We start from the raw sequence: 70,486 nt of genomic DNA, 5'->3' as shown, positions 1-70,486 counted from the left end.
ACCAACACCATGGGCCCCAGAGAATGCAGCGCGCCCAACCATCCCTTCTTCACAGCCCTGCCCTGCTCAAAGATCTTCTGGAACACAACACAAACATTCCCCGGCTAGCAAAACCCATCCCCCATGCCCCTCGCTCTGCCTTGGGTTCAGATGAACTCAAGAGAACGTTACAGGCGAGGCGTATGACAAAACACTGTTGTGTTCCTCTTCTTAGCGGCTCTAAAAGGCATTCACATGCTGCATGGAAGGAATCAGCATTAACCACTTTCTCTGCTGGCTAACAAGGACACAGAAAGACTCAAGTTCTATTGAATAAGGTTCTTCTTTCTAAAACCCTACCTGCTCTTACCCTGCGTCAGACAGCCGGCGTTCCGATAAAGTCTGGGTTCCATGGTGTGGACAAATTGTCTGGGGTCTGGATGAGAGGGGCTTCCTGGGGATTTCACCCCCATCTCCCACAGCTCCCATATCTCAGCTCATGGAACTACCCCTGCACTGGTGCCGTGTGCTTGGGTAAGTGGGAAATGCCTGTGGAAACGGAGAGCAAAATGCAGGGGGAGGACAAGGCCTGACGGAGACCTCAATTCCCAACGTACCTGTGTGCATTCCCTGCACACGCTCACTCCTCGTGGTTAGAACGCTTGGGTCAAGCTCAGTAGCAAAATGGGCATGTTTTCCTGCAGTGCACGTTTTTGTCATGACGTCTCCTCTCCTGGCCTGTTCTGCTCTGGTGAAGTTTTTATAAACTTTGGGAAAAGTTCCCCTACCATGGGAGAGCATCTCAGCAAAGGTTTAAAAGCATTCTTGGCTCCACTAGCAGTGATAATTCTATTTCAAAGATGACAAGCAAACCCCATCTTTTAAAAGGCACCGGATTCAATTAAATACCCTGCCAGCGTTTCCCATCAAAGGCGAGGAGAGATGTGTGACAGCGGGTAATCAAGCCAAACTCCAGGGGTGTGGTGCTTTGCTGCTTCTCATGTTGCCATCCCTCTGGCTACCACACCCACATCTCTGCCTCTGATGATAGCGTCCTGGAGTCTCCACTGACTCATGCTCCTTCTAGCAGTGGCTTCATTTCTACTCTGCCTATATGCCAGGCAAAGGAGCAGGAACGCACTGAGGCGGAGAAAGGAGGGGTTAAGGCTCCTGGTCTCCTTCTCCTCTTTTCCCCACCTTCAGAAGGGGGGAAGCCACGTCCCGCTATCTCTAGCAGAGACAATGGCTGAGTGTCCTGCCATGTATCTTTGCTGATTCCCAGAACTCAGGCTGAAGTGCAATGCAGCGGGAAGTTCCTTCACCTTTCTCTAGCAGGCTCACTCACTGTCCCCATCTCATTCTCATCCTCATCCTCATCCTCCGACTGATTCCTTCAACCCTTCCCGCAGAACCAGGGGAGATGGCACTGGAAACAACCCCTTCCGTAGCTTCTGCAGAGGCTGGAAGAGTTGTGACTGTGATGAATTCCTCATTAGAACAGAATGAGCAAAGCCTGTCCCAACTAGCAGACTTCACAGAAACAACGGACACACTTCAGGAGCCCATGCTACTTAGCTGAATGGAAATCGGGGGGGCGGGGGAGAAAAGCTCCCAAGAGGTTTGGATGGGGGTAACACTGAAATGGCCAGACAGAAAAACACATGGAAATATATGTAAACAGCTAACCTGGTATCATTTGTCATTTCTTTCTTTCAAATCACTCATTCAGTGTGTCAGCATATTACACTCCATTGGAGTGATGCGCAGAGCTGAGATGGGGTGTTGTTATGCTGGAAGATGTTAATAGCAGCCATCAATCACAGAGCTGGTTAAAACCAGTGGGTGTGCTAACCACCCTTCTTTCAGGTTCCATGGAAGGAGCAATTAAGCCCCTTGAGGCCATGAAATAATAGGAGGCCACTGCCCAAGGCACTGGGCCACATGGCAAGATCTGATCAGCGCTAAGCCATGTGGGTCAAGGGGTTTCCCTAAGACTGGTTGCAAATGCAGGGATAAGGGGATGGATTGGTTGTAGCTCTGTGCATGTGTGAGACAGAAAACCAGAAGCCAGTGAGGGAAGCAGTATTGAGAATTGTCCTGAGTGGGAGCAGAGGACAGAGCACCTTAGGGTACATGGCTGGATGGAGGGGCAGGCTTGGAAACTGAGCAAGGAAACTGCCTGTTGCTGTTTGCTTCTACTGAGCGAAACAGGACTCTGTAGATTATAAATAAACAGGATCGCACCAAAGAAATAGCTGACTAATATAATCAATTTCTCCACCTAAACAGAAACAACCTAACGAGGCCCGGAATATTGGTTAACCACTTGGGCCAAGAGGGCAACAGTACATTCTGAGACAGGAGAAATCAAGCATCTCTTGAAAGGTGAATGAGTCTGAGAAGAATCTGGATCAGTGCTTTTCAATCTGTGGTCTGTGAACCAGGTTCACAGACTATGTCTAAGATTAGCAAGGGGTCCTCACCCCAATTCGAAAATTTTTAGGGGTCGGCAAATCAAAAAAGGTTGAAAACCACTGCTCTAAATCAATATCATCAGAAGGGCGGAATGGGTGTGGGTGTTCGAAAGGGAAAGAGAGAGAGAAAGTTTTGTAAACAGAGAACAAGGAGCAGTGACTCACCACAGAGCATTTAACTGAGCCCGGGAAGCCAGATGAAAATTGGGTGTTGCCTGTCTCCTTTGAAATATAATGATTCCTGTTCAGAGATGAGCTGCCCCTCAAATCTTTGCTGGGACATTGTATGACGACAGGGAAGCATGTCCAATATTTATAAAAACGTACTCAAAGCCGACGAGGGGATTTATCCCAGAATATAGCCCCATTGCCTGTGGGAAGGTGCCTTTGGAATCAGGTATAACGATGTGGCAGGAGCAAATGGAATATTGCCATTAGGAGTTGGGTCAGGCAAACTCCAGAGGCTCATGGGGATGAGATTAAGGCTTGTTGGGAATTTTTTAATTAAATGTTTTTTTAATTGGAAAATGCCAATTTGTCAAAAACAAAGTTTTTCAGGGGAAAGGGTCAGTGTAGATGAATTTCCTAATTTAAAAAAAATGTTGAAAACCAGATTTTGAAATTGCTGAAACACACCAGTTAGACACGTTCTAACTGAAACCAATGGAGGTTCATGCTCAGCTTGTGTGAACGGCCAAACCTGCTGGTCCAAAGTGAATGATTGTAGCCAGCGGCTCTGCCCTCAACGAAGTGTAAATGTTTGAGATTGCTGCCTCTTCTGACATCAACGTCACCTCCCTTCTGAATGACCTGCAGAATTCCTAGGCCACACAGGTCAGTTCCTCAGAGTCTGGTTTACTCCAAGTGTAACTTGCTTTTTTTACACCAGGCCTGGAACAGAGGTGGTCACAAACAGCATGCAGGCAATCCTCTATACCCAAAATCCCAGCTCACACTCATATACCTGGTTCCTAGGAAGATTCTCGGTCCTAAGAATTGCCTCTAAATATAGAACAAATAAAGCAGAGAGCAAACTCTGTGCTGTCTGCCAGAGCTTCTCACAAAGGGTCACTTCAAAAAAAAGTGACAACATAACTGTAGTTCTTCAAAGACTCAGACTCATAGACTTTAAGGTCAGAAGGGACCATTATGATCATCTAGTCTGACCTCCCGCATGATGCAGGCCACAAAAGCTGACCCACCCCTTTCCCTTAACTCAGCTGTTGAAGTCCCCAAATCCTGTGATTTAAAGACTTCAAGTCGCAGAGTATCCCCCAGATAGCGACCCCCGCCCCATGCTGCGGAGGAAGGCGAAAAACCTCCAGGGCCTCTGCCAATCTACCGTGGAGGAAAATTCCTTCCCGACCCCAAATATGGCGATCAGTAGAACCCCGAGCATGCAGGCAAGATTCTCCAGCCAGACCCTCATTGACCATTGATACTATTTACCAGCGATGCCACGTTGTTGACCAATTGACTAAAAGACTAAAAACTTGCTCACTCCGTAAGAAAAGAACACGCATGTCTATGTGTAGTGGCCTTTTGAAACCACCAGCCGTATAAAGTGATACAGAGTCTTGAAAGGCTGTGTGGTCTAGAAGGAAGAACACAGACCTCCTGAGTTCAAATCTGACTCTTCCAGTCATGCACTGTGTGCCCTTGGATGAGTCACTTCTTTCTGTCTCAGTTTCCCCATTTGTGTAACATGGATGCTTTGAGAGTGTGTTAGCTAGTGCTTGGGACATAGAAAAATGCTAAACAATATCATGTGTCATGGGGGCAAATTCATCCCATGTATATGCTGGATTTACACCAGGTATAATTCAACCCATGCCTGAATCTAATACCGGCAGAGTGATGGGAAGTGAGCAATATCTTTTCTGGTAGGTTGTCTGGTGGCGGATTACAGTGAGGAAACTCAGAGAGGCACTCAACAAAATTCACCTTCTGTGATCTCTGCAGTTGGGGATTGGAAAACACAGCTGCTGGTGACCAGTTAGAAAAGATGGACTGGTACCAGCCAGCTGATTGATATCACAACAGGACATGTTCCCCTCTTTGTGTGATGTGTCAGACTTAACATGCAATAGGGAAACTGCCATATTCCTGCAAGCAGGGTGGAGCGTGGATGTGTGTGTGTAGAACAGAGCTTCATGTAACCAGAGAACCACCAGACCCCACCTCCCTCAGCTTCTTTTAGTGCTGGAGATTTTCACCGTTCATCCCACCCTCTTGATGTTAATTGAGCCCTGGGGTAAGCAGGTGTCTTCAATGCTGCACTCACACCAGGAATCAGTTTGGCCCATAATGAGTATAAACCCTGCATAATTAAACGGGGGATGGTGTTAAGTGATAGGATCAACCACTTAGGGTAACCCATTCTTACAATCACCTCCTGTCACCTGTGGGACTCTGGTGCAATCACAGACCCTGTAAGATTGTCTATTAACTCCCACTGGATGCCTGCCATGGATCTGGCCAGAGGCAGGCTTCCCCAGCTGTGCAAACTGCATTGCAATCACTCCGCAAAGCAGCCAAAAAGCTTCAGGGGCAGGGAGTCCATCCAAACAGGGAGAATGTTCATTCAAGTTGCCGAACACTGAGCTAGGACTGGGTAGTTAGTGCTTATTCGCTTTTATTCATTTTTTTTTTTTATGTTCTCAAACTTGCTTACAGAAAAGTAAAAGTTTGAACACATCAGCAGCACATAAGGGAAAGCTGTCTGAATGATCCTGTTTTAAGTAAGCCCTAGTTATAGTGGGCAACCATTTTGGAGACCCTAATGATGAATGTCAACAAAAATCCTGGGCTAAAGTGTGTTTTCCTGCTTTACCTTACTAACACTACCTCTAGGGAAAATCCATCCCATAATTTCTTCCTTCTACTCTAATAAACGTGGCATGCATCATGTTCGTTCACATTTGTTGCCACACTGAGATTCATTTTGGCTTTTAAAAATTGCATTCACAAGAGCCAAATACAGAATAATTATCAAATTCCAAAGTGTCCTAGAACAATGTTCTCTGCGTGGTGCAGCCGGATATTCCAGCCTGAAAGGTATGCTCGGGGGGGGGGGGGGGGAATGCAGGGATATTTCTGGGAAGGGATCTCATTAGGAGACATGTTAACATCAGTGGTATGATAGAGCATACAGCATGTGAACTTAGGATCCCCATAAGTATGCCTTGGCTGGCTGTCTAGCTATCTGGAGGCATATAAAAGGTGAGGCATATTTTGAGAAGAGTTGGCAAATGTGGGAAGAGCCCAGTATAGTGTGTTGGAAAAATCTGGCAAGTTTAAACATAGTGTCTGGGACAAAATACCGTCAATCTGCTTACATTTGGGATTGCTGGCTTTGCTTGACATATCAGGATCACTGCAGTCGCTAGCTGGATGCTTCCTAAGACTGCGTGAAATGGCAAAGTCTATACAAATCTCAGAGCAGATGGGACTTGCCATAAAACAAGCTGCCATTCAATGTGCTAAGTGTATTGCCTCCCTCCCCCCAAAAAAATCCTTGTTCTGAATTGTAACCGCGATGCCTGAACAGAAGGAATATTGTCAGAGTGAGTGTTATGGACAAGCAGCCAGCAAGTTATGAACAGCAAGTCAGAGGTCAGATTGCGTTCAGCTAAATGGCCCAAAGGTTTGGACGCTTGTCTGAATTAGGGGCTCAAACAGTGGTGTGACAGTGGAAACAGATTGCTGCCAGAGTCGCTTTCTTCTATCACTGAACAAGGCACTGTGAGTAGAGGGATTACCCTGACAGCCACTCTCTCCTTCGGCTTCCCTGGCGAGCTTCTGCCCAGAACCAGCCCTAGCCCCCTCCTGCCTGCCTGCCTTCCCACTACAGATTTAAAGAAACAGCAGCACACACATCCCTCCCTCCCACCAGCTTCTTTACCTCTTTGTAGTAAAGAGCTTCCTAATCTTGCCCAACATACAGAGGCTGTCCACTCCCTGTCCCTGGCCTAAGGAGTTGAATATACAACCCAAAGCTGTGCCGACCCCTTCTTGTGGCTGTAAATGGGAGCTGTCATAGAGCAGCCCCTCATGGCATGGGACAGTCCTGCAGGCACCCTGCCTCAGTTGCTCTCAGTTCCAAAAATAATCCACTTACACCCCGAGTCTGTAAGAACAATAGTTCCCCTCTTTCAGGGGCTAGCTTATTCTGATTAACTCGCTCCCCTGTTAGATTCGGGGGTTCACAGCCCCCCTTCCTGGGTTATGCCCTAGCTGAGTTGTTTCTCCTGGGAGGGGAAGGGGAAGGGGACTTAGCAGCTCCTTTAATAAGCTTAGAACCTCTTTCTGGGTCACCTTCCCCCCACCTGCTCCTCAAGTGCTTAATTCTACCCAGCTGAGTGTAACAGCCCCGAGCACCTGTCTGCACTGCCTGGGGGAGGGGAGCTTTGCCCTCTCTCCCTACAAGGCTTTTGGTCCCAGATCCTCAAAGGCATACAGGCCCCTAACTCCCACCGAAATTACCATGAGGATCTGCCCAGATTTAGGCCCCACGGTGATCCATAACCCACCACTCAGCTGCCGCCTACTCTCGCAGGTGCCTAAACTCACTCGGCACCTACGTTTCTGCTCCTGGGCACATCCTGCAGCCTCAGACCGGTGCCTGTCCCCCTATCTCCTGCCCAGCCCCCGGTGTGAGCCCCGAGCCCGGGGGAGGCCTGTCTCGCCTGTGGGGCATGGTTCAGCATGCCTAACTCCACACAAAACAGCTGGGGCGAAGGGGACCTCCCTCGTAAGCACTAGCCCAGGTGTGAGGGTCTCGCCTGGGATGTGGGGGAACCATGCTGAATTGCCCCGTCTGCCAGATGAGTAGAGGGTTTTGAACAGGGGGTTCCCATCTTTGAGACGGGGCCCTTAGTCTCTGGACTATGGGCTGGTCTGATGTGAGGCTGCCTCAGTCTCTCCTGTTAAAGTTGCTCCACTTTGTGTTAACTATGAATTGGGGGAGGGATAGCTCAGTGGTTTGAGCATTGGCCTGCTAAACCCAGGCTTGTGAGTTCAATCCTTGAGGGGGCCACTTAGGGATCTGGGGCAAAATCAGTACTTGGCCCTGCTAGTGAAGGCAGGGGGCTGGACTCAATGACCTTTCAAGGTCCCTTCCAGTTCTAGGAGATGGGCCAGAGAGAGAGACTGACTCTGTAGTTAGGAGCTGCTCTGGCTTCAGATGTCGGGAACCCTGGTTCAAATCCCCTTTGCTCATCAAGCAGTGGAGGGAATTGAGCCAGGGTGTGTGTGTCTCTCTCTCATTACCATTGTATCTTTAGTGGTAAGACAAGACACCCATGGTACAGATGGGGAACCGAGCCACAAAGTTCAAGATCACACAGGGAATATGTGGCAAAGGTGAGAATTATTAACACCTGTCCAGCCAGCTCCTAGGAGAGCTGTTCTCTCAGAGACACTGATGTAGGACTTAATCAACTGGTGCCACAGCCCTGGGTGTGGTTCCTGCTCTCTTTTTGATGTACTTGTCATTTTCCTCTCTAGAAAAGGAAATGTGATGCTGTAGTACAGAAATCTCCCATAAATTGGGCCCCCTGGTGCACATTGCTAGTATTACACACTATTCTCAGGCACTGTCTCACTTCAGCCCTTCTCTGTTTGTTTGTGACGGAAAAAGGAAACAGTCAAAAAATTCTGCTGAGTTCACTTTATTGGACAAGCAAATTGGAGACACTGTCGTCCCCAGCAGTTCCTGGGGAGAAGGGTGTGTGGAGACCGTGGCTGGGAGCAGGGATCTGCAGCGGTTGGTGGAGAGCGAAAGCAGAAGGGCAGCTTTTAACACTCAGCAGTGAGGAGGCTTCAGCATTTTCCAAGATGCTCCAATCGAACACTTCCCTGACTTCTCCTATAAAAGGAGCAAAACAGACTCAGGCACTACTGGGGATAAGAGACGTTCAACTCCGTGCCACAGACACAAGCTAGGACCTGGCGCCTGGGAACAGCCCAGTCTGTCTCAGACACTGGCCAATTCCTGATGTGTCAGAGGAAGGTTCAAGCCCCTTTTTTAACTTCTTGCCGGAGGCAGAGCGGTCTGGACAGGAGGGGGCTCTGGCTTTTCCTTTAGGGTTTTAGACCTTGTTCCACAAAGACAGTCAGTCTGAGCCCATTCAAACTTTGAATTAACATTTTTGCCGTGGGGCACGTGGCTCCCACAGCCCTGGAAACCCTGTAGACCCCTCTCCTGATGTTCTCAGAGGTGCAGTTCACCCCTTGCGGGGGTGTGGCAGAAGAGGCCGGGCACCAAGGCAGTTCACAAAAGAAGGCTCAGGAAGGACTGAACTGCGGGCACAGGCTGTGTGCCAACTCCCTGCATGCCTGGATTTCATTCAGGGAGCAGAAACAGCTTCCAGTGAATTTTGATTCCTCTGGAGCTGGTCTGGGTGAGGCGCTTCACTGAGAAACCTTCTCACTGGGCCAGAATTATAGACTGGTCCATAGAAGCAAAATGGAGAGAGGGCCTCCCTCCTGGGAAGAAAATCAGGAAGTCAGAGCAGCTCTACTCATTTTAGTGACCGTTGCTCCCACTTACTTGACGGCCTTGCAGAAGGAACATTTGTTGCCGTATGTCATGCCATCCGTGCCACAGTGGGGGTTGGACTCCCTTGTGCAGTACATGCCGTCGTCCATGAACTCCTTGCAGTCAAACTGCAAAAGTAATAATAAAACCCATTAAAACTCCTTCCCCCCCTTCGTTTTCCTCCACGACTCTGATAATCAATTGACTCACTTTAGTCTTTCTACTGAGAGGAGTTAAAACAGCAGCAAGGGCGCTGCCTGCTCCCTAATAAATTTGTTAGTCTCTAAGGTGCCACAAGTACTCCTGTTCTTCTTTTTCCCTGGAGAGAGAGATCCTTCCACGACCAACAGATGTGGCTTCAGAAGGAGCATCTCCACAGGGCTGTAACCACCTACTTATCAAGAAGAAATTCTGGTTTCCCAAACAGGCTGGCCCCGTCATGTCAGAAGCAAATAGATATCAACACTCTTAACACCAATCAGTCTCCAGTGCGGCTAGCTCCCTGCGGCTCGGAGCCAGACTGTCCTAGCTGAGTGCACCGACCTTTCCGAGGCACTCAGAAACTGGGTGAACAAGCTCAAGTCAGGCAGCTTCCGTTTGTTAGGAAAGGTTAAGACAGGCATCGGTATAACATAACGCTCGGTACCTTCCCACCGGATGGACAAGCGAATTAGAGTTTGTGAATGTCTCCAACATGACAGTGAGTCAATTGGATTCTAATCGCATCGTACAGCGGGTCTGGCTTTGGTCACCTTCCAGTAATTGACTCTGCTATTGGGTCATATACAGCCTTGGCAGTCCCTACCTGCAGTGTCTCTCTCCTGGGAGAAGACTGGGCCGTGGGGCTAGAGTGAAAGAAGCAGTGTGACTCTGCTCTGGGATCCATTCTGCCGACACTGTGGTGTGCTGAGTCTGCATGGGTCTCATCACATGGACAGTCCATCTTGTGGGTCTGCCTGTGTCCCACAGCCCAGCTATATAATTGCATCCCATACACAAGGCTACATTGCCATGAGCGCTGGGGGAGCCTGGAAGCACCCATCGCTTCCCCCTTTTTTTTTAGGGTTTTCCAGGGCCTGAGCTTTTCCTTACAAAGCCGTGTCTCCGGAATTGGGAGAAAGTGCAAAGTCAGAAGCAGAAACAGTTGCACTAACCTGGCCTCCATCTTTACTGGCCACATCTGGAACAAAAACACAGAGAGACAAGATTTTACAAAGCCACCAACTATCTGAGAGAAGCTGAGTGAAAGCTAAGTCAATTTACAAAAAATCTTGAAAGTTACAATATTTTCCTCAATATGATCTCCTGCAGTACAGGCTGCGTGTGGGGGAGGGGAGGGTTAATCAATCAATGATCGGAATTGTTGTGCAGGATTTTATTAATTGACCAAAAATATTAAGTGACTTATTACAACCACTCAGCTGTTGCATTGCATCCTGGGTACATTCAGCAAACTCCTTGGGGTGCTAGCTAACCCCTGCGGCAAGACAGCGATTGCAGCAGCGCTCAGCAGGCAAAGGGTTAAAAGGGAAGTTAAAAAAATATATTGTAAGCTATGTGAGTGTTTTAGGTTGCAGCAGGTCTGAATAACTAAAGATGGCTGGTGTTGTCTGTGGCTTCTGAGGGCAGGGAGCGGAGACAAGGGCCCTGGTGGGGGATGGAAAATTAGCCTGTCCGGGTGGTGATTAGCCAGTGCTGGTGATCAGCTGTAGACTCCTGGTCAGTTCTGTAGCCAGCAGTTCATCCCATGACTGCTTCCCCCGGGTCAGGACCCAGGGAGACCCGGTGCAGGGCTAGCTGCGCTTAGATTCTTCCTGAGCCAGCCAGGGAGAACCATACCAGCTGTCTGTTTCCGTCAGCCACAACAGATCGATCCCCTTTCTGTTTCCTCAGCCCCCGACAGCCTGCAGTCAAGCTCTCGAGGTGAGTCCGTATCTCCAGCTGGGGGACATTGCAATGGCTTTAAGGAGGAACCTCCCAGCTGGGGGGTAGGTTAATGTAGGCTCCTGGGGGCCTAGGTCGTGCACTCGGTGGGGGCTCGGTCTCAGGGCGGCTCCAGTTTCGCCTCCCGCAAGGCAGGGCCGCCATCGCCGCTCGCGGCCGCCTCCCCGCTGTTGCCAGGGTAGCGCTTTTGTCGTTTGCTCTAGTGACTGTTTGGCCTGCTTGAGCGTCTTCCAGCTTTGCTGCGACGCGACACGTCACAAAACTGCCGCTTGTAATGAAATCTTGTGACAGAATCACTACGTCGGCAACGCTGGGGAAGGCAGAGCTGGCGGGATGGAGAGGGATGCCTGGGGGGGCAGGGGTGATGCCAAGCGGGGCTGGGGCTAGGCAGGGGGAGGGCACAGGAGAGAGCAAGGGGGTGTTGGGTAGGGAGAGGGCAGAGGGCATTTAGGGTGTTGGGGGAGCAGGTGGGCTCCGTGAGGGGCCTCTGGAGGGTCCCCATTCCCTCACGGGGAGCTGAGTGGCTCTGGTGGGGAGGCAGCCCTGGGCTGCTGCCTGCCCCGGAGAACTCGGCTGCGGGGTGCTTCTCTGGGACGGACTATGCAGTGTCGGCCTTACCCCGCCCCTCTTGGGGTTTTCTGTACCTGGAGGAGCAGGTCGTGGTGGAAGGGGCACAGCCTGGCTGGAAGGTGGCCGATGTGAGCAGGAGATACGGCGGCTCTCTGCTCCGGAAGGAGAGACGGCAGCTGAGCCCGGGTCTGGACTCTGGGGGGGGGTCCTCCTGGCCCCAGGGAGACCCCCCCTCCCCTAGACCCAGCTCTCCACTACAGAAGGAGAGACAGCGGCTAGGCAATCAGAAGTACTGGAACACCGTTGTGCTGGCACGACACGGGCACTGCCCTAACACCCCTCCTCTCCGGGCTGCCAAGGACTCAGCATCTCAGGACACCCATGCGTGCCACAGGCAGCTTGGCTGGAGCCTCAGACATCCAGCCGGCCACTCCTGGCTGCCAGGAGCCACTGGTGCACCTGCTCTGCTTACCAGCTAGGCAGCAACTCTGCCTCCCCTCCCCACCCAACTGCCCCCTAAATATCCATCCCTGCTTCTCCCCCACCCACCCAGCACCCCCTAGACATCCTAGCCCACTCCCCGCAGAAACCCCAATTACCCATCCACCTAATCCAACCTGCACTAGCAATTTTTATACCTCTCCATGTTTTATCACTGCTGCTTCGGGCAGGCTGTGTGGTACTGGGGGCCTGTGCTTTAAGGGCTGAGCTTCCCAGAGACAGAGACTGGGCAGGGCATTGTGACAGCCTTGTTGTCAGGCCGGGACACAGAATAAAGCAGAGCTCTGGAGAGCAGCGTAAGTCCCCGCTGATCACTGAACACCACAGGCTGTGTTGACCATAAGCTGCAGTTTATAGCTCTGTGCAAATCTTTGGGAAATTAGCTCAATAGATACTTCGTGTAACATGTCACAGGTGGAGCGTGACGAGACTTATCAGCTGTGCCCTCAGATGCCCCAAACAGGCTTATATAAGACCACAGGGCCGTCTGGTGTCCTCCTCCCCTGGAGCTCTGGTGGATCTCTGCCCTAATTAAGTTTCACTTTGAGCTGGGTGAATAAGCCATGATCAATCACTGATTCCGTGCCTGTCCCCTCTCTTTGCCCATGCGCAGCCTCTATTAGCAGAAATCTGTGCTGCATTCTTTGCTCAGTTTCCATGTTATCTCAGCCCTGACATCCAGTAATCAAGGCTCCCTAGGCCTAGAGATGTTAGCCAGGGCTATGTACAAGCTGCGGGAAGAGTTACTCACCCGAGAAGAAGAAGAAAAGAGACAGGCCGAGTAGCACAAAGAAACCTGCTGTCTTCATGGCTGTTTAATGCAAGGCCAACAGCCTGCTCAGTAGATGCGCTCTCAGCAATAAACCCACAGAGAGTGCTCATGTACCTGCCTCTCCAGCTCTTTATATACACACGGGCACGTTCACATTCCTCACCTGCATTATGAAAACTTTCTCCCTCTCCTTTCTCAAGGTTTCTCAAGTAATCATTGGCCCTAGGAACCAGCTGCCGTTCACGAGGCTCCATCCCAGGTGTTAGGAATGTAGCCCTATCCACATCAAACCCAGAGAACTGGGTTAAGTATGCAAGTCACACGTTACGGCTTGTAAATGGCTCCGCCAATGGTAATCTCCCTTTCTCCAATAATCACAGGATTCTCACGAGGGAGAACTTTCAAAGCAGTGACTCAAGAGGGAGGCTGGTAATTGTCCTGCTACGGGGGCCCTTCCCGAGTCCCTGCAGTGGGGTTTTGCAGCGCAGCAGGCTGGCTCTTCAGGGACGTGTAGGAAATGACTCACACCAGGAGAATGGAGTGGGTGTGAAACCAGTGATTTGGTGCACCCTTTCTATTTTTGAAGTCAAGTCTACATTTGTTCAGCTGGGGTGGAGAGAGGCAGCGGAAAGTGACATGATTTCACGGCCGTTTGCAGAGTCCCAGATCAGGCATGCTGATGCTCCTCCTTCAGCTATTTAAACTAGGGCTATATGTTGTTTTTCAGTTCTCCTAAAACACGAGAGTACATCCTGGCCCCGGTCCTACCTTAGGTGTCAGCATGAAGGCACCTGCTCTTTGCCCAGCGCTTTCCAGTTACTCTCTGTGCAACCTGGGACCCAACACGTACATTCAGTTTGCCCATCTGTACAAAGGGGATAACAAGTCCTTTGAGACAAGAAATGTTACGTATCGGTTTCATTTGTCCATCTCAGACAGACAGTTCCATTGAAGACAATGGGGCTTCTTGCGTAAGGCCATAGCAGGGTGAGATCTAGTATCTTTTGGTTCCTGGTACCTGTGTTGTCACACGGTGCCTTTGGATGCAAGTGGTTAGAAGAATCACATTAGCAAGGAAGAGCTATTGTCAGGTCAGTTCAACCAAGAATGGAAAGTGGTTCATGCAGTGTCACCATTGCTAACGGCTCTGAAAGCCCTCCAAGAATTACAAGGATAGGGGAAAGGAATTCACCATGTAGAAACCTGCCACTGAAATCAGAGGTGGGCTGGATCCAAACCTCAGATCACAGCGCTCCTAAAACAAGGGCAGAGTATTTACCATAGAGTCAGTCACAATTAAATATGTCACGTGTGAACTAAGCCAAGCCACCTTTGAGCTACCAGGCAATGGTGTTGTGCACTTACAGAGAATATCAGCACTAAGTCGTTAGTATGACTATCTGTGCGAGGACAGAAGGTTTTTTTGTTTCCTTAGCACCAGCCAGGTCTTCGTACAATAAAGCAAAGAGCTGCTCAAAGATAGGTCAGTCCATGATGCCTCCAATGGGATTTGGGGGTAGAGGCTGAAGTGAAGAGTGCCCCATAACACAAACATTCCCTGAAAAAATCCAAGACAGGTTTGAAATGCGTCTGGTTTCGGTGCAGCTAAAAAAACCTGGGTTTGTTAAGTCTTTTGAAATGTAATTATTACTCCTCTGCCAGTGCAGATGCCTCTTAAACATTTGCAGAGACGCTGGACGGTGGCAGAGGAAACTTTGCCAAAGCCTATAAAAATGTCATCAAAGTGGAGCTGGCTAGGACTGGTAAATTACCCTGGTGTCAATCACACATGTTGTTTGTTGAGTGTGTTGTGATAATGTCTATGAAACAAGACATTAAATGATGACAGTAGGAGGTAAACAAAGGGAATATTTGCATTAAGACACTCGCATACTTGAGGAAAACTACAGCCACCATGCGTTCTGTCCTTCTAGGTCACCCATCACCATGGCATCTGGGCACCTCAGTTCCTTACAACCCGCCCGGATCAGAGTTTATCCTGTGATGGAGCATGCCTGGATTGAGCAGAACATTAAGAAATGTGCCCTAGGAAACAATCCTGCATGGGCTGAGTGGAGGACTAGACTAGAGGACCAACCAATCTTGTCAGCTGAATGATGTTTTTTTTCACCTTTCCCAGCAGCATCTGGAACTGGCCACTGGCTGCTCTGATCCGGGGTGGAAATTACTAGCTCCCTAATTTGTTTGGGAGCGTCTGACCTGAGAGGGAAGGTTTGAAGATTGAGGGCCAGACTCTCAGCGGGGGAAATGAGTGTAGCCCCACTGAAGTCAGTCTGGCCCTGAGTTCTTACCGCGCTGTGGGCAAGTCCCTACAGAGTCAGCCAGTCACGTGGCCAATGGTAGCACAGGTCTCTGACCTGCCTGGTGGTGGCACAGCCGTGTAACCTGCACAGACTAGCTCGGGGCCCGTGCAGCGCTTCTCTGCTGACTCACGCACTGCCCTTCCCTGAGCCTCTCGCAGGCCACACGGAGCCCCGAGCAAACAGTGAACTGGACTCCTGCCTCCCTCAGAACCTGTGACACAGCCGAGGCCAGCGGGGGCACCCCCGGAGTGGCAGACGGGGAGGGAAGCCCTGGCGACTCCTGCCTCAGGTTTGCGATTCAGATTCACAGATTCAACATGATTCACAGTTGGAGAGAGTTCCCTGCCATGCTCATGTCTCCGCTCTTCCCCAAGGAAGCTACACCCCTGTTAGCCGACCAGGAGCCAGGGTAACCCACAGCCCACCTCTCCCCTGTAGACTTGGTGACGGTGCTGCCAAGGGCAGGAGGCAGAGCATGGTATAGTGATTTCCTGAGCAGCCTGTGGGACACTGGCAGCAGAGCTCTGAGCAGACACCGATTCCCCATTTCCCCCACCGGCAATGGCTCCTTCCGTCCATTCTGGCATGACAGCTCTACCTGTTCCCATCGCCTGGGGTGAAGGCGCGCTCCAGAAACCACATTTTATATTGCATTGAATTATTGATAAACTGGAACTATGGAGAACGCCAAGTTACTAGGTCTTCTACTGAAAATTGCGTTGTTTTAATGCTGGAAGGAGGGAGACAGCAGCCTAGCCCATGGTGGGAGGAGGCTGGACTGTTGCTATGCCAAGGAATGGAGTGAGCAAGGCCAGGAGGGGGGATTGGAAGTCCCAGATTGGACTCTACGGTGCATGCATCAGCTGCACAGGAAGCAAGTGGAAGGCGGAGAAAGGAAAGAGAGGTGAGAAGGCGTCAGGTCAGGCAGGATGTTGTTGTGATGGGTTGAATCACAGAAACCCCCTTGGGAACTGCCAACTGCTGTGCCAAGACTACTTCTGCTCCTGGTTTCCCTGCCAGCTCGGGACCCCAGCACCCTGTCTTGCTGAGCCAGACACGCCCGTCTGCTCCAGCACAGACCCAGGGTCTGAATTACATGCCCCAAAGCTGCAGGTTTACCTGAAAACAGCTCACAGAAGTGTTCTCGTCTTTAACACTCAGATGCCCAACTCCCAATGGGGTCTAAACCCAAATAAATCCGTTTTACCCTGTATAAAGCTTATGCAGGGTAAACTCATAAATTGTTCACCTTCTATAACATTGATAGAGAGATATGCACGGCTGTTTGCCACCCCCCCCCAGTATTAATACATACTCTGGGTTAATTAATAAGTAAAAAGTGATTTTATTAAATATAGAAAGTAGGATTTAAGTGGTTCCAAGTAGTAACAGACAGAACAAGTGAATTACCAAGCAAAATAAAATAAAACACGCAAATCTAAGCCTAATACAGTAATACAACTGAGTACAGATAAAATCTCACCCTGAAAGATGTTTCAATAAGCTTGTATCACAGACTGGACGCCTTCCTAGTCTGGGCACAATCCTTTCCCTTGGTACAGCCCTTGTTCCAGCTCAGGTGGTAGCTAGGGGATTCCTCATGATGGCTCCTTTCTTTGTTCTGTTCCACCCACTTGTATATCTTTTGCATAGGGTGGGAATCCTTTGTCCCTCTGGGTTCCCCTCCACCCTTCTCAATGGAAAGACACCAGGTTAAAGATGGATTCCAGTTCAGGTGACATGAGCACATGTCACTGTAAGACTTCATTACCCACTTGCCAGCACACACATATACAGGAAGACTTGCAACTACTGTAAAACACAGCCATCTGCAGTCAATTGTCCTGGTTGATGGGAGCCATCAAGATTCCAAACCACCATTAATGGCCCACCCTTTGCATAATTACAATAGGCCCTCAGAGTTATATTTCATATTTCTAGTTTCAGATACAAGGGTGGTACATTTATACAAATAGGATGATCACACACCCACACTCAGTAGATTATAAGCTTTGTAATGATACCTTACAAGAGACCTTTTGCATGAAGCATATTCCAGTTACATTAGTGTATTTTCATAATATCATATAGAGTGCAACGTCACACCCTCCTTCTGAACTTACTGCCAGTGACTTGGACACTGACCATGGTGGAGGCAGTATACCTAAAATTCATTTTTGAGCTCCCCTCTTGGGCAGACACTCCTGTGTTCCCCAAAAGGGAAAGAGACCCTGATCCAGCTATTGGCTCACAGCTACCAGCTATGATAGACCTTTCACTGGCCAGCAAAATCCCACCCCGCTTCACTCAGGTTGAGCTTGCTTCCAGCTACACAGTCCTTGGGGTCTGTTCCCACCGCAGCCGTCACCAGGACCCCAACTTCCAGCTCCAGGATACATGTCTCTGTGCCCCTCTTCCACTCCATTACAGCCAGTTCCTGCTTCTGAGTCTTAATTGCTTTGTCTTTTAAGTCCAGGGTTTGCTGGTGGGCAGCCTTTTCCCAGGCAAATTGCACATCAATTTCCATTTGTCTTCCCTTGAGACCATCACTCGATGAGCTGGGATACCACTGAGAACCCCCTCCTGCCAGAACAGGCACCCCTCCACTCCTGTCTTGCTAAGTTAGGCTATGTCTTCTCTGGGGGGGGGGGTCAATTTAAGATACGCAAATTCAGCGACGCGAATAGCGTAGCTGAATTCTACGTATCCGAGCTGACTTACCCCGCTGTGAGGACGGCGGCAAATTGACCGCCGTGGCTCCCCCGTTGACGGCGCTTACTCCTACCTGGGCTGGTGGAGTACGCGCGTCGATTTGGGGATCGATTATCGCGTCCCGACAATACATGATATATCGACGCCCCGAGAGATCGATTTTCTACCGCCGATCTGGGTGGGTAGTGAAGAAGTAGCCTTAGACACTCCAGTCAGCTTCAGCACAAACACAGAGGTTGGGTCACACCCGTCTGCAGTTCACTGAAACTGAGATGAATTCAGCCCAGGGGCTTCTTAGTTAACAGAGACTTTCCCAGCGCCCAGTGTTCAGCCTTTCTGGGCAATTTTCAACTTGTATAATTCTAGCTTCTTCTGATCTTTAATCTTATTTATTTTGCTTCCTTTTCTGTCCCTACTTCCCTTACCTGAAATAAACAAACAGAAAATAACAAACCAGTAACCACTTTGTCTGTTCTCCAGCCACCACACTTAAAACTCACTTAAAATCACTACCAGTATCTCAAAGCAATCTAAAACCCAAATCAATCCGTTTTACAGGGTAAACTCATAAATTGTTCACCCTCTATAACACTGATAGAGAGATATGCACAGCTGTTTGCTCCCCCAGGTATTAATACGTACTCTTGGTTAATTAATAAGTAGAAAGTGATTTTATAAAATACAAAAAGTAGGATTTAAGTGGTTCCAAGTAGTAACAGACAGAACAAAGTGAATTACCAAGCAAAATAAAATAAAACATGCAAATCTAAACCTAATACAGTAATACAACTGAGTACAGATAAACTCTCACCCTGAAAGATGTTTCAATAAGTCTCTTTCACAGACTGGATGCCTTCCTAGTCTGGGTACAGTCCTTTCCCCTGGTACAGCCCTTGTTCCAGCTCAGGTGGTAGCTAGGGGATTCCTCATGATGGCTCCTCTCTTTGTTCTGTTCCACCCTTTATACATCTTTTGTATAAGGCGGGAATCCTTTGTCCCTCTCTGGGTTCCCCCCCCCCCTTCTCAATGGAAAGACACCAGGTTAAAGATGGATTCCAGTTCAGGTGACATGAGCACATGTCACTGTAAGACTTCATTACCCCTTGCCAGCACACACATATACAGGAAGACTTGCAACTACTGTAAAACACAGCCATCTGCAGTCAATTGTCCTGGTTGATGGGAGCCATCAAGATTCCAAACCACCATTAATGGCCCACACTTTGCATAATTACAATAGGCCCTCAGAGTTATAGTTCATATTTCTAGTTTCAGTTACAAGAGTGATACATTTATACAAATAGGATGACCACACTCAGTAGATTATAAGCTTTGTAATGATTCCTTACAAGAGACCTTTTGCACGAAGCATATTCCAGTTACATTAGTGTATTTTCATAAAATCATATAGAACGTCACAGTTGTCACCTCACGGGGGGGTGGGGGGGTTCATTTGTCTGCATGCTCTTTAGCCGACTCGGGCGCACTGAGGTGGCAGGTTGCTACATGTCACTCTCACTCATGCAGGTCAAAACTCACACCTGTCACACGCCTGTGTCACACACGCTCACTGACGGATGTTTTCATCGTCTTCATGCTCCCAGTCAGGCAAAACGGTGCAAGGCACACACGACTCACAGCCTCACCCTGAAGTGCCATTGTAAGACACAGGCGGTGGTTAAGCAAAGAGCCGGAGGACGACAGGCGACAGTTAACCCCCCATAAGCCGGGGCCCGGAGGAGAAACTACAGATTTAGTAACAGTTTATATCACAGGCGCCGACTTTACAATGTGCCGGGGGGTGCTTGATCCCCGGCTCTGCACTCCACCCCCTCCCCCAAAGCCCCATCCCCACCCCCCTCTTCCTGCCCAGTTCCACCCCCTCCCCCAAGCGTGCCACATCCTCGCTTCTCCTCCTCCCCCGAAGAGCCTCCTGCACACCGTGAAACAGCTGATTGCAACAGGAGGGAGGCACGAGGGGGGGAAGGGGAGTAGCTGATAGCCAGGCTGCCAGTGGGTGCTCAGCACCCACCATATTTTCCCCTGTGGGTGCTCCAGCCCCAGAGCACCCACGGAGTCTGTGATTATGATTTATATCAGTGGGTGTCAAACGTTTGTACTGGTGACCCCTTTCACACAGCAAGCCTCTGCGTGCGACTCCCTCCCCCCCACTTATAAATTAAAAACACTTTTGAATATATTTAACACTAGTATAAATGCTGGAGGTGAAGCGGGGTTTGGGGGTGGAGGCTGACAGCTCGAGATCCCCCACCTAATAAGCTCACGACCCCCAGTTTGAGAACCCCTGGTTTATATCAAAGCAGAAAGCGAGTTGCTATAATGTTGCAAAGTTGCATAATAAACTCCAGTAAGAGGCGTGTTACTGGCGTTCCACTTTCTGTTCTCATAGAGACAGACTCAGATTCCAAGGCCAGAAGGGACCATCGTCTCATCTCGTGTGATCTCCCGCCCATCTCAGGCCACAGAACCTCACCCACCCACTCCTGTCATAGTCTAACCTCTGGCTGAGTTACTGACATCCTCCCTTGCAACTCCACGTGTTAGTATTACTAATCATGTTTATTACAGTCGTACGGTACCTAAGGGCCGGGACCCTGGAGGCCATAACGCCTTGCCCAAAGAACAAACTGAGGCAAAGAATGCCGCTGAGTTTACTTTATTGATCGAGCCAACAGAGAGACCGAGAAGCCCCGGTGAGCTGCCAGAGCCTGGGGTGAAGGGAGAACGTATTCAGCATTCCCCATACCGCTTGAGGTGAAGTTTTCTGTTACTTATTCTGGAGAGACGAGGGGGTGGGGGGAGAGATTGATTAGCAAGGAGTAGCCCTGGAGGAATAGCCTCCCCCATTACTCTGCTAACCAGCTAAAATACAGAGCACTTCTCTGATGCTTGGTCCCTTCTCCTTGCTGCTTGTGACAGTCATTTCATGCCAGCCAGTGACAGGGGTTTGGAAAGGGACTGATAACTTTTGAATGCTTCTGCTTCAAACCCAGTTTAAACCTCTACAGGTGAGGGATGCAGGAGGACCGCGGGCCAGTAACTGGGGACCTGGACTGAATTCTAAGGGAAGCGGAAGAGAAATGAGACTCATCTGGCTAAGCAGCTGCAGTGTTTGTCTCGGCTAGGGGGTTATGTAGAATGCATGTGGACCTGAAGAAAGAGAACCAGGTTTCAAGAGGGTGCTAGATTTGTGAGGAGCGATGGGGGTGCTCTGGGCTGCAAGCAGAGTTGGGGGGATGCAGGACAAACATCAGCATGCTGTCATGCCCAAACAAACAAAGGAAATATTTCTTCACACAACACACAGTCAACCTGTGGAACTCCTTGCCGGAGGATGTTGTGAAGGCCAAGACAATAACAGGGTTCAAAAAAGAACTAGATAAGTTCATGGAGGATAGGTCATAGAATCATAGAAGTTAGGGATGGAAGGGACCTCAGGAAGTCATCTAGTCCAACCCCCTGCTCAAAGCAGGACCAATCCCCAACTAAATCATCCCAGCCAGGGCTTTGTCAAGCAAACACAGGGAAGGTGGAGAAGAGAAACAAAGATACACATTACATAAATAGCTACTTTCCCCAGCTGCCCCTAAGCCTGGCCATCGTCGCTGGGCCAGTTCCTGGTTGGGGTTGGTATGCAGCAGAAGAGGATCTTGAGAAAGGAGGAAGAGGCCTTGCAAATCAGACTGGGGAGGACCAATCACAATGCTCTGACAATTGTTCTAGATTTCTCAATCTCTCCTGCTCTGGAGGGGAAGGAGAGCTCACTAGAGCTGGGTGAATAATGATTTTTTTTCTGCTTTGTTGGTAATTTCAAAAAGGTATAGATAAGTGGAAAGGGGGATGGGTTGCAAGGAACAGCTTTCAAGCTTCACAGAGCTCTTATACCCGTGTATAGTTTCCGTTTCGACCAAACTCCCAAATCTTCAAAATTTTTGGAAAATGGAAAAGGGAATTAATCATTTTGTTTTGATTTTAAGCATTTTAAAACATTTTTGATTTTTTTAAAAATACAATTAGAGGGAAATTTGAAGCAAAAAGCCATTTCAAGCTGAAAATATTTTGCTCAAAAAATGTTGAAATGAAAATGTTCTGATTTTTTTCTGATTTTTTAAAATGAAAAATTCAACAAAAGGGACACAAGGTCATTGAACGTTTGTGTCCTGAATCTGCATTTTTTTTTTTAGCGAAAAACATTTCATTTGAAAAATGTTGCCAAGTTCGAAGTTCAGCATGTAGCATGTTCTCTGTGTTGTCTTGACACTGACACTGGTCGCCTTCTGGGAGACAATAAAGATTGAGCCTCAAAATATAGGCCAGGATTTCAAATCTCAATTTCCTGCCATATCCTTCAAAGACGTTATTGTATTGAGTTTCTGTATTGTTGTGGCCCAGGATTGTATGTAACGTCTCTAGGGGGGATGTGACAGATGTAAGACCTGAGAGTTCAAAAGACTGTATGGAAAATATGCCAGACAAGGATGGACTTTTGGGACGATAAGTGTGAAGTGGATTTCCATTAATGCAAATTCCCCAATTCTGGTTATGCAAACACAGAGCCTTCTGAAATTATGTCCCAGAGGAGAGGGTCATTGTCTGCTAATGAGCTGTTACAGAAGGCCAGGATCAAAGACCCAAGCTGTATAAAGAAAGGGCTGACCTGCCCAGTCTGGGTGATGGTTCTGAATCTCAAATGGATGAATGCATAACCCTGGGGAAAACCCAGTCGTGGGTTCTGAAGGACTCAAACCTACCAGAGCCCTCACTTAAAGCTGGGGGTGACCAAGGAACTGCCTATGCCTCTGTGGGATTTGGGAGAAAACCTCCTTAAGCTCTTTTGAAAATCACCACCTATAGATCTGTGTAGGTTTCTATGGTGCCCACCACCCTCATGCAGCAAATATTCGCACATAGCCAAAACATTCAGGTAAAATGTAGTCTGCTGGTGGAAAATTCGAGACTAGAAAAAGAGGTGATTTTCTTGGAATCAGTCAATTTTATGAACTATTCACTGAAATCCCTTAATTATATTCAGATGGCTGAAATTTTGTGTAGCTTTTAAAACAAAATGTAAGGGATACTTGATCACATGTGACACTATTATGCAATTGTGTTTGAACTAAAAAGCACATGGAGTTTATTAAATTAACAAGGGGCCTCGACAAATGCATTATGGATGAAATTGACCTCTCTGCACTAGGGCTTAAGTGAGCTTTAAGTGGTACATTGGCCTTGCATTGGCCCTCAATGGTGGAGTAAATTCCACCTTATATCATTAGTAGTTAGTGTTTATTTTTATCCATTGCACCATGTGGAAACAATAGATCCAAACCCCAGGGATTAAGTGTCTCAATTCTACGGCAAGGGAGTCATTTCACTCTTTGAGGCACCTCTATTCTTTCATTGGTGTTTAGTGTTTTTCCATATGTGCCTATCTGTGATTGACCTAGGAATCAGGGTCAAATGACAAAGAAGATCTGAAACTCACCTGACCTGCCCCAGTGGCAACACCTGGAACAAAAAACAGAGACAAAAAAGATAAAAACAAAGCAGGATCTTTGATAAACATCCGTTAGGAAACATTAATCCTAAAGAACAACCAAATACACTATCTTAACCCTGGAAACCAACTGTTCTTTCCTGTACTGATGGCCACAGCTAATATTATATCTCCTCTGAGTAAACATCAGATAATGTTCTAAGGCTGGAATTTTCTGATTGTTTAATAAAAACAGAGTTTTCGGTTGCTCCTTAATGATGAAATGCAATGTGAACTTCTGCGACCCACGAGTCCTGGTAACGTCCTATAGGTTCAAGAAGGACTGAGGTGGTACAGAGGTCTTGTAGGAGCTCTCTGCACAGGAATGAATTTCATCCAAGGAGAAATCCCATACCAACCCACTGTCTTGGAACTCTTCCCAGCACAAGCCACTAGTTCAGTGCCCCCTCTTCAAGGATGTGCATATAGCACTGACTTCATCCGCACATAGGCTTGGCTTCAAGAGGGCTAGAGATATCCGCCCAAAGGCATTACACAGCCTACAACAAAATCAACTCACCGGAAAAATAGCTGAAAAGCGCAAGACCGAGCAGCCCAAAGACACCTCTTATCTTCCTGTGGCGGTGATGGTTGAGTGAGAGTCAAGTCTGTAGGTGCTCTGCCGAGAAGATGATGTTTCTCAGACTCCACTGTCAGCGCTCACTATAGATATAATGTGTGGGTGTGTCCCCAACCTTGACTCTGACGTCACCACCCTAAAGTCATTGTTTGCTCTGGAAGCCGGTGGATTTTTTTGAGGCTTGTACTGAGCTGTAAAGAGTGTTTTCTTATCAGCGAGATGCCCAGGAGAATGCAGTAAACGCACAGGCGGCACCCAGCTTGTTAACAAAGGGGCTTGCTGTACAGTGGGCCCTTTGTCTTTCCCGGACAATGAGCACATTGCGTGTGCAGTGGAAGCTATGAAATTGCAGGGAGGAATCTGGCAATGTGGACAGGCCTAGCCGTTAAGTTGTTACGTTGAACGATATTCAGATTGCATGCTGCATTACATATGTCGTAAGATATTCTAGGGGGCAGCAGCTTTTGAATCAGTTGTTTGGGGTGACAAATATAGGGTTTATATGGGATTTTAAAGGGGCCTGAATCTGGGCCTCTGCAGATTACCCACTCATTCTATGGACACGTAGGGAGGTGTGAGGACTTGCCATACTGTCCTTCCCCATCCTCTCCCGGGTTTTCTTGCAGTGTTAGGTTTCTCACTGACAGATGGTCAGCTAGGACCTCAGCTGGAAGTCTGGGTTTGGAAACAATGGGTAAAGGTGAACATGTGTTTGGCGGGGTGAATTCTGTGCCAAAGAATACGCAAGTTTCTAATCATCAGAGGAGTGAAGTTCTGGAACAGCCTCCCAAGGGGAGCAGTGGGGGAAAAACTATCTAACTTGTTTCAAGACTGAATTTGAGAAGTTTATGGAGGGGATGGTATACCGAGGTTGCCTACAATGGCATATGACCCATCCACAACTGCTATTAGCAAATACAGTAGAACTCCGTTTAGCCGACCCTCCATTATCTGGCGCTCTGTATTAACCGAACAGCCAGGACTCCAGGTCCAGAAGTGGCCAATCTCTCCAGTGGCCACTAGATGGCGATGCAGCCTTGCTCTTTCCCATTCTCTGGATTATCCAAATTCTTGATTATCCTATCTAGCCATGGTCCCAATTAGACAGGATAAATGGGGTTCTGCTGTATCTCCAACAGCTGGAGATGGGACACTAGATGGGAAGGGTTCTGAGTTACTACAGAGAATTCTTTACCAGGTGTCTGGCTAATGGGTCTTCCCCACATGCTCAGGGTTTAACTGATCACCATATCTGGGGTTGGGAAGGCATTTTCCCCACGTCAGATTGGCAGAGACCCTGGGAGGTTTTGCCTTCCTCTGCACTATGGGGCACAAGTCACTTGCTGGTTTGAGCTAGATTTTCTGTAAATCAGGTCCTTAAACGATGATTTGAGGACGTCAGTAAGTCAGCCAGAGATTGTGGACCCATTGCAGGAGTGGGTGGGTGAGGTGCTATGGCCTGTGATGTGCGGGAGCTCAGACTAGATGATCATGATGGTCCCATCTGGCCTTAAAGTCTGTGAGTCAAGTATAGGCCTCATTAGAGCATTATAGATGAGGGTAGGGCCCTTGCAACGGAATGAGCCATCATTAAATGCCACATGCACTGCCATGAAGACTGAAAAGCAAATACAGACACTGCATACAAGAGATCCTTTGTACTAAGGAAGTCATGTAAGTAAAGGTTTGGTCTTTAGAGACCGCATCCCACCTGCAAATGGGCAGGGAGTGAATTAAAGGGACCCTGAGTTTTTAAATAGAAAATCAGAAACATCTTTCTTATTATCCTGGGAGACGCTGCTGACTCTTGGCCTAGGTGGGCAGGTTATCGTTGCTGGTCGCTGAGGGTGAGTCCCACGGCAATCCGAGGGGTGACTGCAGCGAGGGTAGGCATACCCACAGGAGTCTGACCCATTGCTAATAATGACAGTGTAGATGGGGCAGGACAGGTGTGACGTTATTGACATAAACTGGGACCATATAGATCATTGTTGCAACCAAGGTCCTGTAGTGGCACCCAAATCTTGTATAAAGGGGGTCAAATGGGGTGTCTAGGACAAGGTTATGGTTTACTGGTTATGATTATGCTGTCTATATGTATGTATCAGTTTTGTAGTCGAAGTTATAAATATTGGCTCTATACTGTCTGTATGGCAAACTTATGCTATGCTTCTGGGTGACATCCCAGACAAGCTGAGATTAGCTCTGCCTAGCCTGCTTGATGGCCCATTAAGGACCATCAGCTATACAATGGACCCATTGAGAGAAGGCAGATACGCCTTGTACCTCAGCAAAGTATGCAGGGACTGGCCCATGTGACTCCAGACTCGATTTTGCTGTAACTTTCCACAGTAAGAACAAAGAGGTGATCTTACACCTGGAAAAGACTATATAAGGCTGATGCCTGATCTCCATCTGGTCTTCAATCCTGCTTCTTACCTCTGGAGGGACTTTGCTACAAACTGAAGCTCTGAACAAAGGACTAAATGACCCATCCCAGCTGGGGATGTATTCCAGAGACTTGATTTGAACCTGCAGTTTATTCCATCGCTGCTGCAAGCCTGAACCAAGAACTGTGCCATTACTGTATGTAATTGATTCCATTTAACCAATTCTAACTCTCATCTCTATCTTTTTCCTTTTATGAATAAACCTTTAGATTTTAGATTCTAAAGGATTGGCAGTAGCGTGATTTGTGGGTAAGGTCTAACTTATATATTGACCTGGGTCTGGGGCTTGGTCCTTTGGGATCAGGAGAACCTTTTTCTTTTACTGGGGTATTGGTTTTATAACCATTTGTCCCCATAACGTGTGGCACTGGTGGTAATACTGGGAAACTGGAGTGTCTTAGGAGATTGCTTGTGAGACTTGCGGTTAGCCAGTGGGGTGAGACCGAAGTCTTAGTCTGGCTGGTTTGGTTTGCCTTAGAGGTGGAAAAACCCCGGCCTTGGGCTGTAGCTGCCCTATTTGAGCAATTTGTCCTGAGTTGGCACTCTCAGTTGGGTTCCGCCAGAACCGCATTGTCACAGTGGCGTAGTCGGCAGGATCCACAGAACCAGGTCAATTAAGCTTTGGGTCAGAACCCCACGCTATCCAAATTTGAATTTTGGGATTGAGAGTTTTGTTGGTTAAAGAGCTGCTGCAATGGCTGAGCAAAGAGCATATGAGGGACTTGGCAAAAAAGCCCTGGAAAATTTGTGTTCAGAAAAGAGGATATGCTTTAGAAAGAAAGCTACAAAGAAAGAACTGAGAAATCTGTTAATAGCCAGTGATCAGGGGGCAAGAGCACAGCCCTTACCTGAGGCTGCAGAAGATGCAGAAAAAATTAGGATGCAAAGGGTGACAAGTAAACTGCAATTTGAGCATGAACAGAAGCTAGCAGATCTTCGATTGCTGGAGAAGCAAAAAATAGCAGAGTTAGAAAGAGAGAGAGAGAAAGAAGCTGATCAAAGAAAGAAGGAGGCTGATGAGAGAGAAGAGAGAGCTCGTAAGGGACGTCTAGAGCTGCTCGCTGCGGAACAGGAGACGGCCAGACTTCAGCTCCAAGTAATGGAAGAGCGGAGAAAGTCATCCCCACCTGGTACTCCAATTCCCCCCCACCATGAGAAAAACTGGGAAAGGATGTGTCCCATTTACAATGATACTGAGGATATAGAGGAGTTTTTGTCTACCTTTGAACGCCTCTGCAATCTGTACCAGATCCCTGAGGGTCAGCGAATGCCTGTCCTGCTGACCAGACTGACTGGAAAAGCCAGGGAGGTGTTTAATGACTTGGGGGAACAAGAAGCCTTAGATTATGAGCGGTTTAAGGATTCTGTGTTAAGGCGGTTCAAGGTTACTCCTGAATCTTACAGAGTTAAGTTTAGAGAGTTTAAAATGTCTAAGGATTGTACTTTTGTAGAATGTGCTCATAAGCTGATGGGTTTTGTTAAAAAGTGGGTTATGGGAGCCAAGGTTCATGGGAGTTTTGAAAAACTGCTGGATTTAATAACTTTGGAACAGTTCTTAGACATTGTGCCGGACAATGTGAGAGCAGCTGTGTGTGACAGGGACCCTGAGTCAGTCCTACGGGCAGCAGAGATTGCGGATGCCCATACCCAAAACAGGGCTCGAGAAGGGTGTAAAACCCCGGGGAAAACTGATCACCATTCTCCCCAGTTCAAGAGGAGGGAAGGATTTAAAAATAAACCTGACTCTTCTAAAGGAGTTCAAGGGGGTCCGGGGGGTAGGAACTCACATCCCAGGATGGAACAGGTTACATGCTATCACTGTGGTATGCTGGGCCACATGAGACCAGACTGCCCGACACTGAAGGGCAGCCCAAAACCAGCAACCCCAAATGCCACGGCCAATGCTAACCCTGTTGTTGTAAACTCACAGGCAAGCCACACAGAGCCCAGCATTGGTGCCCTGTGTGCAAATGCTGTTTCTGTGGTCTCGGAAGAATCTGACCTTAAAACTCACATTAGAGCTAAATATGGGGGAAATAATGCAAAGTTTATTAGCAGTGCAGAAGTAAATGGAGTAAGGTGTATGGCATGGAGGGACACCGCAGCAGATATTACTCTGGTTAAAGCAAGTCTGGTCAGGAAGGAAGATTATTTGCCAGGTGAAGATGTAACTGTTGTAGCCTTATCTAAGTATTTTGTCAGGGTGCCTTTGGCTAAAATCCACCTGAAATGGAAGGGATTGGAGGGCACCATGGTTGTGGGAGTAAAAGACATAATCCCTAAGGATATTATGATTGGAAATGATATTAAAGCTATGGTCAGTCAAGTTAACACAAACCAGGCACAAGAGAGGATTGATCCTAAGGTTGTGCCTATGGAGGGTTTCTCCAAAAGTTTGTCTTTGGAAAGTAGCTGTTTGGCTGTGAATGGAGTTTCTGAATATCTATCTAATGTCTCAGAAGTAAATCTGGAATTAGATCAAGCGAAGGGAGAGGAGAACAAGGAGATTTTGGATAAGCCTAGGCAGTCTTGTGAGCTGATGGCTTTATCTAGTCAGCAGTTTGGGAAGGCAAGGAGAGTGAAAGATGAGTGTCCCTATACCTTGTCTGTTTCCTGTGCGAAGAATAGTGACAGTGAAGGAAATGTGCCTGTGTCTGTCAGGGGTATTGACTTGCCTATGGAGGAAGCTACCCCAGTCTCCAAGCAGTTGTCTGTGAACAGCCCGGTGTGCTGGGACAAGGGAAATGAAATCCCAAACTATATGTCCAGTAAAGAAAAATGCGTCTCCAGCTCTTTTTTGTCTGTGGAGCAGACAGAAGGTGCCTTTCGGCCTATGATGGTTGAGAGTAATTTAGTTGTCTCAGAGTTGGTTCTGGATTCAACTAAAGCCCAGGAAGGGAATGGTCCTAAGTTTGCATCTGCTGGGGAGAATGGCACCATAGCTAGGTTGCATCCAGTTAGTGTCTTAGCAAAATCCCAGAGACCAGACAATTCTGATGCTTGTATTGGGCCTGTTGCTCATGTGTGGTTGGAGAAGGGTGTAACAACTCTGTCTGATCCGGGTGATACCCTAGCCAGGGCACAAGGAGAGCAGAAAGGTAATTTGGTTGTGTTACCTACGGACAGTTTAACAACTTGTAGCAAAAAGGAAAAAATTCCTAAGCTGGTGTGTGGCAAAGAGAAGGGAAGTATTTCTAACCTTTTAACTAGGAAGCCTATGGGTTCACCTGAAAGGGGATTGTGTAGAGATCTGCCTGATGGGCCAGAGGTGATCCTGAATGTAAGTAAGACCCAGACAGAGTCTGTTGTTGCTCAGGAAAGTGTGCCTTTAGAGCAAGCCCTAGGTGAAGAGGGTAAGGGCAGAATTTCTGTGAGGGGTGAATTGCTGCTTAGAAAAGCTCCTGGAGAAAGGAATCCTCATGGTACTCGGTGCAAGCAGTTCCCTGCAACTGAAGGGTGTGAGAGTGATTTAATCAAGGAAGTTTCAGTTCCTAGCAGCCAAAAATTGTCTGTTGTGAATGGATCCTCTGACTTTCCTTTTAAAAGATCCAGTGTGGGTAGCTTTGAGAAGGTCTCAGAGGAAGTAAAAGTTGTTAAGGAATTGAGGCATCCCTATAACCGAGTGGCTGTGTGGGGCCAACTTGTTGGGGAGACAATGGTGTTGGAACAGGAATGTCTCCTTTCTGATTCTTTAAATGAGCAGTTTGTGCTTCAGGGTTTGAGGACAGATTTGGTTACTGATGTGTCAGAGCAGAGCAGTTTTATGGCTAAATGCTTGAGGATGCGGGGGAGAGCAAGCAGACTCTCACCCGCAGACTCTTTGAATTTGTGTGGTATCTCTTTAAGACAGAGTCCAGCCTTGGAGATGATAGCAGTTACGAATATGAAAACTGGTGGACTGGCTCTGGTCTGGGGTAGTGCAAATTACTTGCCTGGCTGGGAAAGGAAGGACTTGCTAATAGCTGTTAGCACAGAGGGCCCACCCCATCAGCCAGTGAATTCTGTTAAGCAAGAGAAATCGGGGTTTGATCCTGCAGGACAAGGAGGAAAGAGAACGCTGAATTTTGCAAAGGGAAGCCACAGGTTAACCCTAAAATGCCCAAACTCCAATGGTATTGAGCCAAAGGTGTGGCATGACAAACATGACTGTAGATGGACACTTGCAATGAACTTGTTGTTATTGCTAAATTTTGTAATTAACAATGTGCCTAATCTTTTGGAGAATCCCTTGAACATGTTAAAAGGAATACATGAAAACACACGTTATGTTAAAAGGCCTTGTTACACTGGGGTTTCACAGGTAATGCCTATAAACAATATGGGAACTTTTCACAGGGGAAAAGACATTCCAGACCTAATGTGCTGTATGAAAAGGAAGACTGAGGCACACTACCATATTGCTTTCATGGCTAAATGCCAAGATTCCTGGACTATGAAGAACATTAATATCTGCATTTATTCCATGTTAATTGGGTTCCAAACATTTGCCCGAGCTTGTATGGATAAAGTAGCAGTCTTCTTTAGCTCTTGGCAAGATCACATGGCACATACAGGAACCATGCTGCCACAGCAGATCCAATCCACTATTGTTCTAACTAAGTGTTACCTTGAGTTTGTAAAGAGGTTCAATCATGTGGTTGAACATGATTTTGATAAACCATTTCTGTTATACACTGGTACGGCTTCTAACCCAATACTAGCTGTAGTGAGACAGAACCCAGGATGGGGAGCTCTTGGGATGCAGTCAGTGATGTTTGTGTCATCCCTTCCTGCATCAATTTTGCGTTGGGGGTGTGACGTTATTGACATAAACTGGGACCATATAGATCATTGTTGCAACCAAGGTCCTGTAGTGGCACCCAAATCTTGTATAAAGGGGGTCAAATGGGGTGTCTAGGACAAGGTTATGGTTTACTGGTTATGATTATGCTGTCTATATGTATGTATCAGTTTTGTAGTCGAAGTTATAAATATTGGCTCTATACTGTCTGTATGGCAAACTTATGCTATGCTTCTGGGTGACATCCCAGACAAGCTGAGATTAGCTCTGCCTAGCCTGCTTGATGGCCCATTAAGGACCATCAGCTATACAATGGACCCATTGAGAGAAGGCAGATACGCCTTGTACCTCAGCAAAGTATGCAGGGACTGGCCCATGTGACTCCAGACTCGATTTTGCTGTAACTTTCCACAGTAAGAACAAAGAGGTGATCTTACACCTGGAAAAGACTATATAAGGCTGATGCCTGATCTCCATCTGGTCTTCAATCCTGCTTCTTACCTCTGGAGGGACTTTGCTACAAACTGAAGCTCTGAACAAAGGACTGAATGACCCGTCCCAGCTGGGGATGTTCCAGAGACTTGATTTGAACCTGCAGTTTATTCCATCGCTGCTGCAAGCCTGAACCAAGAACTGTGCCATTACTGTATGTAATTGATTCCATTTAACCAATTCTAACTCTCATCTCTATCTTTTTCCTTTTATGAATAAACCTTTAGATTTTAGATTCTAAAGGATTGGCAACAGCGTGATTTGTGGGTAAGGTCTAACTTATATATTGACCTGGGTCTGGGGCTTGGTCCTTTGGGATCAGGAGAACCTTTTTCTTTTACTGGGGTATTGGTTTTATAACCATTTGTCCCCATAACGTGTGGCACTGGTGGTAATACTGGGAAACTGGAGTGTCTTAGGAGATTGCTTGTGAGACTTGCGGTTAGCCAGTGGGGTGAGACCGAAGTCTTAGTCTGGCTGGTTTGGTTTGCCTTAGAGGTGGAAAAACCCCGGCCTTGGGCTGTAGCTGCCCTATTTGAGCAATTTGTCCTGAGTTGGCACTCTCAGTTGGGTTCCGCCAGAACCGCATTGTCACAACAGGCTTCAACCCGGACTAGCAATGTGGGTACATACCTAGGGTCCCGTGGGGCTGGTGCAGCCCCTGCTAAAGACTGTGCCGCATTCTATCCTGCTACTTCGAGCCATGCCAGCAGGGGTATGTCGACCCGAACTGCAAATGCACCTCAGTCTGCAGTGCAGATATACCCTGAAACGGCAGAATGATTTTAGCTATGAGACTGCAGGCTTTGACTCACTGGCTCCAGTGAGAGTTTTGCCTGGGTCAGAATGAGGAACCTCTTCTGGGTTTGGTCCTTTTCTCTGTAGTTTTGTTGGAAATATCACTCTCGGGCATAGTCCCTCCTGAGCTCGCTGGAAAGGACTCGCATTCGTGAAACAGGAAGTCAAAAAATAATCACAAAGGAAGTTTTATTATGTTTATTTTTGAGGCTAAGACACTTCATGCGAGGCTGACCCCGGGCCAGTAAGACACCAGTGTTTCAGGGTGGGGAGTATATTGTCTTACGATTGCATCTACACAGACAGTCAAGCCAAGTACGCTAGTCTGAGTGTCTAAACCATTCAGCAGCTGAGGGACGGGCATTGTGCAAGTCTATGAGAGAGTCAGGCAGCCTGTGCCAGTGGGCGGAGCCTGCAGGGTGTGGGGTAGCAAAGGGTCCTGCTACAACATCCCAACAGGGTAAGCTGACCCCCGTCTGGAGACTAAATCTAGGCAGGGGAAATTCCCTCCACTACAGGATTTCCTGGGTGACTTTTTATGGCCTGTGCTTCATAGGAGGTCAGAACAGACATGGACAGTGGCCCCTTCTTCTGCCTTAAAATCAATGCGTAATTATCATAATACTTAATTCTCCTATAGGGCTATTCATCAGCGGATCCCAGACTCTTCAATCACACCCCAGAGAAAATGATTCCCAGATAATTAGTGGAGGTAAAAATGAAAACATTTGCAATGACTATCGTTACAACAGTCTCCAGCCCTCACTCTTTGGGACCATGAGTGAGTAGTTTTACAGTGACTAAGGTTCACTTTGGGATGCAGTTTGCATGACAGTGAGGAGATGACCCTGGGATTTCTTGGGAAGGATTTCCTCTAATTTTAGAGCCAGCTGGAAAGACCCCAAAGCTGAAGAAACGTGCAGGGAGGCAAATACGCCGTGTATGTCAGCAGGTCAGTCAGGTATCATCTTGAGGAAGTTGAGGTACAGATTTCCTGGTCTCCTCTGTCAGAATGAGTGAGATCAACGTTTCCATGGACACAGAGCTGAAAGAACCATTCCAGTTTATGTTTCCGGGTCTATAACCTCAGTACGAGAGAGAGGCTCCAACGTGGACATCTGAGAGAAAAAACATATGTAGCCGTTAGATAGCCCATACTCACCCCGAGCACGGCGCGTAAGATAGAGCCATCATCAGAACACTTTTGATTTTTATTTAGGGGATTAGGGTTTTTTAGGGACTGAGATGGGGATATTGTTCGTTTGAAGACTGGCTTCTTTTATGGGGAGAATGGTTGTCAATTTGCTGCTAGTATTTGAGTTGATGTTGGACTGTGTGTGATGAATTATTATGGCAAGGGAGCCTAGCGTTGGAACATCCTTCTGTCTTTTCTATGCCAAAATGGAAATAAATAAAGGGGTCTGGCTGGTGAGTCTTGCCCACATGCTTAGGGTCTATCTGATTGCCATATTGGGTGTCGGGAAGGAATTTTCCTGAGGTCAGATTGGCAGAGACCCTGGTGGGGGGGTCACCTTCCTCTGCAGCATGGGGCACAGGTCACTTGCAGGTTTAAACTGGTGTAAATGGCAGATTATCAGTAACTTGAAGTCTTTAAACCATGATTTGAGGATGTCAGTAACTCAGCCGGAGGTCAGGGGTCTATTGCCGGAGCGGGTGGGCCAGGTTCGGTGGCCTGCGATGTGCAGGAGGGCAGACTAGTTGATCATGATGGTCCCTTCCGGCCTTAAAATCTATGAGTCTAATTAATAAAAACTGGATTTACCCCACATGTTCCCTCATGTTCTTTCTTAACATCAACTCCTTTTCTAGAGAAAGAGAGAGAGAGAGCAGTTAGTGAAAACCACTGATTGCTATAGGAGATCAGTTCACTTCAATACCTTGTACAGAAACTACCAACATGTTTAATCAAAAATCCCTGTAGATCCAATAGGGAAGGGATCTATCTGGTAGGGAATATTTGCCACCAACTACCCGCTGGTGCCAGCATCACTGAGCTATTAGTATTGGCCAATTGGTGCTCATTCCCCTGGATAAAGCTGCCTCGTCTGTCTGAACTCGACGTGCTGGGATGTGTAGTCTGTGCTCCCCATCCCCTGTGAATTGAAGTGCTGTGAGGGGCCCTGGAAGGGTGTTGAGGGATGTGGGAGGATCGCAGAGGATAGTGAGAGGCTGCGATTCTAAGCAAAACTAGCCCATTATTCTCCTTCTTTGAGGAAAATACTTCCAGCAAAGGATATTTGCAGCTCGGCCCTGAGGTACATACGAGATTAGCCTACAGATCTCGCATTCGTGCCAGTAGGTGACACCATCTGTGCCGCAGACAAAGAGAACCACTTCTGGGCATAGTAACTCGCCATCGTACACAAACGGTTCTTGGTTGTACCGGGTGCAGTCAAGCTGCAGAAGTAATCAAATAAAATGAGTGTGGCCTTTATTATAGGGAGTAATCGTCCTGCCCCTACATTCCTCATCTGGACTCTTCTCTCTATGATAGAGGAAAAGTCACTTGGGGCCGACATCTGCAATCGTTTGCTGCAGTCCGAATGGGGAGGTGGTCAGCAGGAGTCTTCTCCCGTTCTCCAGGGCTGATGGGAAAGCACATTGCAGCAATAGTCAGGCATGGGACGCTCCCTTACAACCATTCCTTGCTGTGGTCAGCATCATGTCTTCAAGACATCCCCTCCAGATTCCTGACCAGCAATTCAGGTCGCCCGAAGGAGAGAGCCAGTGCTGAGAGAAGCCATCCCAGGGGTTTCACTGAGTCCAGTGCATGCTGGGAGCTGTGTCAGCGCTGTGTGAATTCTCACGCTGCCAGATGTGGCTGTTAAGTTCCACCGTTATGTGTCTTGCTATTAGAGCTGGTGGGAAATGGGAAGCGCTTCTGTAAAATACGTCCTTTTTTAGCATTCTCCTTTTGTATGGCAATAGTGGAACAGGGAAAACAACGGTGTGGCTACAGTTGCCTCTTAAGGTCTCTTGTCCAGTCCAGAGCATGTGAATGGCTGAGACACCTCCAGGATGAGCATGGAGTGGGCAATCGTCCGTGATGTGTCCGGCCGTTAGCACTACGCCACAGTCGCAGTTCGGTGGCTCCCACACTTTCCATCTATGGAGTGAGTATGGGCATTTTCCATGCCGGGTGTCGATACGGTTTAGCGCTGTCCATGTGAGCCATGGGGAGGAGAAGCCTGAGACTTGCACAGATGGGTCATTACATTGAAAAATTTCAACATTTTTCACCCTAGATCTATTCACTCCATAAGTATCACCAAGTAACCTGGGACAAAGCAGTCGTCAGGACAGAGATATCCCATACTGAGCGTTACTGAGTATTAGAACCTCCCTCCTGAAGCGCTCAGAGCCCAACATCATTATGTGGCAATTTCCGGAGGGTTAAGAAGAGATGTGAGGTAGATACAGGGAGAGCCAATTGTGGCTGTGAAAGTACCCTCCATTTCTGAATCTTAGGGTGTCTACATTTTTGGTATCATTTTCATTCCAACCCCCTATTTTCAGGTGTGTAATACATTTCTAAATAAAATACCTTTGGCAACTGATATTTTCATGGCCGGTCTCACAGCAGAAAGGAATTGTTTAATTGCTGAAAGCTTCATAGAAACCTGTACAGCTAATTTGAGTTTTCAGAAGGTAAAAATAAGCATTTTTCAATAAGAAAATTTTCAGACACTTTATTTGCTCTTGGAAAACTCAACCCTCCTCGTTTTAAAATTTCAAAGTTGCAAGAGACGCACACCCCTCAGAGAGGACATATACTTTTGAGATGTCTGGAAATAAGGGCAGGTTTGAAATAATGGAATATTGCAGGCTGGCGATGTACTGCCGTACAATCATCGCTAATGCCAATATTTCTGACTGCGTCTAGACAATGTGATCACAACGCAGTCAGCAAGTGATTTAAAAAGTGCTACACACCAGTGTGCTTTGTAAACAAAATGCATTTCCTTTCCAGTACCTTACCATGTAGCATTCGCTGCGCAGTATGTCACATTGCGCAGTGTTGCAAAACCAGCTCATGAAACATGCTCTAGACATATGCACTAGGGGGCAGAGCTACCCTTGTTCTGGGAAACTTAACTAAGAGCCTAGGGCAGGTCAAAGCTCCTTTAGTGCTGCACAAGCACGGTCGCACAATATTTGTTCAGCGCAGTTTAGCTGCCCTGTTGCTCTCTGTATCTCACACAATCTAACCACAGATTATGCTACATCCTGCAATGATATCTGGAGTTGTTAACTGTCTGGAAACCCGGGGCCAGATCCTCAGCCAGTATAATCAGCATGACTCAGTCTGAATCTCTGGGGTTTACTCGCTATGTGCTGTTTTACTGGGGTGGCTCTGGTTTTTGATATGCCTGACTCTTAACCATAAGGGCTTGGGGCAATTTCCCTTTTGTCATTGATTTTATTGATTTTCCCAACACCTAGATCTTGGGAACAATGTGATTAGGAACCATTTATCCATAATAAAGCATCAGAATAAAGTGACAAGAAATGAACAGAAAGAACTGGAGTAACCTGATTCCTGTTTTGGCTAGCAATACCTGGAACCAAAACAGAAGCAGAAATATAAAAGGGTGCAGAATGACTGAGATAATTACATATCATGTGCTAACTGGTTTGCAGAATAACTGAATGGAAATATTAAGGAATGACAGACAAGCTACTATTGTGATGAGTGTGGCATAAAATGACCAGACAGATAGAATATTTCCTGTACTAGTGGCCCTGGGGGGGAGCTAGATTAGTGAATAGCAAAAGAACTTTTGATGATTTAGCATAGCAGATTTTCATAGATTCATAGATTCTAGGACTGGATGGGACCTTGAGAGGTCATCGAGTCCAGTCCCCTGCCCTCATGGCAGGACCAAATACTGTCTAGACCATCCCTGATAGACATTTATCTAACCTACTCTTAAATATCTCCAGAGATGGAGATTCCACAACCTCCCTAGGCAATTTATTCCAGTGTTTAATCACCCTGACAGTTAGGAACCTTTTCCTAATGTCCAACCTAAACCTCCCTTGCTGCAGTTTAATCCCATTGCTTCTTGTTCTATCCTTAGAGGCTAAGGTGAACAAGTTTTCTCCCTCCTCCTTATGACACCCTTTTAGATACCTGAAAACTGCTATCATGTCCCCTCTCAGTCTTCTCTTTTCCAAACTAAACAAACCCAATTCTTTTAGCCTTCCTTCATAAGTCATGTTCTCAAGACCTTTAATCATTCTTGTTGCTCTTCTCTGGACCCTCTCCAATTTCTCCACATCTTTCTTGAAATGTGGTGCCCAGAACTGGACACAATACTCCAGTTGATGCCTAACCAGAGCAGAGTAGAGCGGAAGAATGACTTCTCGTGTCTTGCTCACAACACTCCTGTTAATACATCCCAGAATCACGTTTGCTTTTTTTGCAACAGCATCACACTGTTGACTCATATTTAGCTTGTGGTCCACTATAACCCCTAGATCCCTTTCTGCCGTACTCCTTCCTAGAAAATGGGTCTTATTGATCAGCAAACAAAATGCATTTCAAACAAGATGTTTCAAAATAGTATTGGCATGTCTGAAATCTGAGGAGCAGGTCACCCCTTTGTGGGAAAAAACTCCAGAGCCTGATTTTGCTCTCATTGACAGCTGGGTAACTGCACAGACTGCGGGACCAAAGAGCAGAATCCGGCCCCAGGAGTTTCCACTCACAGACTTTCATCGGAATTGCCCCGTGCTTTGCCCTGCTCAGTGGAAAAGACATGGGGAGTCTGAGGTCGGTGCTGATCTTTGGATACTTGCAGAGTTCCAGCACCTCTGTCCTGCTTCCCCGGCCCTACAACTCCCCTGACAGCCTGGCTTCAAGTGTCCTCCTCGCCCTGAAACACCCTGCCAGGGAGGTTTGGATCACGGAGAGGCCCCCTGAGCAGTGTAAGCTAACTGGGATGGCATTCCTTTACTCTGCCTACTCCATCGGGGGGCAGTGACTGTCAGAGCAGACAGACCCAGCGCTGCCCCACAAGGCACCTGGGAGCCGACCGAGCCAGCACCATCCCCACTTCCTCCCATGGGGTAGCCCTCAGTCCCCTCCAATCATGGAAAGCTGCTTATGCTGCCGGAATTTCCTTTCAAAGTACAAGTACCAGAGTCCCCCCTCCACTAGGTCAATGGGCACAACTCAGGGACGTTACAGTGCAGGGAGCCAACTGTCCGGGGTTGGCAGTAATATCTCTTAGGAAGAAATCGGCTCCCATTAGACTGAGCCGCTTCTCCAATTCTTCAACTTCCCCATCCTTATAAAGGGACCAGATTGGTAACTATGTTAAATAAATAAATGGAGATATCCTATCTCCTAGAACTGGAAGGGACCTTGAAAGGTCATTGAGTCGAGTCCAGCCCCCTGCCTTCACTAACAGGACTAAATACTGATTTTGCTCCAGATCCCTAAGTGTCCCCCTCAAGGATTGAGCTCACAAGCCTGGGTTTAGCAGGCCAAGGCTCAAACCACTGAGCTATTCCTCCTCCCTTTACTATGCTACTTAAGATTGGTAACTACTTGGTTCCGGGCCCATGCCTTGCACAGCGTTGCCAAGACGTCAGTGATTGTTAATGAATAATATAATTGAATACCCTGGTGACACTGAGCCTTTCCCTTTAGCAGTCGTGATTTCCAGAGTTCAGAGCGTTTTCTACCAGCTACAGTGAAAGCGACACACCTGAGAAGCAGCAGGGAAGTGCCAGAGCGAGGAGGACAAAGACACCTGCGATTTTCATGGTGGAGGCGGCTGGTTGGCCCGGCGTTCAGTCTGTTAGAGCTACGTGTGCCTTAACAATGCACGCCAATGGAGCTCACACGCACACACATATACACCGGCCACCGGGATTGTGAAAACACCCTCTGCTGTTGTTTTTGGAGCCGGGGAGCAGCAGTGGCTGGGGGTGGGGCTGCCCCGAGTGCTAAGGAATGCTTCCTGCTCAGTGACAGATAAGGAAATGTTTATCTGCAAACTAGTCCTGGCTCTAATTTCTATCTGCTAAGAACAATGGGCTAGGTGTGCAAATTGCTCCCTGGGGCTCGTGAGGAAAGGAGATGCGGGGGTTTATTGCCTGGCAGAGAGGAGGGATAGAATGAATATTTCTCTGGGCCCTGTTTTGAAAAGTTGACTAATGAGGAAGGAGGGTCTTGCAGTGAAAGCGCAGGACTGGGCCTCAGGAGATGTAAGTTATGGGCACACAGCATACTCTCTCCTTTTCTCCTGCGGGAGAGCAAGGAATGTTGCGCTGGGAGGAAGGACCATTCCCTCTGACTGGTATTGTGTCTGAGACACCCAGACGCTATTGAAACTTACTAGATTGAAATCACAACTCAAAATCTAATGAGTTTTCCATTATTCTTCACTCTCCAGAGGGTTAAATGAGGCTGTGATGGGTTGGGTCACAGAGACCCCTTGGAACTGTCACCTGATGTGCTGAGATTACCTCTGAGCCTGTTTTCCCTGCCAGCTTGGGACTTCAGAACTCTGCCTTGTTAAGCCAGACACGCCAGTCTGCTGCAACACAGACCCAGGTCCGAACCCCGGCTCCCAAAGCTGCAGACTAAACTGAAAACAGTTTAAGAAGCGCTCCTGTCTCCAGCACCCAGATAACCAGTTCCTGTCAGGGTGGTTAAGCACTGGAATAAATTGCCTAGAGAGGTTGTGGAATCTCCATCACTGGAAATTTTAAAGAGAAATTTAAACGATCACCTATCAGGCAGGGCTGGCTCTAGGCACCAGCGTCCCAAGCATGTGCTTGGGGTGGCACTTTTCAAGGAGCAGCGTTCCATCCTTATTTTTTTTTGCTTGGGGCGGCAAAAAACCTGGAGCCGGCCCTGCTGTCAGGGATGGTCTAGATCAGTGGTTCCCAAACTTGTTCCGCCGCTTGTGCAGGGAAAGCCCCTGGCGGGCCGGGCCGGTTTGTTTACCTGCCACATCCGCAGGACTTCCCAGAGTCCCCATTGGCCTGGAGCAGCGAACCGCGGCCAGTGGGAGCCACAATCCACCGAATCTGCATTGACGCAGCAGGTAAACAAACTGGCCCGGCCCGCCAGGGGCTTTCCCTGCACAAGTGGCGGAACAAGTTTGGGAACCACTGGTCTAGATAATACTTAGTCCTGCCAGGAGTGCAAGGGACTAGACTAGATGACCTCTGGAGGTCCCTTCCAGTCCTATGACTCTATCATTGTGCCCACAACTAATTATGGATGTGGAACTGCACCTGCAGTTATTTGTACCCACAAAACTGAGGGTGCAAAAACAATAGCCCAATTTAAGTCTGTGCTGAAATTAAGAACATAAGAACGGCCCTACTGGGTCAGACTAAGGGTCCATCTAGCCCAGTATCCTGTCTTCCAACAGTGCCCAGTGCCAGGTGCCCCAGAGGGAATGAACAGAACAGGGAATCATCAAGTGATCCATCCCCTGTCGCCCATTCCCAGCTTCTGGCAAACAGAGGCTAGGGACACCATCCCTGCCAGCCTGGCTAATAGCCATTGATGGACCTATCCTCTATGAATTTATCTAGTTCTTTTTTGAACCTTGTTATGGTCTTGGCCTTCATAACATCCTCTGGCAAGGAGTTCCACAGGTTGATTGTGCATTGTGTGAAGAAATACTTCCTTTTGTTTGTTTTAAACCTGCTGCCTATTAATTTCATTTGGTGACTCCTAGTTCTTGTGTTATGAGAAGTAGTAAACAATACTTCCTTATCTACTTTCTCTACACCAGTCATGATTTTATAGACCTCAAACATATCTCCTCTTAGCCATTTCTTTTCCAAGCTGAAAAGTCCCATTCTTATTAATCTCTCCTCATACGGAAGCCACTCCCTACCCCTAATAATTTTTGTTGCCCTTTTCTGAACCTTTTCCAATTCCAATATATCTTTTTTGAGATGGGGCGACCACACCTGCACATAGAATTCAAGATGTGGGCATACCATGGATTTATATAGAGGCAACATGATATTTTCTGTCCTACCATCTATCCCTTTCCTAATGATTCCCAACATTCTGTTTGCTTTTTTGCTTGCCGCTGCACATTGAGTCGATGTTTTCCAGAGAACTATCCACAGTGACTCCAAGATCTCTTTCTTGAGTGGTAACAGCTAATTTAGACCCCATCATTTTATATCTATAGTTTGGATTATGTTTTCCAAAGTGCATTACTTTGCATTTATCAACATTAAATTTCATCTGCCAATTTGTTGCCCAGTCCCCCAGTTTTGTGAAATCCTTTTGTAGCTCTTCGCAGTCTGCCTGGGACTTAACTATCTTGAGTAGTTTTGTATCATCTGCAAATTTTGCCACCTCATTGTTGACCCCTTTTTCCAGATCATTTATGAATATATTGAATAGGACTGGTCTCAGTACAGAGTCCTGGGGGACACCACTATTTACCTCTCTCCATTCTGAAAACTGACCATTTATTGCTCCCCTTTGTTTCCTATCTTTTAACCAGTTACCATGAGAGCACCTTCCCTCCTATCCCGTGGCACCTTACGTTGCATAAGAGCCTTTGGTTAGGGACCTTGTCAAAGGCTTTCTGGATGTCAAGTCTTGCCAGTGCCATCTTTCTGAGACAAAATAGCTTTTCACAGGGAGAGATTTTCCTCCACTTTGAGAACACTGTAATGTTTCTGAAGAGACCCGGGACTCGGCCCAAGTCGTCGAGAGGCAGAGTATGTCAGACACAGGGTTGTGCAATACTGCAGGACGTACTCACCTGAGAAGCAGCAAAGTGCCAAAGTGAAAAGCACAAGGACACCTTGTCGCATTCATGGTGGAGGTGGTTGTTTGGTCTGTGGTGAGTCTGGTAGTGTTCAGCTCGGGAGTTGATTGTTTTGTGTTTCCTTGAATAGCTCAGTGGTTTGAGTATTAGCCTGCTAAACCAAGGGTTGTGAGTTTAATCCTTAAAGGGGCCACTTAGGGATCTAGGGCAAAATCAGTACTTGGTCCTGCTAGTGAAGGCAGGGGGCTGGACTCAATGACCTTTCAAGGTCCCTTCCAGTTCTAGGAGATAGGATATCTCCATATATTTAAAAAAAAAACTCACACATACATATACACACACACACGTGCAGCTCATCCAACCATATTACTGTGACACTCTGTACCTCGAGGGAACACCCTACACCCCCATGTTCATCTTTATAAAATGATTGTGTGTATCCAATGCAAAGTTTGTCATGTTGGGTGTCTTTGGAGTGTGGTTGTTATAGTGATGTTATAGTAACAGTTACAGTAATGTTATAGGCTATAATTTCATGTATATAGTTATGAGGCTGAAAACAGGGAAGATGTCAGGTGTCTGCATGAGCCCCCTACAATATTGTGATCCTGTTACCTTTGTAGATTGAGTTTAAATTCCATGTAAAATCATGAGACAATGTATTTGATGTGGCTACATTTTCCTGCTATCACCTATGACACTGATGGAAGGAAGATGCTGCCTCTCTGGGAGTTACTTCCTCGAGAGAGCAGAACATCAAACAAACAATCCGTTTCTAGCACAGACATCACACTTTCTGTTCTCGCTGGCATCGTCACTCAACAAACCAGAAAGAAACTTGGTATGAGACACGGTGATAAAACAGGACAAAGAAATACTGGTGAGTTTTGTTTAATTGAACAAGAAACTTAGGAGAAATCAAGAGCCCCCAGGGTGCTGGCTGCACTGAGGATAGGTCTTTATGAAGGATCTGCCAATGGGAAGTGAAGCAAAGGCAGGCTCTCTCTCAGGGCTCAGCACCCCTGAGGATTCAACATTCTCCAAAATGGTTGAAGGTGAGAGCTCCCTTGGTTACCCTGGAGGGGGAGAGAGAAAGAAATGGATCAGACACAGCGCATGCAGGATGCTAATATATGTCTCTTCATTCGAGTAGCACAGGAAGTCTCTGATAGGGTCTTAGCACAGCATGGAAGACCATTCAAAGTAATAGAATCTCAACAATTACTTCCATCCGTGATTAGCATTAAAAGAAAAGTAAAAGATTTCACTCCTTCATCAGGAACAAGAAGTGTTTGTGAAATATTTTTCATGACATACTGAAACTCTAGGCTAAATAGGTAAAACTCATTGCAGGTGTGCAGTTTGTGACATCTGGAGATCCGCTTCCGTCAAAATCAACACAACCACATACATAAGGAAACGGGCAAATGCAAAGTATGGGAACTTATTCATGCCTCTTACAGAGAGGTTGATTAATCACAATAATGATTTAGAAGAAGAGATTTAGTTCTGTACGTACGCGACTGCGTTGCAGAAGTGACATTTGTTGCTGTAGGTTGTGCCATCAGAGCCGCAATGGGCAAAGTACTCCAGTGTGCAGATGGGGCTGGGTTCAACATAATCACTGCAGTCAACCTGCACACAGAAGAGGAACAGCGTGTTTGTAAAGTGCGTAGCAACAGATGGGCTTTGGGTGCTACTGCAATATGAATCTATTCCTGCACTAAAAAATTCACTTCACCTTCTAAGAACCTGATAATAATGGACTTATCCGCTCGCCTCTCACTGCCGGGAGGAGTTAGTATAAAAATAAAGCTTGTTTTCCTACCTTGACCTAGGTAATATCAGCTGACCACATGTATGAAGAGAGCAGCAGGTGTTTAGAATGCCCTCTCCGCAGGGTACCCTGCTTGTGATCAGAACATATGGGATTTTCCAACTTGCCCAGTGTACTGTCTTGGAAAATCCCAGTATCCAAAGAGGTCACTGCACTGATATATACTGGGGTCCTGTGTCTCCCCTTCCCATGGTCCTAAATGAGGCTGCTCGGAGCTTAGCCTGATACTGTGAGAAGAGATGCTATGGGGACGTTCACATTTCTGCAGCCCTGGTGGGGCATTGCTGCTGCTAAACTCAGATCCCAGTCCTCTCCTCTGTCCCCTCCTTTCCCCTGACCTCACAGTGCGGTTTATGGATAATGGCCATTTTGTGTCGTTAGCTGAAATTCATCCCTGGGAAGAAGACCCGCACGAGGTCAATGCAGATAGTGCCTGAACCATCTCTCACTGAAGTCAAGGGGAGCCTTTCCAATGCCATCCACGGAAGTAGGAATTGGCCTCTCTTTTGCATCCGGTTTCACTTACCTCTGCCGTTTCCTGTTTGCATTTCCCATCGTGTTTCTTGGTAATACTGGTTCCACGTTCGCTGGAAGAGGGAGAGACTGAAGTTAGGAGTTTAGGCTTACACGGTAGCTCACATATACTGTCTGGAATTCAGAAGGCATCTGACTGAGATAGTTTATCACCTGTGACAAGGCAGGATAAGCATCTCTTATCAGTTACTAGACATGTGACTTCTCCTTTCAGTGTCTCATTTGAATAACATGCCAGCCCGTTCCTTCCTCTGCTCAATCACCACTCAGCTCCCCCCCCCCCCCCCCCGCCATTGAACTCTGGGGTTGGTTGTCTGTCTCCTCCATCATAGCTCAACTGCGCACATGCAAGGGGTGGGGGAGAAAACTCAGAATAGACTGGAGAGGCAAAGAAGAGGACCAGGGGCTAAGAGAGCTGCAGAAATAGGTCTATGAAGAAATTCTGGTTTTTATGAAGGCTACTATCCGGAGCTCCACCCACTGTGAGTTACTCAGAAGGAATGTTCTCTGCACAGTACTTACAAGTTATGGGAACACAGCCCGCATTCGCTGGGGTAAGTGACGCCATCTGTGCCGCAGACCTCATCCAGGATAAGTGGGCAGGCTGTCAGAACGTTGCCATCCTTAGTAGTGACCCGGCGGTACTTACTACAATCCACCTGTAACAGCAATGTCAAGCAATCGCAGTGGTGCCCAGGAGTCACCTCCCTGCTCTGAGCCTCCAGCTCTTGTAGCTTCTACTGAGTGACAAACTAGGGCTATACTTAAAGCTGCTTCTTCTTCCATTGAACGTGGTGTGAGTAGTTCTCTCCCCTTCTCTCATGCTGGAGAGTAAGGAATGCCCAGCTGGGAGAAAGGATCACTCACTCAGTCTCACACCCAGGCCCTGTTGAACCTAAATAGGAATCAGAAGTGCAGCTTTAAACCAACGCCTCCAACATCTAATGAGTTTGCATTTATGATCCATTTTCCAGAGGGGTAAATGCCCATGTAAAACGGGGACAGAGCAATATGCTACCCGATCTCGTTTCATTCTGTAAAATATAAAAAACCCTCAGGCAAGAGCCTCAGCTGTGTAAATTGATGGAGCTCTGTGCACTTCAGTGGGAGTCAGTTTATACCAATTAGCCCTGTGTTGTTATATTTTCCTAATTTCTCCAACAAGATGTCTGCCTGTTGCTCTGTGTATCTCACACCATCTAAGCACAGATTGTACCAGGAAAAAAAATTCCATCCGTCTGACTGTATAGAAATGGCGTATCTGAATGCCAGGGTTTTACTCCTTCAAATATAAAGCCCTGGGGTTGTTTTGTTTCTTGGTGGCCAAACTATTGCCATGTTCAGAGCTGGTCAGACATATACAAAATAAATCAGTCCAATCATTTTTTATTATTAGTGGTCATGTACATCAAATGATTTCTGTATTTGTTCATCCCCCTGCATGTAGGATGCCCTGACAGTGATCAGAACCCAGGGGCTTTTTCACCTGCCCAGTTTATTTTCTTGGAAATCCCAGTATCCAAAGAGAGGAATGCACTGATCTATACAGGGGACTTGTGTCTCCCCTTCCCGTAGTCCTAAAACTGGCCGCTCAGTGCTTCGCCTGGTACTGCGAGAAGAGACTGCGATGGGAATGGGATATCTCTTCATGTTTCCAGAGCACAGGGTCATTTCTGCTACTTGTTTCAAAGCCCATTCCTCTTGTATCCCGGGGGTTGGACTAGAGACCTCCTGAGGTCCCTTCCAACCCTGAGATTCTAGGATTCTTTCTTCTGACAGTGTGCTGGTGTATATAGACAATGGTCATTTCGTGTAGTTAGGGTGAATTCACCCCCTTGCAGAAGATCCCTACAAGCTCTAGGCACCACTTGAAGCCAGGCATATCGTGTCTGAACCATCTCTCCCTGAGGTTAGGAGGTGTCTTTCCACTGACGTTACTGGGAGTCGGGTTTGTCCCTTGTTCTGCATCAGGTTACACTTACCGGCACAACTTCCCGTTTGCATCTTCCATCGTGTTCTTTGCTGACATTGGTCCCATGTTCTCTGGAAGAGAAAGAGACTGGAATTAGGGAGCTCAGTGGTAGAACGAACCAATCTCCCAGATATTGTGGGGGTCACAGGAGGCGTCTGATTGAATTAGTTTATCTCCTTCTACAAGGCAGTCCCAGCAACACTGAATCCAGTATACTCCTGTTCCTTACCGGACAGGTGACATCTCTTTATAGTGTATCACTTGGAGTAACATTCTGGCCGGTTCTTTTCTTTGTTCAATCATCACTTAGCCCCCTGCTGCATTCCGGGGCTTGTAATTTGGCTGTTCCATGTTTCCCCAATGAGCCAATGCAGGGTCAGGGGAGAAAGCTCAGGGCAGACTAAAGGGCAAAGAAGTAGGGCCAAGGGCTACGAGACCTCCAGAAACAGGCTCGGCCCTTTGTTAATTCCTCAGAAGAAATGCTCTCTGTACAGTACTTACAGGTTATGGGCACACATCTCACATTCATTGGCATAAGTGACACCATCTGTGCCACAGACTGTTTGCAGGATCCTGGGGCAGACTACCAGTACTTTGCCGTTGTCAGTAGTAGTCCTGCGGTATGAAGTACACTCACTCTGTAAAAGTAACACAGCAATAGAATTTGTTGCATCCTGTAATCTATGAAATGGGGCCCCATGAGTAACCCCCAGCTCTGCGTCTCCAGACTTCCTGGTGTTTATCACAGGAGAAATTAGGGTTATGTTTTAAACTTATTCGTCCACAGAAAAAAGGGCCAATCAGTGCTACTGAAGTTTTCTCTCATTCTCTCACCCTGGAGGGGAAGGAATGCCCAATTGGGAGGAAGGATCCTTCACTCAGACCTGTATTCTGTGGGACACACCCATGCCCTATTGAAACTAAGTAAGTATTACAAGTGGTCCAGAGCACCACCAGGTTTTCCGCCACCCAGAAGGTCCTGCCCCAAAATGCCATCCCCCCACAGAGGCAGCGGAAGGTCCCGCCGCAGAAATACTGCCACGGTCACTGCCCCCCAAATCGCAGCGCCCGAGGCAACTGCCTAGGTCGCCTAATGGGTTGCGCCGGCCCTGCAAGTGGTGCATTTAGTCAAAGCCTCAGAACTCAAAATCTAACGAGATTTCAGTTATGATCCAGTTTCCAGAGAATGAAATGATAAGAATTTGTTTCAGCTCATGAGAGAAATATGCTACCAGATTTCTTGTATCTCTATGATAAAAGAAAACCTGGGGCAGATTCTCAGCTGCTGTAAATTGACCTAGCTCTGTTGACGACTGCGAAAGCTGATTTACAAGGGATGAGTATATGGCTCTTTCGTGGTAATTTTCATACTTTCTCCAGTGTGGTGTCGGCACGTTGCTCTATGTATCTCAGATGGTCTAAGCACAGATAGTAACAAAAAACAGAAAAGAAAGAAATTCCTTCATTCTGACTAGGGAAACGGAGTGTCCAAATCCCAGGGTTTTACTCTTTCAAGTAGCTAGAACTGTGCTCGTTTTTGCTTCCTGCTGGCCAAACAATTCCCTCTGGTTTAGAGCTGGTCAAATAGGTAAAGAAATAATGATTTGGTCTGATTATTGCTCAAAAACAACAGTGGATGTTTTGAATCCCGCTGCATGCCGACTGCCCTGCCTGGTATCACAACACAAGGGTTTTTACTACCTGCCCAGCTCATTAGCTCAGAAAATGTCAGTATCCAACAAGGTGAATATAAACCAGGGGTCTTGTGTGCCCTCTTCTCATAGTCCCAAAACAGGCTGTCAACACGTCGCCTGATACTGTGAGAAGAGATTGTTGTGTGAACAGGGTTTGTTTTCACAGTGCTGCAGCACTAGGGCCTTTATGCTCCTTCATGCTCCTTGAGATGCAAACTAGATACCATCAATTTAGGCTTGAATAGAGACTGGGAATGGCTGAACCATTACACACATTGAATCTATTTCCACATGTTAAATATCCTCACACCTTCTTGTCAAGCTGTCTGAAATGGGCCATCTTGATTATCACTACAAAAGTTTTTTTTCCCTGCTGATAATTGCTCATCTTAATTAATTAGCCTCTTAGCCTCCCACCTTTTCATGTTCTCTGTATGTGTATATATATCTCCTTACTATATGTTCCATTCTATGCATCTGAAGAAGTGGGCTGTAGCCCACGAAAGCTTATGCTCAAATAAATTTGTTAGTCTCTAAGGTGCCACAAGCACTCCTGTTCTTTTTATGCTCCTTGTCTCAGATCCTGTTCCCTTCTGTCTCCCTTTTTATATTGCAGGATATGGATAATGACCATTTGGCATTGTTAGGATGAAACTGATCCCTAGATAATAGGGCAGCACGCCTAAGTCCATGCACATAGTACGTGACCCTTCTCTCACTGAAGTAAATAGGTCGGAGTCGATCCATTTATATGAATAGAAGGAGGTTCGGCCACTCATTACAGGTTTCACTCACCACAGCTATTTTCTCTTTGCACTTGCCGTCGTGCTTTTTGCTAACACTGGTCCGGTGTTTCCTGGAAGAGGGAGAGACTGGCCTGAGGGAGCTCAGTGAAGGACTCTTCCCATCACACTCAGGGTGCTGGTAAAATGAACCAAACTTCCATAGATTGGATGGGATCCAGGAAGCGTCTGATGGAGTTAGATTATCACAGGCTACAGGCAGTATCTGCATCTCTGACTAGTGTAATGCTATTGGTTAGCAGACACATGATGCCTCCTATTGGTGTATCATTTGGAATAATATTCTGGCCCATTCTTTCCTGAATGGCCAAGCACCCGTCAGCCCGCTACTGAATTCTGGGGGTTGTGGTCTGTCTCTTCCATGATAGCCCCACTGAGCACAGACAGGGACAAGGGGAGAAAACTCAGATTACACTGGATGGGCAGAGAGGAAGGTCCCAGTATAAGGGAATTATAGAACTACATCTATGGAGAAATGAGGATATTTATAACGCCGCGATCAGGAGCTCTGCCCACTGTTAATTACTCAGAAAGAATGGGTGACGTACAGTACTTACAAGTTATGGGCACACAGCATACAATCATTGGGGTAAGTGACGCCATCTGTGCCACAGACCTCAGCCAGGATCCTGGGGCAGGGTATCAGGACTTTGCCGTGGTGGTACTCACTACAATTAAGCTGTAAAAGTAACACAGCAATAGTACCGGTGTGGCCTGTGTTATACGAAATAGTGCCCATGAGTAATCTCCCCACTCTGGGCCTCCAGGCCTCATAGCTTCTACCATAATACAAACTAGGGTTAAGTTGTGACAAAGTGGGAATGTTATTAATGTTTCCTCTGAATACTGTGTGGGTGCCTCAGTTTCCCCTATGCATTTCATAGGTATCTAGTTGGGGAGGATCAGGGTGTATAATTGTTGAAGAGCCCAAGAAGGTCCCTGTGATGCTGTCTGCACAGAGAATGGCTGGCACCCTGTCTCTTGGCAACTAATGGCCTGGGCCCCTCCCCTGCAAAGGTGCCAACTGAAGGTGTTGGAGAACAAAGAGATCAGGTGACCTCCTGGCCTGGGAAAGAGACAAAGGCCAGAGAGGAGGAGAGGCTGAAGAGAGTCAGTTTGGAGCTGGCTGGGGACAAGGAGTGAAGTGCAGACGTAGGTGTCTGGCTCATTGCCCCCCAAAATGGACCCGGCTGAGGGGCACTGATATATACAGGGGTCTTGTGTCTCCCCTTCCCATGGTCCTAAATCAGGCTGCTCAGTGCTTAGCCGGCTATTGTGAGAAGAGACTTCTATGGGAACAGGTGTTATGTGCACAATTCTGCAGCACTGGGATATTTTTGCTACTTGTCTCATCTGTTGCTCCTCTCCAACCTCCTTTGGTTCTGAGGTCATACTGTCGTATATGGATAATGGCCATTTTGTGTATTTAGGATGAAATTCATCCCTGTGTATAAGGCAAGACACACCCCATGACTCCATTCATATAATGCCTGAACCATCTCTCATTGACGTCAACAGGATTCTGTCCATTGACATCAATGGGAGTCGGATCTGGCTGTTATTTTGCTTCAGGTTACACTTACCGGGACGATTTCATGTTTGCATTCTCCATTATGCTTTTTGTTAATGTTTTCCCCGCGTTCTCTGGAAGAGGGAGAAACGGGAGTTAGGGAGCTTGGCGAGTAACTGTCCCTGTTACACTCAAGAGCTAGTAAAATGGCGCAATCTCACATATATTGTATGGGATACAGGCAGGGTCCTACTGAGTTAATTTATCACCTTCTAGGAGGTAGTATGAGCATCAACACCTAGTATCTTCCCAGCCATGTGACTTCTCCTTATAGTGTATGATACGGTCTTCCCTAAAAGGGTTAATTGTGATCAGATGCTTCACATAATCAATATGAACAAAAAGGGGGAAAGAACAGGGGCAGCCCAGAATCTTTAGATAAGTTAAATTTATTCACGTTGGCAGAGCCTGATGAAATTCACCCTCGTGTCCTTAAGGAACTAACTGACGCAATCTCTGAACCATTACTGATTACCTTCAAGAACTGATGGTGGAGGGCCAAGGTCCCAGAGGACTGAGAAGAGCAAACAGAATCCCTGTCTTTACAAATGGAAAGAAAGAGGACCTGGGGAATTATAGACCAGTTAGTCTAGCTTTGTAGTCTGCCTCTTCCATGATATCCCGGTAGGATATATGGTGGAAGTGGGGGTTAGTGGGAGTAGTGGGGAGCAGAGGAGAAAAATCAGAGTACACTGGAGGGGCAAAGAATGGGGCCAGGGCTAACAGGCCTACAGAAATAGGCCTATGAAGAAATGATGGTGTCTATAAAGGCTGTTCTCGGGAGCTCTGCCCAGGAAGTACTCGGAAGGAATGTTCGGTGTATAGTACTCACAGGTTGTGGGCACACAGCATACATTCATTGGAGTAAGTGACGCCATCTGTGCCACAGACCTCAGCCAGGATCCTTGGGCAGCCTATCAGGACTTTGCCATCCTCAGCTTTAGTCCTGAGGTACTGACTGCAATCAAGCTGTAAAAGCAACACAGAAATAGCGCGGTGCAGCCGCTGTTGTATGAAATAGTGCTTCAGAGTGAGTCTCCCACCCATGGCCTTCACCCTCTGTCCCTTCAGCCATCAGCTGCATAAGGGCTCTATTTTAAACGTATTCTTCCCTCGGCGATGGGGGGAGTCCTTCTGCAGGAGTTTGCTCGTGTTCTCTCATGCTGGGGGGAAGGAAGGCACGGATGGGAGGAAGAATCAGTTCCTCAGACTTGCAGGGCCGTGCAGAGGTTTTTGTAGGCCTGGGACAAAATGTGAAAGCGAGGCCCACACCCTTCCAAAAAATGACCACGGGGGGAAGGGCCTGGAGAGCGAGCCCACCCATGCTCACTCCGCAGGAGTGTCGCCAGTCCTGGGGCTCTGAGCCTGGCTCAAGAGGTCTCAGCCCTGCTTTGGTCTGGCCCAGTCATCACTCCAGCATGATAGGGGGCAGCCGGGCCAAACCTGAGCAGCACTGTAACCCCTTGAGCTATGTGGCAAAGCCACACAGTCTGGGACCTTCTCAAATGGGGGACTCAAGGCAAAGTGCCCCTTTGGCCTCCCCCTCGCAGCGGTCCTGCAGACATGTATTCTTTGTGAGGCATCCGTGCCCTGTTGAAACTAACTAGGTATTGCACGTGGAACCTTAAACCATTGCCTCCAAATCAAAATCTTTTCATTTCTGATCCAGTCTCCAGAGAGTTACATGATGCTAAGAATTTGTTTCAGCCCATGCCAAACATGTAGAAATAAATATTCTACCAGATCTTGTTGTTTTATTCTATAAAATATATAAAAAAAACCCTCAGGCTAGATCCTCAGCGACTCTAATTAGACGGATTTCTATTAACTTCAGTTGAATGGGTGCTGTGCCTGGGATCAGAACATGGGGTGGTTGCAACCTGCCCAGTGTATTATCTAGGAAAATCTCAGTATCCAAAGAGATGAATGCACTGAAATATACAGGGGTCTCGTGCCTCTCCTTCCCATAGTCCTGAAACTGGCCGCTCAGCGCTTTGCCTGATTATTGGAGAAGAGGCTGCTATGGGAAAGGAATTTATGTTGACGTTCCCAGAGAACGGGGGCATTTTTGCTCCTTGTCTCAAACCCTACTCCTTTTCTAGCCCTCTTTCTTTCTTCTGACGCTGTAGCATAGAATACAGATAACGGCCATTTCGTGTAGCTGGAGTGAAATTCAGTCCTTTGCAGAAGGCCAGTACAAAGTCTATGCTCCATTTAGGTCCAGGCATGTGGTGTCTGACCCATCTCTCACTGACATCAAGAGGAGTCTTTCTGTTGGCATCAGTGGGATTAGAATTTGGCCCTTATTGTGCATCAGGTTTCACTTACCAGCACAATTTCCTGTTCACATTTTCCATCGTGTTTTTTTAGAATGTTTTTCTGATGTTCACTGGAAGAGGGAGAGGGAGAGACGAGAGTTAGGGAGTTTGGTGAGTTACTCTCACTTTAACCCTGAAGATGCTGGTAAAATTAACCAAACTCACACGTACGGTGTGGGATTGGGATACAGGAGGTGTCTGTTTGAGTCAGCTGATCACATTTTAGGAGGCAGTCTCAGCATCATTGATTAGCATAATCCTATTGGTTATCAGACAAGGGATGTCTCCATATGGTGTATCATCTGGAATAACACTCTGGTCCATTCTTTCCTCTGTTCAGTCACCACTGAGCCCCCTGTACAATTGGGTGCTGTAGTCTGACTCTTCTAGGCTATCTCAGCTAAGCACATATAGGGGCCTGGAGAGGAAAATCAGGGTAGACTATAGGGGCAAAGAGGAGGGCAAGGGGTTTAGTGACCTACAGAAATAGGCCTATGAGGAAATAATGGTATTTTAAAGGCAGTTATCAGTGGCTCTGCCTATAGTTAAATGCTCAGAAGGAATGTTGTCTGACCAGTACTCACAGGTTATGGGCACACAGCGTACATTCATTGGGGTAAGTGACCCCATCTGTGCCACAGACCTCAGCCAGGATCCTAGGGCAGCGCATCTGGACTTTGCCATCCTCATCAATAATCCTGGGCTGCTGACTGCAATCGAACTGTAACAAGCAACACAATTATAGTACCAGCGCAGCCTTTGTTATCCAAAACAGTGCTTCTGGCCAGCCTCCCCGTACCACGCTTCCAGCCTTTGTACAAGGGCTCTGTTTTAACCGTGTCCTTCCATTGGAAATGGGGTGAGGCAGTTCTAACGGAGCTTTCTCTCATGCTGGAGAGGCAGAAATGCACCCGTGGGAGGAAGGATCACTCGCTCACACTTCTGTTCTGTGTGACGTACCAAGCCCTGTTGAGTCTAACGTGGTACTAGAGGTGGATCCTTAAATCAAAGCCTCAAAATCAAAATCTAGTAAGTTATTTATTATGAGTCACAATTAAATGAGGCTCCAGACAGTTAAATGAGGCTGAGAATTTGTTGCAGCCCATGCAAAACACATAGAAACAGGCTTCCGGATCTTGTTGTTTCATTCTGTGTGTAAAATATAAAAAATCTGACCCTCTAGTCTCAGCTGTTGTCATTACTCGTATTTCTACTATATTGATGGAAGTCAATTTACTCTAGCTGAAGATCTGCCCCCTCAGTTATTTTTGCATAGCTTCTCCAGTGTTGTGCCTTCTGTAACTCACACAGGCTAAGCACAGATTGTATCAGGTAAACGGAAGACTGAATTTTATCAGGCTGACTGGATAGAAATGAAGCATCTGAATCCCAGGGTTTTGCCTTCTCCAATATATGGCTCTGTGGTAGTTTTGCTTCTTGATAGCCCAAACTCTTCCCATTGGTTTAGAGCTAGTCAAATATGCAAAAAACTAAATTAACCAAATAACATGTCTGCTTATGGCTCATATTCATGAAATTATTTCCGAGTTTGGGGAGAGAAGTAAGGCTATTTTGAATGCCCTGCCTGTGATCAGAAAATGGGGTGTTTTCCAGCCTTCCAAATGTATGATCTTGGAAAATCCCAGTATCCAAAGAAGTCAATGCACTGATATATACAGGAGTCTGGTGTCTCCCCTTCCTATAGCCCTAAATCAGGTGGCTCAGTGCTTCTCCTGATACTGTGAGAAGAGACAGCTATGGGAACAGGAATTATGTGCACAGTTCTGCAGCACTGGGATATTTCTGCTTCTTGTCTCATGCCCTATTCCTCTTCCCTCGCCCTTTCTTACGATGTTAGAGTGTAATAGATGGAAAATGGCCATTTTGTGTATTTAGGTTGAAGATCACCCCTATGAAAAAGGACAGAACATGGTCTAGGTATCATTTAAGTCCATCTGTTTAGTGACCAAACCGTCTCTCACTGACTGAGGGCAAAAGGAATCTTTCCGTTGACATTACTGGGAGTAGGATCTGGCCCCTACTGTACATCAGGTTACACTTACCGGCACAATGTTCTGTTGACATTTTCCATCATGCTTTTTGCCAAGGTTGGTCCCCTGCTCACTGGAAGAGGAAGATTAGGGTTAAGGAGTTCCGTAAGTAACTCTCCACATTACGGTCAAGGTGCTGGTAAAACAAACCAGATTCACATGTACTGTGTGGAATACAGGAGTTGTCTATTTGAGTTAATTTATCACCTTCTACAGGGCAGTATCAGCATCACTGGCAAGCGTAGTTCTAGAGACAAGGTGGGTGAGGCAATATCGTTTAGTGGAACAACTTCCGTTGGTGAGAGAGACACGCTTTCACACTACACTGAGCTGCTCTTCAGGTCTGCAGAAGAATTCAGCTCTCTGTATAAGCTCAAAAGCTTGTCTCACTCACTCACCAAAGAAGTTGGTCCAATAGAAGATATGACCTCACCCACCTTGTCTCTCTAATGTCCTGGGACCGACACGGTTCCAACACCACCACACCGTATCATTCTTTTAGTTACCAGACATGTGACATCTCCTTATAGTGTATCATTTAGCGTAACATCATGGCCCATTGTTTCCTCTGCTCCGTCACCACACAGCTCCCTTGGGATGCTGTAGTCTGGCTCTTCCATGATCCCCCATCTGTGCACATATAGGGGGAAGGAGAGGAACCTCAGGGTAGTCTAGCAGGGCAAAAAAATAGGGACAGGGCCTAAGAGACTTACAGGAACAGGCCTGAAGAAATGATGGTATTTCTAAAGGCTCTCAGCAGACACTCTGTCCAGTGTTAGTTACTCGGAAGAACGTTCTCTCTGCAGTACTTACGAATTGTGTGCGCACAGTCCACATTCGCTGGGGTAAGTGACGCCATCTGTGCCACAGACTTCCTCCAGGATGAATGGGCAGGCTGTCAGTACTTTGCCATCCTCCGCAGTACCCCGGGGGTACTTACTACAATCTACCTGTAACAGCAATGTCAAGCAATAGAAGTGGCAGAGCCGTTTCAGTTTGAAATAGTGCCCTTGAGTAATCTCCCTGCTCTATGCCTCCAGCCTTATTAGCTTCTGCCATAAGGCAAAGTAGGGTTATATTTTAACCTTATTCTTCCATTGAAAATGGGATGAGTCTGTTCTGCGGTAGCTTTCTCTCACGCTGGAGGAAGGAATGCACGGCAGGACGAGGAATCATTCACTCAGACCTGTATTCTGTGGGAAGCAACCGTGCCCTACTGAAACTAGGAGTTATTACAAACGGAGCCTTAAACTGAAGCTTCAAAATCTAATGACATTTTGAAATACGCTCTCCAGAGGGTTAAATGAGGCTAGAAATTTGTTTCAGTGCCTGCAACATGTGCAGAGAGAGATGCTACCAGATCTTATTGTTCCAATGTGTGCAATATAAACACCTTAGGCCAGCTTCCCTGCAGATGCGAATCGATGTCGCTGTAACAACATCAATAGACATCGATGTACTGAAGACCTGGTCCCTCGTTGTGGTTTTTTCATCATTTCTCCCATGCTGCAGCTATGTGTTATTCTAAGTACCTCACAAGGTCTAAGCAGAGGTTGTAGCAGGTAAAATAAGAAAAATAAGAATAAAATTCCATCAGTTTGACTGTTTGGAAACAGACTCTCTGAATCTCAAGGTTTTACTCCTCCAGATAAAAAGCATTGGGATAACTATGCAGCTTGATGAACCCCCCAATTAGTCTCACTCTTACAGAGCTGGTCAAGTACCTAGAACACTTCTCTCACTACCTTGCATGTCTATTGCTTAGATTCATCACGTTTAACATCTCGTTCAGTTCTAGAATTGTCTGGGGATGACAAAAATATTTGTTGAAATTATCTGATAAAAAGACAATAATCCCCCAGTAATGTCTTTGGTGACCATTATACAATCCGCTGCAGGTTGCAGTGTTTTTCGTTCACTCGGCCACAGTGTGGTCACCAGCCATTTATCTTGGGTCAGAGATCGGGAGATGGTGACAGAGAATAAATAGAAAGAATCTGCCACTTACCTCACTGCCCAGGGCAACAGCTGAAAGAAAACCACAGATAGAAACATGAAACAAAGCCAAATCATTGACAGGAACAGATTTTAAGTGTGCGAATCTCTTTTGTGGAATAATTCCATGCAGTTTCTAACCGGGTGACTGTCTGTGAACAGATTCTTAAACTAAACAAACCATGTGTGAAATTTGGGTACCATGCTGGTAACTGAGGATAAGGAATCTTGTTTTTAATGTAACACTGTTTTGTTGGAATTTTCTTTTCTTTTTTACATGCTGTGTTTTATGATCCAAACGGAGAGCTACAGGATATCACAGCAAATGTACTTCAGTATAAATAGTAGATGTCTTAACAGCTGATTGTGCCCTCGTATCAGGCCCTTATATATTTAATGTCCTTCACTGTGCCCACAACTAATTACGGGTGTGAAACTGAACCTGCAGTTACTTCTACCCACAAAACTGATGGTGCAGAAATAGCCCATTTAAGGCTGTACTGACATTAGGCCCTGGAGGTCAAGTCTTGTCAGTGCCATCTTTTGAAGAGAAAATAGCTCTTCTAAGAATGAGACTGTGTTCCACTCTGAAGACACCTTAATATTTTTGAAGCTGGCTAGGTCTCTGACTGCGACATAGGGCTTGATGCAGTACGGCAAAGAATCACTCACCTGAAAAGCACCATGTTGCTAGAGTAAGGAGCACAAAAACACCTGTCATGTTCCTGGTGGAGGAGAGGTGGTGGTTTAATCTGTGTCGAATCTGTTAGTGCTCAGCTGAGGCGATGATCTCTTAGTGCTCCCCACGGATGGTGATCATGTACCATGTATACGTTTATATCTACATATATATACACTCGTGCAGGAGACCAGCCTATCCAACTTGATTACGAAACAACCCTCCAGTTCTGTCACTAGTACAGTAGGCCTGCCAATATTGACTGAGATCTTGACTTTCAGCTAATGATTCACTTTTACTAGCTAATTGATTTTGGCTGGTCCTTTGGTTAGTTGCTTGAGACAGGTTTTCCTGTATCAGAAAAAAAAATCCTAGAGAAAGAGAATAGAATGTCAGAGGTGTCAGGGAGTAGCCTTGAACATGAAGGGAAAGCTGTGATTATTCCACAGAGAAGAATGAAGTCTCTGTTTGTGGTGCAAACTGACCCGATGGGCTGTCGGTTTGGAGGTAAAGCATGGGGGTGGGGGGAGGAGAGGTTGCGCCAATTTGTTTTCACCTCTTTTCTGAGCTAAGACCCCAGCTCTGCATGTTAGACATCATCAAAGTCCAGACCGGAAGAAGAGCTCGAAAGCGTGTCTCTCTCACCAGCACAAGTGGGTCCAGTAAGATATTGCCTGCCTCACCTTGTACTCAGCTGTTGGCGGTTGGCTGTGGAGAACCAATGTGCAAACTGAGACTCTAATGGCATGGAGTGCAGGTGGAGTCACAGAGTTTCGGCTGGCAGGGACCACCAGATCGCTTGTCTGACTCCTGTCCAGCACAGGCCACCCAGCCCCCACACACTAAACCCATCAGCCGAGATGAGCCCAGAGCGTTACGGCCAACAGGAGACTCGACTGCCGCAGAGAACAGGAGGGACTGAGGTGCCCCGGTGCCCGAGGCCCCGCAATGGACAGGCAATGATGAAGGGAGAAATAGCAATGGCAGGTGGCAGCGGAGGGGCTCAGGTTGGCCCCACGCAGGTGGACAGCTTGGGCTGGCCCTGTGTATGCGGGTGGCAGGGGTGGCTCGGGCTGGCCCCGCGTGGGTGGGGGGCTTGGGCCGTCCCCACGTGGGCAGGAGGCAAGGGGGGCTCGGACCAGCCATGCAGGGGGGCAAGGGGTTGGGATGACACCTCAGGCCAGCCCAATGCAGTGTCCCGTTTTCCCTTTGGGAAAATATGGTCACCCTAGGGAAAATCCCTTCCTGACCCTTGTAGGTGGGCTGGCTGAAGCTGTGAAGCACGAGCTTTTAAGAACATAAGATATAAACCGGAATTGAGCCCTGGGCCTCTTGAGCTCTGCCCCCCACGATTACAAGCAACCCTGTCACACAACTGCACTCATACATTTGTCCAGTTCTTTTAATTAACTTGTTTGTCCCCACAACTCCCATTGGGCAGCTGTTCCAGAACCTCACCCCTCTGATGATTACAAACCTTCTTCTAATTTTACAACCTGAATTTGTTCATGGCCAGTTCATATCCATTTATTCTGGTGCCAACATTGTCCTTTAGCTTACATAGCTCTTCACCCTCCCTGGGGTTTACACTCCTGATGTATTTATAGGGAGCAATCAGATCCCTTCTCAGCCTTCTTTTTGCTAGACCAAACGAGCCAAGCTCTTCCAGTCTCCTCTCAGAAGACAGGCCCTCGATTTCCCTGAGCACCCTAGTAGCTCTTCTCTGCACCTGTTCCTGTTTAAATTCATTTTTCTTGAACATGGGTGATCAGAACTGTACACAGTATTACAGATGAGGTCTCACCTATGTCTTGTACAATGGCATTAATACTTCTCTGTCTCTTTTGGAAATGTCTTGCCTGATACATACTGGGATCACATTTTCCTTTTTCCCAGCCACATTACATTGGTGGTGTATAGTCATCCTGTGATTGGCCAGTACACCCAGGTCTTTCTCCTCCTCTGTTGTTTCCAACTGATAAATCCCCAGCTTGAAACAGAATTTCTTACCTTTAGATCCTAAGTGTCTGATCTTGCACTTTGTACTATTGAATTCCATCCCATTTCTGTTACTCCAGCCTTCAAAGTCATCCGGATCTTCCGGTGTAATGTTCTGATCCTTCTCTGTATTGACGATGCCTGCCAACTTTGTATCATCAGCCAGTTTCATTAGCACACACCTACTGTTTGTGCCAAGATATTAATTAATAAAAATATTGAATAAGATTGGTCCCAAACTGATCCTTGAGGAACTCCACTAGTAACCTCCAGCCAGTCTGATAATTCACCTTTCAGCACAACCCGTTGTCTTCTCCCCTTTAGCCAGTTCCTTATCTGCTTTATATTGCTTGTACTGATCTCCATTTTCCCTAACTGAACTAATCATTTCCCATGCTGTACCGTGTAAAACGGTTTACTGAAGTCCAAGTACATTAGAAATACTGCATTTCCCTTATCTAAAAAAATCAGTTACGTGCTCAAAGGAGGAAATCAGGTTAGTCTGGCATGATCTTTGGTAAACCCATGTTGTATTACATCCCTTTTACCATCTGCCTCTACACGTTTAATTATTCTTTCCTCTACAATTTGCTCTTTAACTTTGCATACGACTGAGGTCAGACTAACTTGTCTGTAATTGCCTGGATCATTTTTTCCTCTTTCTTAAATATAGGAACAATGTTAGCAATTCTCCCGTCATATGGTATTAGCCCTGAATAGGTAGATTTATTACAAATCTTTGCTACTGGACTAGCAATCTCATGTGCCAGTTCTTTCAGCATTCTGGGATGGACGTTATCTAGTTTCTGAGATTTGAGCGCATTAAGCTCTTTACGTTTTTCTTCTACCTCAGATGTGATCATTTCCATTTCTAGACACTCATTTCCATCAGCCGTCCTGCCTTCAGGCACAGGTGCCATATTATCATCCTCATTGAAAACCAAGGCAAAATATTCATTTAGTTTTGGGGCCAGACCCAGATTATCTTCAATCTCCTTCCCATCCACACTGCAGAGCAGCCCAACCTCATCCTTCATTATTCTCTTTTTATTTATATAACTAAAAAACCCCTTATTATTTATTGTAATTTCCCTGGCAAGAGCTAATCCAGCCTGACTTTTAGCACTTTCTTCCTTTCCTACGTTTGCTAATCTCCATGATGTCGCTTTCTTGGCTGATCATCCCGTTTTTCCATTCCCTATACGCTCTCTGCTTACCCCTAATAACCTTTTCGAGGCAGTGATTCATCCACCTGGGTCTGGAGCCTTTCCCTGCACGTTTTTTCCCCCTTGCCTGGGTTGCAAATTTCAAATCGTTTTTGGATTGTGGCTCTGCTAGAAGAAAGGGGCTCTTGAAAACTTTAATGCTGAGGTCTGTAGAAACCAACTAGAGACACTGGGCTCCAGTAAATGTCAGCCAAAGTCTACAGAAATGTCCCGTGCCCCGTATCAGTCAGGAGAGATTATTTACAGACCAAGGCAGAGTTAAAATATAGCGAGTCAGCATATTCTGCCAAGATAGCTCGAGAGTAAATCGCAATGAAGTTGTATAAACAAAGGGAATATTTGCATTAGGAGGCAGCTGTACGGGAAAACCCAGCAGGCACCTGGCCGGTACAGATAACCCAGAACATGGCTCACCAGCCATAGACGGGAGTTATCAAGATTGTATTCCTTGATCCCTACCATGCCTAGAGGCCTGGCCCATGTAACACGCCCCGTGCTAAAGGAGCCGGAGAAATTGGAACAGTCACCGTGCTAAACTACCCCGAGTGACTTGGGTCACTCTCTGGTAAACCTCACTGTGGAGGGCAGAAGGGAAGGGAATAGCTGTGGTCTCGGAGAAATCCCTTCATCCCTAAACAGGTCAGTTGCACCCTAGACTTTGTTGAGAAGAGGTAGTGCTTCTCTTCCGGTGGACTGATGGATGGGCTCCCTCCTCCATCCTCCCCGCAGGCCATACCCCACACAGTGACTACCGCCGGGCCGCGAGCTTCAAGGTGTCACAGGATGGCTGGCTCTTTAAGGGGAGCTGGGCTCAGCGACCTCCCAGCTGAGACTGAGTAGCGAGGGATCAGGGGTGATAAAACCAGCAAATGGCCCGGATGGGGTGGGGAGGGCTACAGGAAGCAGGCTGGCTCCTGTGGCAAGCGAACTCCCAGGCAAGTGTCTGGAGCAGGCCTGGGAGAAGAGTTGCCAGGAAGGCACCGGGTCAGCGGGTGTGTGGGGATCAGTGATCCCTCCGTGCTTAAGGTGCCCGCAAGGGCTACACGTCACTCTGTGTCCACTTCGTGCTGACAGGGATAACACCACCGTGAGCCGCAGAGCCCCGCCCAAATGCTGTGCCGGGGAAACTCAGCCCTTAAAAGCACAGCCACGGGCAAAGAGCCCAATTCGTGGCTGACTCTTAGGCAAGTGGCCTGGACAGAGGAAACCTTCAGGGAATGGTTGGCCCCTGCAGAAGACCCTGGCTTATAGGGCAGGGACAATTGTTGTGCTGAATTTGTATTATTTGAAGGAAATAAAACTGAAGCCCCAAGAAATGGGGCCTGTACCAGACTCTGGGCATGGTACCAATCCCTCATGGGCTGGGAGACGGGCCAGCAGCCAATAGGAGATCGGTGGCATGTGATGCAGTAACTCCAGTATCATTATAGGTGAAAGGAAAGGACTCAGCAGAACTGTGATATTGTAGGGTTAGAGTCCAGCTCCTCTTATTTCTTTCTCTCATCTGTGGTTCCTGCACGTCTCCAGTCCCTGTGGGATCTGAGCATCTCCCAGATGAACATATATTGCTAGGTGCATACTTCATGCGACTCACTTTCTCTCCAGATAGCAGGGACTTGACTTAGTTTTTCTTTTAATGTGCTGTGACTGGGGGAGGGTTGGTGGAAGTAGAAGTGGGTTATTCCCTTTACTCTAAAGGCCAAAGGGCTTGAGGGTCGGCATTTTTTATTGGGCACAATCAACACTACTGATTTCGGAAGAAAACGGAATCCCTGCCCAAAGGAACTTGCAGCCTAGAGCAAGGGAGAAGGTTTGCCAGAGATACTGCAACTGGTGTTAATCATTCAGTATTTCTTGGTTTGTTATCGCTGCTGTGTGGGTGTTTTATTTGCTCAAGTATCTTCTATGGAAAATAGATGGTACAATAAGTTACAAAAATAATGCAACTCATTCACCTTGCATAGACTAAGGTCATTTCACCTTTCAAGCGGCTGCATATGGTCTTTGCATGTCTCTCTACCTGCAATCCCCCAGGAACCACATGGAAATAAGACACGGAATCCCTTGAATTTATTTCATCGAGCAGAATTATAATAACTACAACCACTCCATGCAAGGCACTGGTATTACATGCTGTGTTCTCTGGAACCAAGGTGCCATCATTCTTCTCAATGAACTGCAAAGAGCCCAGTGAGCCCCCAGAGATTGTTCTCTCTTCCTTGGAGCTATAATCCAAGACAAGGAATTCTGCTGAATTTACTGTATTGTCAAAGCAAAGAGTCACCAAAGCAATGAAGGGCCTTTGGAGCACAAGAAAAGAGGAGAATGTGTACCTACGTGAGGATCTACATGGGAACTTCTAACAGGAAATTGCTAGTGGAAAATGAGCGCAAAGACTGGTTTTCCACACTCACTATGATAACAAGCAATTTCCTCTTGTATTGGCTTAAATACATAAATGAATCTGCTCCAGCCATACCTGCCTCCTTTTGTGTGTGCATCCCAGGTGAAAGCACGAAGTAGGATAGACGCAGAGTCCTTCTGCTGGCCCTCTGAGCTCGGTGGCTTTCACCCTGCATGACCATTGGGGACAATCAAGATAGTGAATTTTTAAGTCAGAAGTGGGAGTCTTTGCTCCCTTCACAAGTAGCAGGATGCAGTGCTAGCAATTACAGTGCCAGGGACCGTGGGGATAGTACAGAATTACAGTGCAGTAAATGACACGCACTTGGCCCCTACCCAGTCTCCACTTCAACCCAATGGCCCAACCCAGACTCCACTGGCATTTAGTGCAGATGTGCTAGAAGAAAGGGGCTCCTGAAACTTGATTGCTAAGGTCTGTAAAAGGCAATGGAGCAAGCTAGAGGAATTGGGGTTAGACAAAATTGTGAAATTCAGTCAAGGTCTACAGCAACATCACGTGAACCTTATCAGAGGGGAGAGGTTATTTACCAAGGCACGGTTAAACTGCATCAAATGGTGTTCTGCCAGGTGTTCTGGAGATGAATTGCAATGAAGTTCTATAAACAAAGGGGGATATTAGCTTTAGGACACTGCTACCAGGGAAAGCACAGTAGGCGCACGCCCCCTACAAACTGTCCAGGGGGCACACCGGGTGGAGATCCCAAGGTGGTTGCCAGCGGGCCTGGGGCCTTTAAGACACACCAACTGAAACGAGCAGAGGCGACTGAGTCACTCTCTGACACACGGTCATATCCTAACATGATCAGGAAGGGCTATTCTGCAGTGCCAGCTGCCCCCTCCTAGAGACCCGTGATCCTAGAATCATAGGTAGGAATATGGCAGGAAACAGACTAAGGCAGAACATCGACTGAGGGCAGACCCTGGCCTCTAGTGTGCAAACTTCCTGGATGCAAGCCCAGGCCCCATGTAAGGTATGTACTGTAAAATGTTACATTTTCAAACAAGTTCCTTGGTGCTGTCTCCCTCTCCTGCTTGGGAGGAGCTCCCGATAACTATCTGCCAAGCAACCTCACTATCCACCTTCAAATCCCTTGTGCAAATCTTGGCATCGGGTAGGCTGCTAGTACACAAAGACCACCGCCAATGACGCTAACCAGAACTGATTCATTGTTTCCTTGTCCTTCCCCATCAGTCAGTCTCTAGCCCCCTGGTGTTCCAGACATTCCAGGGACTGACGTTTTGTTCTCGGTTTGTACAGCGCCATGCCCAACAGGGTCCTGCTCCACGAATGGGGCTCACGGTTGCTAATGCAATACAACTAATTCTAATAATACGGCTCTGTTTTCAAAGAATTCATTTGGAGACCAGGGTCTAATCCTACATCCTCAGTGACGTCTCTGCAACCTCGCTGAAGGCTGATATTTCTAAGGGCAGACAGTCTCTAGTGTGCGTGGATAAAACAGACTGTGTTTCCCTCTGACAGCATCACTTGCACCGTGGCTTAGCTAAGGTTATATCAATTCACTACATGATTTGACAAAAATCAGACAGGAGAAAAACACCTACGGTGTCAGACCTCATTTCCCATCCCCGACCAATGCAGGATTTATCCCTATGGTACATGAGCCTGTACTTTGTCCAGTTCAAGCTTCATTGACTCAAGCAATGGGTCTGTGACTGCCTCCCATTATTCCATGCACCCAGACTTGGCCCAACAGACAGCCTGAGTGTCCACTGGCCAGAAGTTGGAGAGCTTCTATTAATTTGCATTAAACAGATGGAATGAATTGTAGCCACCTCATCTTTAAATATGGAGGATGCAGGCTACTGAGACTACCTGTCCCCGCATGAAGAGATCCAGCCGGAGTTGAGTGGCTTGACGGCTTGTATCAAGCTATAATATTGCATGCGGGGACTTATAGTCTCTATGGGCTGCGTCTCCGTGTTAAAGGTGAGCAACCAGAGGATGAACCACTGAATTCTATAAGCAGCACTTATTTTTCAGAGGTTATTCCCCCAGCCACAGAACTACGTCCTGGGCTGAAACTTGGGTATGTGCCGTGCACTACTTTCCATCCCTACTCACGCTGTGTACGCTATCCATGTTTGCAGCGTCGGTCTAACCATGCTGGTCCCAGGATATGAGAGGGACAAGGTCGGGTATAAAAGAAATGACCTCCCCTACTGTATCTTTTACACCGTGGAGGTCATTGCTTTGACTGTTGAACATGTCTAGGGAACCCCTGTGGGCATGTTGGGGCTACAGGAGGACTCCCTATGGCTGGCTTATGTTAGACCCGTGCATACCACTGAAATGGGAGCTTGGCGCGTAGCTCCTTTGCGAGTCACAGCCCATAGATGCAAGCCACAGAGGGAGCCCCCGGAATGCCCCACCGTACTGAACTGGGACGTTTGCTTTCACAATGACAAGAGCTTGTGCGGCAGGAGATGCACAAAGGCCCATCTCTCGAATGAGGAGAGTGCAGACCCACGCCCTGGCATTGTGTTGTGACCGCTTCTCTTGGACTTTGCTGTGACAGCCGGATTGCACCATTTGGGGCTCCAGGCCCCAGGAACAATTTTGCGTCAAGTTTTAATAGCGTTGAGGGCCTGATCCTGCTAGGGACTGAGCATTCCCTGTGCAGAACAAAGCACCCTTCGGCTTGGTAAGGAATTATGATTATTTGTTGTACCATAGCTCCTAGCAGCCCATGACATATGCCAGGACCCCATTGTGCTAGGCACATTACACCCTACACAGCTGACACCCCTGGAAAACCATCCCTTTAAAGGCACCCCTGCTCTTTTCTCCTGTTTTTCTCTCACACACCCACTTTATACTCAGAGCCATATGCATGAAAGCAGGACCAGCATGAACATGTCCCGTCACTCTACAACCCAACAGCCCACGGAAAATCACAGTAAGAAACAGCTTTCCCGATACTCGCTGGCATGGTCTGTGCACTCCCACGGGAGCACCAGCGCAGCCAGCGCTTCCACATGTCCTACTGCTGGCCTCCTGCCCCATGTGCTGAACAGCAAGGTGCAAGCTACAGCATGCAACAGGGACAAACTATGGCCCGGTCAGGTGGGGGAGGAAAGGGAAAGAATGTGAAAGAGAACTGAGAGAAGAAGGAACAGGATGGAGAAAGGAAAACAGGGGAGGGTGAAATGATAGAGAACCTCCCTTCTGAAGGAGAGGAATTGTGTGCATTTATCTGTGTTGCCAAAGATAAGAGAGCAAGGGCTGAGCTCTACTCGAGTTGATTGAGAAACGCCAGTTCTTTACAAAAACATATTTCCTGCACATGTTTCTCAGTTTTCAATGTAAAACCAAAGCTGAAACCCACTTCTGGGCAAATATTTTAGTTTTTAGTAAAAATGTTCAGTTCCAGATTTTTGATCTGTGCTGAAAAACTAGAAAGTTACAATGAAACTGATGTCTTTGGAAATGTTTCATTTTGCTCAAAAAGCCATTTTTCACTGAACCAAAAAAAAAAAAAAAAAAAATCCAGCCGGCTCTAATCCCTATTTTCTGGTCCCTTCCCTGGTCTTTATTCTGCAAGTTTTGCCTTCCTCTCAGCTTTGCTTTCTGTCTTTTTCTGCTTTGAGGAGCTGGAGGAGCTGGGACCCTTCACTCCCAAACCGACGCATGTTGGACTTTTCCAGCAGCCCTCTCATTGCAAAGAAAGTGGGGGGAATTATGCAGTGGAAAAATGTCTTTCAATAATCTGAGCAGTTCAGGACATTCCTACCTGACCTAGAATTAACCTTCATTCAGATAACGAAACTCTCCAGTAGTTTCTTCTCTTAGGGCTAGGAACTGGGTGCCTTGGTCTTGTACAGCTCTTGCAAATGGAGCACTAAGGGAGTCAATCCCCAGCCTGGCAGCTGGAGACTTCAATGCGAATCCTGATTTCGGGCCAATGTGACAGGATCTTGGTCTCAGTGTGGTCCCTGCGGAGACGTGGCCCCATCTGAAGGCCTGCGGGAATGCAATGCAATGTCAGTGTTGTGTTCAGCCAAGGCTGAGGCTAGAGTAGCTAGGAGCCCCTCAGGACAGCCTTGAGGTACATGGGCAGAGTGTAGAGGGAGGAGGAATGGGTTCCCTAGGGAGGTGATGGAATCTCCTTCCCTAGAGGTTTTTAAGGTCAGGCTTGACAAAGCCCTGGCTGGGATGATTTAGTTGGGAATTGGTGCTGCTTTGAGCAGGGGGTTGGACTAGATGACCTCCTGAGGTCCCTTCCAACCCTGATATTCTATGATTCTATGAGGGCCTCGGACTGGGGAGTCATTTACATATATTATTCCTTGTCCTGGCTGCTCCAACAAGGTTGGAGCCAGTTAAAAATGTCTCACTTTCTATCTAAAAACTGGCCAGCGGCTGGACTCCACCAACCCCACAGACCTCATCTCTTCCTGTTGTCCCATCTCCTCCCTTCATTGTAGCACCAGGCCTCTCACTGTCCTGTCACCTTGCATCCATCTTACCACTGCTGATACAGGAGCTCTCTTCCCCAACAGCTTCTGCCCTATGGAGCAGCCTGCTTGTCTCTATCCAGGTCTCTTCCAATGTCATTTCAAGGCTCCCCTTCCCTTGCCTGTACCTCTTCATTTCTCTATTATTGGTCTTAGGACGTAGTGCTTGAAGTCCTTCCCCATGTGCGTTCGCATCACTTCTGCCCTTTACACCTTGCACTGTCTGCTGTCCAGTAGTATCTGCCATTGTGAGTACTGCTGGGGGAGCATTTGCCAGGAGGATGCAAAAAGGAAGCTGTATTTTCATATTCCAATCAGCTCTTAGATGATGACTCCCTAGTGAGATGGGCTCTGATTCAGCACGCATTGACCACAGCCAGAAACGTCCGATGGTTGCAATGACCCTACCTCGTGCAACACATTTCAACCTGGCTGCCCCAGAAGAGGAGATCCAAAGGCACCCTGGGCCACCCTGCAGCAAAGCCAGCAGCTGTCCGCTTGCTAGTGCTCTTCATGCTTCTGAATTCCATCCAGAATCAGGGCCTCTCAACCCCATGTCTGGACGAGAATAGAAGCTCCCACAATGGCCAGAGGACAGACTGCAGGGAGGAGTGGGGGAGCCGTCTGGTTGCTACGGCAACAATAAAAGAATCATTCTCATCCTAAGATTAACACATGCTGCGTTTTATAGTGGCCAGTCCCCGGCAGACCTCAAAGTGCTTTACAGACACAAGCCAGGGAAGCCTCACAACAGCCCTGTGAGGTAGGGAAGTATTTTATTAATCTCCTTTTTGCAGACGTGGGAAACAGAGTCACAGAGGGGCGAAGTCACTTACCAAAGGCCGCGCAATGAGTCAGTGCAGAGCCCCGAGCCCCTGACTCCCAGGCCCATGCGGTAACCACTAGACCATGCTTCCTCCCTTTTGGCGTGGCATCATCACAGGTTACTTACAGTAACTGGGAGTCCCATGTGTGTATTTATTCTCCCCCAGACTCTTCATGTGACCCACCAGAGTAATATCTAGGGGCAAAGCTAGATCCAGCTACCCATCCAGAGAGAGGGCTGTCCACTAACCTAATCTGCTACTTCTGTGGAGGGTACAGATCAAGTGCTGATTAAACCCGTCCCTCAAAGGAGGCCTAGTGGAGAAAAGTAACAGGTTTCTGCTGAGTTTACTTTATTGAAGCAGCACAGTGAGATATAGTGGTGTGAGGAGAGCGGAGAATGGGACTCCCCGGAGGGACCACAGAATCAGAGGAGCTAGAGCTGGGAAAAGACTGACTGGGCCATCTAATGCCATCTCCCTACACCTGAGCCAGTGCCGGACTGTCCCCTAGAGAGTGTAGGAGGAGGACGAAGGCAGGTTTTGCAGCACTGAGGATTAGAGCAACTTCCTTGATGCTTAACATCAATTCTTCCATGACTTGCCCTGGAGAGAGAGGGAGACAGAGCGCTTAGTGTCATCGTCCTGGAGGGCAAAACCTCTCTAAAGAGCGCTCGAAAAACCAAACAGTGCCCAGCTCGCTGCCCTCCTGGGGGAATCTAGCCCCACAGGCATGGCCCTGCATTACGAGGGGCCAGGGAGCAACACGCTCTGCAAAGCAGGCAGCCTGCGCCTCCCTTCCCCAGGGCAGCTCGGCCTGAGAAGGCTTGCACTCCGGCTGCAGGCGCTGGGATGGTTCGCTCGGGGGGTTCTCCCCAGTACCCGTGCACACCTGGGCGCTCTCACAGGCCCAGCCGCAAGCCGCCCTGGTTACCTGTACTGGGGAGGGATTCCCTCTGTCCCCATTTAAATCCCATCACCGCCCCCAAAGAAACAACATCGCAGGGCCCCTCTCTTTGGGTGCAGAGGGGTGGGTAAGGCTCCCCGCAGAGCCTACCAGCCAAGCGCCAGAGACCATGCAGGATTTGGGCTGCAAACCCTTGTTCTGGGGCTGTGCTCTGACCATAATGAACAAAGCAAAGATCTGGGCTTTCTGCAGAATCCCTGGGTGAAATTCAGTGTGGTTTGTGTTCTGCAGGAGGCCAGCCTAGATCATTGCCAAGGTCCCTTCTGGCTTAGAAACGTACGAGTCTATGAATCTGGACATATCTATCTAGGTGCTTGTATGGCCCCTCGTCACAGCAGCAGGAGCTGAGCATCTTTGTCTGTACCTTTGTCACGCTTCTGCTTTGATACTTGCTGGTGGTCTGAACTCCCTTACTTCTGGGAAGAGAGAGACAGAGCAAGAGGTGACCCTATCTGACTGCGTGAGCCTTGTTATGTTAAATAGGCATGTGGTCGTATGATTTACGCATTCATTTGTTGTGTGTTAACAATGTGCACTCGGTGTTGTACATTGAAACAACATTGTGGGTCACAAAAACAGGGTCAAGAAAACTGGGAACCTGCCAGCTAGAGGAAGTACCCACAACTTCAGCCTGAAGCTAACAACAATCGTTACTCACTTACGACTGGAGCACCTATTTTTTTCACTTTTTCTGTCTTCTCTTTTTTCCTACATTATCAGTCTGTCTTTGGTTGGGAAAATTGACTTGACAAAGCTAACAGCTTTGTAAGAGAGGTGAGAATGTCTGGGTGCAGCCCTGTAAACATTTCCATCATGTAAAAAAAGGGTTAAGAAAGAAAAACTGGATTTGCAA

At 47.4% G+C, this 70,486-nt stretch overlaps 3 protein-coding genes and 1 long non-coding RNA gene across 5 annotated transcripts in view; all 4 read right to left on the bottom strand.

Moving 5' to 3' along the window:
* Positions 1-8,109: 8,109 nt before the first annotated feature.
* On the bottom strand, positions 8,110-13,069 carry LOC128842351 (serine protease inhibitor Kazal-type 6-like). 2 transcript variants are annotated; one of them, XM_054038287.1, is made up of 4 exons: positions 12,945-13,069; positions 10,149-10,174; positions 9,007-9,122; positions 8,110-8,322 (listed from the first exon to the last, which is right to left on the bottom strand). In XM_054038287.1, exons 1-4 carry the CDS (start codon positions 13,033-13,035, stop codon positions 8,277-8,279), a joined length of 279 nt encoding a protein of 92 aa, XP_053894262.1. In that variant the 5' UTR covers positions 13,036-13,069; the 3' UTR covers positions 8,110-8,276. The 2 variants fall into 2 exon arrangements, with proteins under 2 accessions (XP_053894262.1, XP_053894263.1); XM_054038288.1 differs by lacking the exon at positions 12,945-13,069 and adding an exon at positions 12,761-12,888.
* A 19,642-nt stretch (positions 13,070-32,711) lies between these two features.
* On the bottom strand, positions 32,712-39,281 carry LOC128842273 (uncharacterized). The gene is made up of 3 exons (XR_008445956.1): positions 39,212-39,281; positions 34,258-34,300; positions 32,712-33,592 (listed from the first exon to the last, which is right to left on the bottom strand). It is a non-coding gene; the product is annotated as an uncharacterized LOC128842273 (long non-coding RNA).
* A 3,856-nt stretch (positions 39,282-43,137) lies between these two features.
* LOC128842272 (ovoinhibitor-like) lies at positions 43,138-57,869 on the bottom strand. Its single transcript, XM_054038141.1, has 16 exons — positions 57,709-57,869; positions 57,050-57,069; positions 55,855-55,991; positions 55,054-55,114; positions 53,575-53,711; positions 53,001-53,061; positions 51,505-51,641; positions 50,686-50,746; positions 49,660-49,781; positions 49,095-49,155; positions 47,107-47,243; positions 46,616-46,676; positions 45,156-45,292; positions 44,626-44,686; positions 43,782-43,897; positions 43,138-43,338 (listed from the first exon to the last, which is right to left on the bottom strand). The coding sequence occupies exons 1-16, from the start codon at positions 57,755-57,757 to the stop codon at positions 43,293-43,295; spliced, it is 1,404 nt and encodes a 467-aa protein (XP_053894116.1). The 5' UTR covers positions 57,758-57,869; the 3' UTR covers positions 43,138-43,292.
* A 10,712-nt stretch (positions 57,870-68,581) lies between these two features.
* The window catches only part of LOC128842184 (serine protease inhibitor Kazal-type 5-like), a 22,256-nt gene continuing 20,351 nt past the window's right edge, over positions 68,582-70,486 (bottom strand). Inside the window, exon 13 of the mRNA XM_054037981.1 lies at positions 68,582-69,272. Within this exon, the coding sequence (XP_053893956.1) occupies positions 69,252-69,272 (21 nt within the window). The 3' untranslated portion in view covers positions 68,582-69,251. The remainder of the gene's footprint in view (positions 69,273-70,486) is intronic.

This window comes from Malaclemys terrapin, chromosome 8, assembly GCF_027887155.1.
Source record: "Malaclemys terrapin pileata isolate rMalTer1 chromosome 8, rMalTer1.hap1, whole genome shotgun sequence".
NCBI classification, from domain to species: domain Eukaryota; kingdom Metazoa; phylum Chordata; order Testudines; family Emydidae; genus Malaclemys; species Malaclemys terrapin.
The sequence above is the reverse complement of the archived record's forward strand: the minus strand, read 5'-3'. Positions and strand labels throughout refer to the sequence as shown.

Excerpts from the sequence above, each read along its gene's own strand:
- LOC128842351 (XM_054038287.1), bottom strand. The coding sequence starts at position 13,035 with ATGGAGCCTCGTGAACGGCAGCTGGTTCCTAGGGCCAATGATTACTTG. Across the intron at positions 10,175-12,944 it reads AGAAAGTTTTCATAATGCAG|ATGTGGCCAGTAAAGATGGA; the intron begins GTGAGGAATGTG and ends TTTTTGTTCCAG. Across the intron at positions 9,123-10,148 it reads CCAGTAAAGATGGAGGCCAG|TTTGACTGCAAGGAGTTCAT; the intron begins GTTAGTGCAACT and ends TTACTTTTGCAG.
- LOC128842272 (XM_054038141.1), bottom strand. The coding sequence starts at position 57,757 with ATGACAGGTGTTTTTGTGCTCCTTACTCTAGCAACATGGTGCTTTTCA. Across the intron at positions 57,070-57,708 it reads AGCAACATGGTGCTTTTCAG|CTGTTGCCCTGGGCAGTGAG; the intron begins GTGAGTGATTCT and ends GTTTTCTTTCAG. Across the intron at positions 55,992-57,049 it reads CTGTTGCCCTGGGCAGTGAG|GTAGATTGTAGTAAGTACCC; the intron begins GTAAGTGGCAGA and ends TTGCTGTTACAG.